General features: G+C 41.6%; 1 protein-coding gene and 1 pseudogene across 1 annotated transcript; both read right to left on the bottom strand.

The window, feature by feature from the left end:
* Positions 1–29,647: 29,647 nt before the first annotated feature.
* LOC136944793 (myosin heavy chain, fast skeletal muscle-like) lies at positions 29,648–42,818 on the bottom strand. Its single transcript, XM_067238694.1, has 39 exons — positions 42,600–42,818; positions 42,308–42,451; positions 42,032–42,188; positions 41,895–41,922; positions 41,620–41,734; positions 40,733–40,825; positions 40,574–40,637; positions 40,360–40,458; positions 40,130–40,233; positions 39,916–40,054; positions 39,694–39,812; positions 39,365–39,514; positions 38,988–39,158; positions 38,559–38,862; positions 38,349–38,413; positions 38,130–38,217; positions 37,868–37,985; positions 37,331–37,454; positions 36,867–37,003; positions 36,347–36,602; positions 36,022–36,264; positions 35,757–35,933; positions 35,422–35,567; positions 34,943–35,033; positions 34,360–34,749; positions 34,033–34,159; positions 33,788–33,906; positions 33,482–33,678; positions 33,153–33,336; positions 32,898–33,063; positions 32,376–32,500; positions 31,968–32,276; positions 31,461–31,664; positions 31,241–31,366; positions 30,657–30,827; positions 30,408–30,512; positions 30,208–30,303; positions 29,907–30,038; positions 29,648–29,776 (listed from the first exon to the last, which is right to left on the bottom strand). Exons 1-39 carry the CDS (start codon positions 42,804–42,806, stop codon positions 29,759–29,761), a joined length of 5,808 nt encoding a protein of 1,935 aa, XP_067094795.1. The 5' UTR covers positions 42,807–42,818; the 3' UTR covers positions 29,648–29,758.
* Positions 42,819–50,846: 8,028 nt separating this feature from the next.
* Positions 50,847–60,062, bottom strand: LOC136944788 (uncharacterized; annotated as a pseudogene).
* Positions 60,063–72,089: the final 12,027 nt, after the last annotated feature.

The following is a 72,089-nucleotide window of genomic DNA, read 5'->3' as shown; positions in this document are numbered from 1 at the left end:
ATACTAGTAACTATTGGATTAGTTACTAGTAACTAAATAATAGTTACTAGTATCTAATGAAAGTTACTAGTAAAATGGGAATAGATACTAGTAACTATTGGATTAGTTACTAGTAACTAAAGAATAGTTACTAGTATCTAATGAATAGTTACTAGTAAAACTGGAATAGATACTAGTAACTATTTGAATAGATACTAGTTGGACACAAATAGTAGATATCTGTAAAGCAGAGCCCCATAGGATACCATTGTAAAATTGTCCAATTTGTTACTAGTAAAACGGGAATAGATACTAGTAACTATTGGATTAGTTACTAGTAACTAAAGAATAGGTACTAGTATCTAATGAAAACTTACTAGTAAAACGGGAATAGATACTAGTAACTATTGGATTAGTTACTAGTAACTAAAGAATAGTTACTAGTATCTAATGAAAGTTACTAGTAAAACGGGAATAGATACTAGTAACTATTGGATTAGTTACTGGTAACTAAAGAATAAGTACTAGTAACTTTAAAATAGTGACTAGTACGTTTATAGAAATAAATGTTAAAACGGCCTGCCATACCAATCACCTGTGTGAGAGACTGAGTGGTGCGTGTCTGTCGTTTCCACAGTGATGGTGCAGCTATGATTGCTAATGCGCTGAGGGCAGAGAATAACAGAAATGTATCTAGAATCCACACCTCAAACAAGTTAACCTAGACGCAAAACTGTACGTCCAATACAAAAAATAATGATATTTTCCGTGACCCAAGACTCTGCCGAAACCAGAGATATCCTTTATATGTCTGTGCGGTCAGAAATACAACTCTTGGCAGTTTCGAAAACGTGTACCCAATTCTGCTTTCATGGTGCGTGTCTGTTTGGTTGCCACGGTGATGGCGCAGCTGTGATGGCTAACGAGCTAGGCAGAGAGAAAAACGAACATTTACCTAGCATCCACACCTCAAACAAGTTGACCTAGACGCAAAACTACTCGTCCAATCAATAAAATGAGGATATTTTCCGAGACCCAAGACTCTGCCAAAACTAGAGATGTCCTTTATTTGTCTGTGCGGTCAGAACTATGTCTCTACCGGCAGTTTCGAAATCGTCTTCCTTCTTGCTTTCTCTGACGAATTTTACCCACCTCTCCATTGAAGTTAGTGAGAGAATTTGAAAGGCTGCTCTCGCTCCAAGGCTCATAGCTGAAAATCTGTAAATGTGAGCTCTTTAGTAGTTACATTGGCTGAAAGAGGACAATTGTTCCTACATTTTAAGGTATAACTTGTTTCTGTAAGTTAAACTATATGAACGTTAGAGGAATTTGTTTGACAATTTAGTTGAATATCAGAAAAAGAGCAGCCAGCAGTGTGCCACTCTGCTGGCTGCTCATTCATAAAAAATCAAGAAGGAGCAAACATTTTAATGTATTTCAAACTGTCATAATTCAAAATTGGCTGAATATTTGAAAAAGCTGAATCATTTGGGTATAGCTGAATGTCTTGTGAACATTTTAAAGGTTGAATGGTGTCTCTAGCTGAAAGTATGCTGAAGTAGTTACGTTTGAAAGAGGAGGAAGCTTTTTAATGATTTGAAAGGATTTACCATTACTTTTAATGGGAGAATAATTTGCACAAAAACCTTAATGTCTTAAAAAGTATAAAAGTGAGAAATACCAAAAGTCATAGCCAACATCTCCTGAAGGAGCTGAACGTTTTGATACAAAAATTGTAGGAATCGGTCGAAGTATGCAGAACTAGTTAAAGGCCAAAAAACGGCGGAAGAACTAAGAAGTTGATATAATAATAACTAGAAAAGGCTGTTCCTGCGAAACAGCAGTGAGAATGCTGAAAACCTGAATGGGGATAGCTGACCATGCTAAAAAAGCTGAAAAGTGAAAATTTAGTAGAAAGTTATAAGCTGAAGCTTCAAAGCAACCGAAAGGTATTTTTGAAAGGGGCTGGAGCAGCATTCCAACAATGATTTGAAAGGATTTACCATTACTTTTAAAGGGAGAATAATTTGCACAAAAACCTTAATATTTTAAAAAGTATAAAAGTGAGAAATGAGAAAATACCCGCAAGCTGAAATGAATTTCAAAAATGTGTGAGTCACACAAAAGAGGCAGTGTGGAAGCTGAACTGCATCATCTTAACAAAGCTAAGAGCTTAAATAGCCTATAATGCGGGAGAAGCTGAAAGCTGAACTGTTAAACAGAAGAAGTAGGCTAGGTAGTCGTAACAAGAATATTATCGTTTTAACAGCTGAAATTATAGTTGGGATAGTAATAGCAGTAGCAGATGTAGCCTACCATTGAGTGTGTTTACTCGGCTTTCTTAGTAGGATTCAATGTGTTGATGGAATGAAACATACAGCAGTAGAGCCGATACAGGAAGACACGGCGACACTTTGTTGCAGAAGGATGATGGTGCAAGTTTTGGCCGTGGAGCATACAACGATTAATAAAAAAGAATCATGTAGACGCGTTTATTGAGTAATCGCATAACTAATTACACATGTGAACGGAGTAATCGTATTATTGGTATAAACCGACAATTGCTAGTAATCGGGTTTCTCATGGTCAAGTAAACGTCCCAATCACCTGTGTGAGAGACAGTGGTGCGTGTCTGTCGTTACGGTGATGGTGCAGCTATGATTGCTAACGCGCTGAGGGCAGAGAATAAGAGAAATGTAGCTAGAATCCACACCTCAAACAAGATAACCTAGACGCAAAACTGTACGTCCAATCCAAAATATAAGGATATTTTCCGAGACCCAAGACTCTGCCGAAACCAGAGATATTCTTTATATGTCTGTGCAGTCAGAAATACGACTCTACCTGCAGTTTCAAAAACATGTTCCTTTTGCTTTCCTGGTGCGTGTTTGTTTGGTTGCCACGGCGATGGAGCAGCTGTGATCGCTAACGAGCTAGGCAGAGAGAAAAACAAACATTTACCTAGCATCCACACCTCAAACAAGTTGACCTAGACGCAAAACTACACGTCCAATCAATAAAATTATGATATTTTCCGAGACCCAAGACTCTGCCGAAACTAGAAATATCCTTTATATGTATGTGCGGTCAGAAATATGTCTCTACCGGCAGTTTCGAAATCGTCTTCCTTCCTGCTTTCTCTGACGGATTTTACCCACCTCTCCATTGAAGTTAGTGAGAGAATTTGAAAGGCTGCTCTCGCTTCAAGGCCCATAGCTGAAAATCTGTAAATACCTGAATCATTTGGGAATAGCTGAATGTCTTGTGAACATTTTAAAGGTTGAATGGTGTCTCTAGCTGAAAGTATGCTGAAGTAGTTACGTTTGAAAGAGGAGGAAGCTTTTTAATGATTTGAAAGGATTTACCATTACTTTTAATGGGAGAATAATTTGCACAAAAACCTTAATGTCTTAAAAAGTATAAAAGTGAGAAATACCAAAAGTCATAGCCAACATCTCCTGAAGGAGCTGAACGTTTTGATACAAAAATTGTAGGAATCGGTGAAAGTATGCATAACTAGTTATGGCCAAAAAACGGCGGAAGAACTAAGAAGTTGATATAATAATAATAATAATAAAGAGAAAAAGGAAAACAATAGTGAGAATGCTTAACAGCATTCTCACAATAATAATATATACTGTATGTGAGAGAACAATGGTTGTGCTCGCCGAAGGCGTGAGCACACCCAATTAAGGTTATTTGACTCTATGGGTTAAATCAGAGCAAGAATGGTCAAAGTACGGTTAAATGAAATACACATTTAATAACATTGCAAATGAATGAAATCAATTACAAGGCAAACATGTTACAAAATGAAGGCATTAAATCTTACCTACTCTTCCATGATCATTGTAAATCAGAAAGAAAGCAAGAGTAGGACAGTAGGCAGGGCCACGTTTGTGCAATGGGCAGGAGGGGCTGCTGCCCCAGGCCCCGGCCACTAGGGGGCCCCGGCACGGGAGATAAAAATAAAATAATAATACATATTTTTGATGCATTTACCCACCCGTAGTGAAGTCCACGTTCTCTAAGCGTCACGTGTTGTTGCCGGTATCAAAGCATGCAAGACAACAATGGCTTCGCATGAAGGTGATGTCAAACGAGTTTGACCTGCTTCGCCAAATTGACTTCAACGATTTGATTTGTGACTTTTCCTTCAAAAAAGTAGACGAGTGGACTTAAACTAGTCCCACACTGATTATCTAGCCTATGTTCTTTTTAGTAGGCGGCCACAGCCTGATAATTAAATTGTTCAATCGAGTTGTTTGTATATGTGTTCGCTGGGCTGTGTGTGTGCACGCTAGACTGCATGTTCCAATTTATTTGACATTGTGGCTGACTAGGGGTGCGTGTTTACAATGTATTACAATCAGTGGCGATTTCTGCTGCAAGGGAAGCTCAGCGTCCACTAAAATTTCAAAAAATTAATGGTCAAATATTTATTATTGTGTTGACATTTTAAATGCGTTATAACACGTTCCTATCGAAGACGAGTTCTTTCAGAATCAGCTACATATATTACATTTACATGTATTCATTTAGCAGACACTTTTATCCAAAGCGACTTCCAAGAGAGCGCTTTACAAAGTGCATAGGTCACTGATCATAACAACGAGATAGCCACAAAACATTGCGAGTAGCCAAAACATGAAGCACACATTGTGAACAACCAAAGTAAGTGCCAAAGGGAAGAACCATAAGAGCATGTAGTTAAACAAGTTACAATTAAACAACATGAACTGCTATAAGTGCAAGTGTACCTGTGGGAAAAAAAAGACAAGCAATAATAATAAAAAACAATATATCACAGCGAGTACAAACAATTTTAAATCAGTTACCACTAACCACAAGAGCAACAAGTCTCTGAGCAAGAGTCATTGTGATCCTTGAGGGAACTAACATCGGGTCAAGCAAACCATTCCTAAGTACCGTTGTACTCCCGGAAAAAGTGCGTCTTGAGCCTTTTCTTGAAGGTGGAGAGACAGTCAGTGTCTCTGATGGAGGTGGGGAGTTGATTCCACCACTGGGGGGCCAGACAGGAGAAGAGCTTGTGTTGGGACCGGGCGGTCTTGAGCGGTGGGACCACCAGGCGGTTGTCTGAAGAAGACCGTAGGTGACGGGTGGGGGTGTAAAGCTGCAGGAGAGACTTGATGTAGACGGGTGCAGTCCCGTTCACTGCTCGGAAGGTCAATACCAGGGTCTTGAATCTGATACGGGCCATGATAGGTAGCCAGTGGAGAGAGATGAGGAGCGGGGTAATTAGCAGGTCGACTGACTGATTTCCGTCTCATACATTTCCGTAGCGTCACAGTGCATTTCCCTGTTGAAGCTCAGCTTCCATGGACTTCAATGGGGCTGCTTTCAACAGTTTTTTTCAGTGCTTGGAAACTATACGGTCATTTGATGAATGCTGAGATTTGGTCCCGCCTCTGACGCTCAGCGTCTCTTGGGGTGAATGGAGGAGTGGGCTGGCCTGGACGCTGGGCTTCTGCGTGATGATTGGAGGGTCTGTCGAAAGACTGCATCTCCTTTTGATTGACAGTAATTTTGTACTACAAGAAGTCACAGAAGCTATTCAAGCTCAGTCCCATCGCGGATTTTGCAACTGTAGTTGAAAGACAAACTGCAGCAACCTATTTCTTGGTATTTGCTTGGTGAAATTGCTAACCAATTTTCATCATACATTTCATACAATTATACACCACGTTCCTTGTTTCAGTTTAACCAAATTACCACATTTCCTCCTTGATTAATATTGTTTTGTTCGTTCATTCATTCAGTAGGCTAGTCTAGTGTCGTAGGGGTGAACTAGCCAGTGAACTAGCCAAATAAATAAAACATTTTTAGGATGTAGGCCGAAAATGAGCTTCCCCTCTTTGAAAGACCAGCAGCCGCCACTGATTACAATGTATCACATACTGATATTTTTGTCTGTCATAATTTAATTACCAATCCCTCTCTCTAATATATATTGATACAAATCATAGTAATAATAATATATATACACTACCGTTCAAAAGTTTGGGGTCACCCAGACAATTTTGTGTTTTCCATGAAAACTCACACTTTTATTTATCAAATAACTTTCAAAATGAATAGAAAATATAGTCAAGACATTTACAAGGTTAATTATTATTATTAGAAATAATAATTTGTATTTGAAATATAAATTTTGTTCTTCAAACTTTGCTTTCGTCAAATAATGCTCCATTTGCAGCAATTACAACATTGCACACCTTTGGCATTATAATTCTAATCCTTCTAATCATCCATTAGTCTTCTAAGGCAATTAGCAAACACAATGTACCATTCGAACACATACAGTAATAGTTGCTGGAAATGGGCCTCTATACACCTATGTAGAAATTTCATTAAAAACCAGACGTTTCCACGTAGAATAGTCATTTACCACATTAACAATGTATAGTGTATTTCTGATTAATTTAACGTTATCTTCATTGAAAAAAACAGTGCTTTTCTTTGAAAAATAAGGACATTTTTAAGTGACCCCAAACTTTTGAACGGTAGTGTATATTTAACCCTTGTGTTATCTTCGGGTCGTTCTGACCCATCAGTCATTGTGACCCACCGTCGTATTGCGACAAATTTACCTCATACAAAAACAAAGTGAAGCATTTTCTTTTAACTGTCGGGCTGTCTCAGACCCCCCACATTGGAATGGTTAAAAGAAAATTATTTTTATTTGTTTTTGTATTGGGTAAAATTGGGTAAACACAACGATGGTTCGTTATGAACCTTTCGGTCATGTGACCCGAAGGCAGCACGAGGGTTAAAAATATTTTGCGTGGGGGGGCGGGGGGGCCTCGGGGAGGCTTCTGCCCCGGGCCCCAGATGACCTTAACCTGGCCCTGACAGTAGGGCAAGGGAGAACTGAGGAGAAGGTCTCAGGAGATGAAGAATCCACAGAACAATGCATTACAATTCCCTTTATACACAAGGACAACAAATCAGACCAAATCTTGAATGGGGTATGAGACTCATCAAGTTGAGACCGTCCAGAAACTCCAGACTTTATCATATGAGAGGTGGGGGCAGGTTTGACACCCAGCCTTACAAAATTAATAGACACAGCTAGATTTTTCCAAGATGGCGTCCCCATTCATTTCTATGAAAAGTGCTCAGTGGCGCAGTGAGGCAAGCGAGAGCGCGAAACCGGACCGCGCCATCATTCCAGACCGACTCGTCCGGTCTTGCGCAGAAGCTTGTTCCTAGCTCCGAAACTCGTGCATGCTTGCAACTAGCTGTAGACGTCATACTTTGCGACAACCAGTCACAAGCTTGTGAGCTGGAGCTAAGGCATTGCAGAAAACTGGCAGAATGTGGTAGGCCTGCAAGTCCGATCAAGAAGCAGATACATGTGAACTTTACGAAAATCAATACTATTAGTACTGTAGTATTATACGTGCAGGGCCTGTATGTTGTTATTTTTGCTTCGTGTTTTTAGTTTGACTGCTCAAGTGTTGGATTAAAGAAACTGTAAACTTGAATATCAGCTCCGTCGTTGTTCTAGCTCGGCAAAGCAAGCTAAATTAAGCCTATAGGCCTACCTATGTTACTATTATAATGATGATGAGTGTTGCTTACTATGACTAGCTTATTGTTAATGCCATCGTTGTGATGTTAACTGACATAAAGTTCTAAGAATATAACGACCATAACAATATTGTGGTTATCAGACATGATTTATTAATCTTCGTCTTTGCTCCAGATAACATGTCAACAATCTATAATGAGGCCGTAACATGCCACGATATTATAACTAATTATTTTAGTGTAACCCACTTCAAGGTATGTACACGTCTGGACCTTTAGGTTCGTAGGAGCTGAGATTATAGCAATAACCAGATGACACAGAAAATTGTAATTGAATGTACACTTTAGTTTGAGCAATATTACAAGAGTGCACAATACAACCTATGGGCCCAAATAAGTAATAAAATAAACTGCCCTTTTAGAAAATGTTTTTTCCGGAAAGTGTTGCTTTGCAACGTCGATCGATGTTCAAGTCAGTAAGTCAGGGAAAATAGTCAAAAGTCAGGAATTGTATCCAAAGTAGGCTCTTGTTGGTGTCGGTCAGTGGGACTGACACAATCCTACCACAGGATCCGTTGAATGGGTGGTAGAGGCTCAGAATTCGACTGGGAGGCTCGCCATCAAACATGACCGAGCACTGGATCATAGTTTTTCCACGTTCTCAAAAAAAAGACCTGACCTGTATTTGCAAAACAGGTGTTATAGTCCAGATTCTTATATGCAATTGCAATTAGGCTCACTAGAATCATTGAAGATTCATATAAAGGTGTTTTTAAAACATAAATGTATCTTCTCAAATTGAAATTTTATTAGACAATCGATGTATGTTTGTGCACCAGTGATTTAATTTAAATGACCTGACTTATCTCTCGAGACAAATTGTAACGACCCTATGATGTAGTTATTGTTTTCATGCATTCAGAGTTCAGGGGAGACAGTAAGGTTGGGGGGGATGTTGGGTAATCTCGCGGGGTTGAGAAGTTATAAATCAGAGCGACTGATACCTCTCTCTTGTGTTTTGGCTTGAAGAGTGATAAGACGTGTTTGACTGTTCGTTGCTAGCGTGCTGGTTAAGCAGCGTGGGCTGTGGGCAGAACAACAGCCCAGTTGTGCAAATAAAGAAAGATAACAGTGGACATCCAAGTCGTCTTGACTCGTTCATACGACCATAGTCGTGGTCGTTACATTGGTGTCAGAAGTCAAAGTCGAACTACAAGACGGATCAACTCGGCGCGCGCGTTAGCGGAGTTCAGTATAGGCCGGTGGCTAGCTTTCGTGTGCACCTTGTCTGAGGTCATGATGTCGGGGGCGAGGCGGAAGATTAAAGAAGAGCCAGGCGATGTGCCTGGGATGCATAAGTGGGAAGCTCAGACGGCAGCTAAGGTGGAGGAGCTGAAGGGCCAGTTGGCGAAGGTAAAATTATCGGTCAGCAAGATGGCAGAACTGGCGGGGTTCCCTTCGCGCCACACGTCCAGGCCGGATGTCAAGCTGACGGAGGCGTTGACGTCAGCGGGGCGGTCCCGGCCGGGCCTAGCCATGTAAACAAAGATGGAAGCGCCCTAGTCCTGTTAGCCACGGTAGCGGTTAAGCCTCCGAAGTTTAATGGACAAGGCAAATGGGAGGTTTTTCTCACTCAATTTGAGCTGTTGGCTAGAGCTGGAAGGTGGTCGGATGAGACTAAGGCACTACAGCTTGCTCTAAGCCTGACAGAGTGCCTGCTGACACTAGCCCCTAGCGAGAGGAGTGACTTCGGGGCGCTTGTGGAGGCGTTGGAGAGACGTTTTGGTGACGACGCGCGAGCTAACATGTTGCGGATTGAACTGAGCAACAAAAACAGATTCCCGGGGGAATCGGTGAAGGCGTTGGCGAGCTGTATTCTGAGCCTGACCCGGCGGGCGTATGCAACTATGCCGTGTGGGGTGCAGGATGAGCTAACACGGGACAGTTTTGTCAGGGCGCTCTCCCCCACCGAACTGTGCAAGCACATTCAGATGGCGGAACCACAGACTCTGCGGGCTGCAGTGGAGATAGCCAGGAAGATGGAGCTGATCTGGCGTGAGGGAGAGAAAGAGGGCGTGGCTGGACAACCAGAGGTGAATGCAGCAGCAGTCTGGGCACCCGGGATGGCCAAGTGGATGGATGAGTTGGGCAGTTTGGTTAAGGCTGCTTCACTCGTCATTGAGCAGGGCCCCAGGCAACAACAAAATGTCAGCTCAACTCCCTTTGTCTGCTGGGGTTGGAGTGGCAGAGGGAGTGCTCCAGAGGGGGTGGAAAAAACAACTTCGGGGCAAACCACATGGCAGGTAGTGGTACCTAAACAACTGCAGGAGAAAGTGTTGCAGCAGCTACATGGGGGAGTAGGCACGGGACATTTTGGGGTTTCCAAGACGTCGAAATGCGTGCGTCAGGGCTTCTACTGGGCCAGAAACAGGAGGGACGTGGAGGACTTTTGCAGGCAGTGCGATCAGTGTGCAGCTAAGAAAGGACCGCCGGGCCAGTCTCACGCTCTCCTACAACAGTTTCCAGTAGGGGAGCCCATGGAGAAACTGGGGGTAGACATAGTGGGGCCGTTTCCAATCACAGACAGTGGTAACAGGTGGATTCTAACTGCTATGGACTACTTCACCAAATGGCCGGAGGCTTATGCCCTTCCTGATCAGGAGGCAGAGACAGTAGCGGATGCATTGGTGGGGGGAATAATCAGTCGTTTTGGGGTGCCACAGTCTATTCACAGCGTCCAGGGTAGGAACTTCGAGTCCCGGACGTTCGCGGAGCTGTGTAAACGACTAAGGGTAGAAAAAACGCGCACTACCCCGCTGCGGCCTCAAAGCGACGGCTTGGTTGAGAGGTTTAACAAGACATTAGGGCAGCAGCTGGCTATTATGACCTCAGAACACCAGAGACACTGGGACACTCACTTGACGTTCATTCTCATGGCGCAGGGCTCTACAGTGCGAGTATTTCACTCGCATTTGCGCCTAAAAATAGGTATGTGCGAACTTGAAAAATAATTTATGAGCACAGTGCGCGAGTGAACAACAGCGCGATGAAGTGAAGCATACCATTGATTTCATATGGAAAGCAAGTGACGGAGTCGCGACTGCACAATGTGAACATAGCATGATGATGCGCGAGCAACGAGTCGCAACCAATGGGCCAGAGCCATATAAAAAGAGAATTACGACACATTTTGATTTCGCCGACACGTGATCACTTGGTTCAAGTAGCTCGCAAATTTGCACCCTACGTCACACGACTGTCAAGCATGCTCAACTGCGCATATCGGCTGCAAAAGCCGAACTTCTCCCAGGTATAATACACTTGGAGTGTCGATCAGGTCACCATATATCTCTGGCCACTGGATTTCAGAGCTTGACATTAACTTTTTGAGGCACTTGTCCTTTGGACAACTACATTTACGTTTCATTTGTCCATGCACAAAAGTCACTTGACCCCCGATACCTTTAAATAGCCTGACCAAGTGATAGGGCAAAACTAGCCTGGCTAACAGAGGTCACTTTCTCAGGCAAATGACGAATGAAACAGGCTCGGTTTAAGAAATCCGAGATGCTGGCTATTTTCAGCAGGCTCGTATCTACAACAGGCAGTCCTCCCTGACGTTTTTACTGTAGAATGGAGTGAACGGGCAAAACTAGGCTGGCTCGGGCAAAACTAGTCTGGCTAACGAAGGTCGCTTTCTCAGGCAAATGATGAATGAAACAGCCTTGGTTAAAGAAATCCGAGATGCTGGCTATCTTCAGGAGGCTTGTATCTACTAATGGCAGTCCTCCCTGACGTTTATAGTGTAGAATGGAGTGAAATACAACATTGTGCACACTGCCAGTGCGACCCGAGTCTGACTGAGTCTAACGTCAAAACAGTGTAACGGGGATGCAGTCTCACTCAGATTGCCAGTTTAAACAAATCACAACAATAATCGGACCAGCTGGCTAAAAGCAGAATTCCCATACCTCTTGAAAGCTGCCCTGCTCGACCTTTTAGATGTAGAATTGACTGTAAAACTGTAAAATTATTAACTTTGTGACATGACGTGAAGACATGGCTGCCGCTCGACTATGCGGTCTGTACCAGGCGACATTCTCACTCAAATTTCAAGACTTTCGTGACCCAAATCAAAATTCTGATGGGACAGATCAATGGGGAATCGCTTTCTCTCTTAAAGGCTGTCCTCCTCGACTATTTTGGTCTTTTTAAATCTAACTATTTGTATGATCCGTGTGGTCCTTTTGCCTTTGGTCCTTCATTTCCAAAGAAGAAGAACCGTTCGTTAAATTTGGGCCGCTTATTAGACTCCACCACAAAAATGGAGTTCACATTAATCCCACATACGACAATGATGTAAGATGTGCGGAGATGATCTGTCAAATTGCTGACATAATGAGAGAGAGCCTAATCGACGGAGACACTGATATATCCAACACTGAATGCGAGATTGTTTATGTGCGCTTGTTGGAGAATGGGAAGCCAGTCAATCTTCTGGTCGGACAACAGACCCTTGAGCACTCCCATGCCATAGGTAAGTTGTTTCTCTTTATAATATATTATATTTATAATAATATAATATATTTCTAATATATTATATTCTCTTTATACATAATTTAGTTTGTCAGAAATACTTTTGTATAACGCAATTGTTTTTTGTGTTGTAATTCAAGGTGTTTTGGATGCCACCAAGGCCGCATTTTGTGCTGTTTGCCCAGAGGAGGATGCAGGGTCATGGATGAAGAAGTGCATCTCCTTTGGGGCAGATGGCGCCTCAGTGAACATGGGCCACCGTGGGGGAGTGATTGCCCACCTGCAGAGAGAGGCAGGGAGGCATATAATACCAATGCACTGTATGCCACATAGGTTTGTAAATTATGATAATTATCTATGATTTATTTGTATTTTCTCATAGAGAATGTTAAACAATGCTTCTACTGTATTATAAGCTCCATTTATACTGGGGCTTTAATTCATTATAAGCATGATTTTCTTAGAAAGTGTTACGGAAAATACCACAAAATTATTGTTTTCTGTTGGCACAAGAGAAAGACAGTGAATTGTTTGAATGATTATGTTCTTACTTTCACAGGGTAGAGCTGGCAATACTGACCGTTCAAAAGAAAGAGCCAAAGGTGTCTGTTGTATACAATCTTCTACATCTAATATGGAAGACTTATCACTTCAGCGGCAAATCCAAACGAGAGCTCTATGTTCTCGGACAAGAGCTTGGTGTGGATATTTGTACACCAGCTAGCGTCAAGGGAACTCGCTGAATCCCCCATGTCCACAGAGCCCTCAAAAGCCCTGTTCTTGCGGCATGGACAAGAGGACCTTGCCACTGACCAAGGCCAGTACTCAGTTGTTCTGCAGCACATGGAGCACCTGGCCGTAGCATCAACAACAGCGGAAGTTCAAGGGCGGGCTAAAAAGGTCAGTTTTACTCAGTAAATTTAATACCATTAATTTACAAAAAAGGGTTCAAAACTCAAATGAACTTTTAGAATCAAGTCATTGACAGAATGTCTAAAGATAATTTTTTTAAACTTAAATTAACTAACAAGTTTCCTTTTTACTTGTTTGCGCACTACTTAACAGATAAAGCGGGAAATGGAGAATGCACTCTTGTGTATTCTGCCATTTTCTCTCTGACATGTTTGAGGAGCTATCCTCACTTAGCCTCACCTTGCAATGGAATGACCTGATCCTCCCCCAAGCTACATCGGAGTTGAGGAAGACAGTGACCAGACTGGAAGCACTAAAGTTTAGGGCAAAGGCAGGAGGCATGCTGGAGAAGATCCACACCATGCTTGCTCAGCAGCAGGGTGATGAGAGGAGATTCCAGGGGCCTCATGTATAAAGGATTGCACAGCTTTCATACCAGAAGATGGCGTACGGCCAAAACTCGAAAAGTACCTACGCACAGAAATATTCACATGTATTAAACCGGTCGTACGCCAGGTCCTGCGCACCTTTCCTTTATCAATCACAATCAACGTGATATTGACCGCACCTGAACGAGCCACTGACCCCGCCTTGCCTCCTCCCATAAATGAATATGCAGATGGACTATGAATGTGCTCCTGAGGTCATGTCTTTGTCTGAATTACCGTACTTCTTCGAATAAACGCCGCCCTCGAATAAACGCTGCACCAAAAATGAACGTTAAACGCCGCAGCGTTTATTCGAAGAAATACGGTGACTTTGAGATCGAGGTTCTGACAACAGAGGTGGAGGCGAGAAAATGTGTCCTGTTTGGTGGCCTGTCATCAGGTATTAGCGACAAAAGAAAGTCGGCGGAGTGGAAAACTGTCACTATTTAATCCCTTTCTTGTTTTTAACCTGTAGCACTTTGAGATTTAGCTAAATGTAAAGTGCATTACAAATACAATTATTATTATTATAGGTCCATAAATGCTGTGGGTTCAGAGAACCGGACCATGGCAGAAATTAGGAAGAAATGGTCCGATGTAAAACTTTAAATGAAGAAACGAGTGGTGGCGCATCGTAACAGCATGGCAGCTATAGGGTTAGCGTGACATGCATTTCCTGAGTGATTTTGTCGTTTGTTTGACACCCTCAAGTTTAACAGAAGTTATTAAGTGGTGGCGGATTAAACAGAAGGCTATAGCATTTCCCGTTTTGGGTTTTGGCATTTTGATGTGATCATCCACATTAATGATCAAACTTTTATTTTTATGTTTTTTGAATAGTCAACGTCATAAACGTAGTAGTGGAAACTTTATTTTGTAATGTTTGGTGAGTTTCTGAACTTTTCAGTTAGAATTCGCCATGTTACAGAGCCAGAAAAGACTTTGCGGACGGTCCGCACATTCTCACGTCTGATACATCACAAAGTGTGCGTGAAAACCAGCGTACGCAAGCTTTTTGTGCGTACGCAACGTTTATACATGAGACCCCAGGTGTGTAAGGATGAGAGTTTGTTAGGATGTAAGAGAAATCGATGATTAAGACAGATTCTCGGTGTGAGAATCATGGTTTTTGTTGCACAATACAATTGTGCCTAATGCTCTCAGTCTCCTGAGAAAACCTCCTGAAAGCTGCTTTTAATGCTGGCATACTAAACATTTGGTGTTACTTTGTAAATATTACAATACATTTGGCAATGATAGCAATGCTGTTGGACTTTAAAAGCAGTGTATATGGTTTGGCAGGGGCATATTTTGAGTTCTGATATCGGGCTGGTTTTTGGGCTGGTTTTATTGGCCATTGGGCTGGTTTTGGGCTAGTTTTGATTGGCCATTGGGCTGGTTTTGTCACACAGACCTGGCAACCCTGGTTACAACTCTCCCCGTGTTACAACCATACCGAGTGTCCCCCTACACTCCAATGGCCCGTTTCTGCTCGTTTAGGGACTGCACCATGTAGAATGTGCTATTCCAACGAGTCTATACGTCTTCTTGGAGTCTTTTAATGGGCTGACCGAGCTGTATCTGGATTCAGTTTTCAGTTTAACTGAAAACACAAACCGATGCATGTTAGCGCGCTCTTCTGAGCTTGCCAAATAGCCACTGCAGCACGCACACAGAAGTCAAGGAGTCGGACTCGGCACACAAGTCAGAATTGAGGTAGGCTAAGAAAACATTACAAAACTAAAAAAAAGTTTGTAAATGATAGGCCTACCGATCATCTTATTTTTACTAAAACATAAAAACAATATTATATGAAGCAACAAAAAAAAAATTGCGCTTGCATTAACTATAGATGTCCCTGCCAAAGCTGATATCAAACTTGCATCCCTGAACTGTTGTAGGTTAAGCAAGGGGAGTTTTTATAGCCTAGTAGTGCATTGTGCAACAGCTTTGAAGGAAAAAAAGAGATATGAATAGGGGCCTGTGCCCCAGTAGAGTTTTATGTCTAACAAAGCCCCTGGTATTGCCCAAGTCGCAAGCATTTCATCAAATATGCTCGCTATCGCTTGACCCGTGTGCGAGCCCCGAAATTGCTTTGCATGGAGCATGATTGGTCGTAGATTGAAATCACAATCTATCCATTGTGCCATTAAGCTGATGAGAGACAATGGATTTACACTACAAGATGTCAGTGGTAAAGCTTATCGCTTTTATGTCATGCAACAAGCTTCTGATGTGCTTTTTCACGGCATTGTTTATCTGTGGTAACAGGACCTCTGTGACATGGCGACGACTGGGAATCTCGTACTTTGGCTCCAAGACATTAAAGGCCATATGGCAGGTTGAACACTACTGTTGATTAATGGTTACATGAAGCACTCAAGATATGTATATAATTCTCCAAATGGTGTCTCCAAATGGTTTTTGTCATTTTTGGTGTTATCATTAGCATATTAGCGCAAATCGGCGATGACGTCACTTTGGGGAGTTGTGGAGGAGAGAAGCCTCAGCCTAGTACTAGAACTATGGCGACTGACTGGGATGAAGAAGAAGTGTCAAAAACCACTAATGTAATGATGGCCCGCAGCCGTATAGTTTCGAACCAAGTAGACATGAGAGGGCAAATGAGGAATTGCCAAGACCTGATGGCCGTCAAAGCCAATTAAATGGATGGTCCGAGGAGAATGAGTGGAGAGTTGGTGAAGTGTCCTGGTGAGTTGCTATCATTTAGCAACGCAACAACGATCTCTGGAGCTAGTCTACGAACAGCAGTGCACATATACAAAAAAAGAAATTCTGTCAGTGAATAACACCGAGTGAAAGTCAAAGTTTTCTTTATATCTAGTGACAGTGATCATTCAGGGCCTGACATATTTTATTTTATTTTAAGGTAAATTCGGTTCTGCAATCAATGACCCCTTTAACTACATACTCTTATGGTTCTTGCCTTTGGCACTTTTTTGGTCTTTCACAATGTATGCTTCATGTTTTGGCTACCTGCAATGTTTGGGGCTCGTTGTTATGATCAGTGACCAATGCACTTTTGTAAAGCTCTCTCTTGGAAGTCGCTTTGGATAAAAGCGTCTGCTAAATGAGTAAATGTAAATAATGTATTAATTTAACCTTTTTTAAGTTTAGATTTTGTGTCGTCAGGTCACAAAAAGGCCTCTCTGAATTGCAAGATTTTTCAAACAAAAATAAACTCCTGGGTTCAGGATATGATTCCAAATACGTATTTTACTATTTCAATGGTAATATATTATGTGACTTGAGGACCAAGCTATGTGTCTCTCACGGCAAGCAAGAACCTATTATGCACCAGTTTAACTTTTTCACCAAGGGTCATCAAAGTAAATAAATGTGTTACCTCTGACTATTTTGAAGATCCCTACATGTTGTCTAAAATAATGGACAGCAATCAGGAAAACCATTCAGATTATTTTACATGCAAGCATGTCACAGAGGCCTTCACATACGCCCATAAAACTGCCCCTCAACCAACCTAAACCCTCAAGGAAGACAAGGAAAAACTCCCAGAAAAACTCACTAGTGGAGAAAAAATTGAAGAAACATTGAGAGGAGCAATTCAATGAGAGATCCCCTCCTCCAGAGACAGTTGGTGAAAGAGAGGGGCAGAACACACGCCTAAAATAGTCATACAGCAGGGAAGTGTCAATGGGTGTTGAAACACCAAAATCCGTTGTTCAACTTGGGTCAGTTGGTAAATGTCAGTATAAGCAGAGGTAGTTACAGGGCTGGGGACTGATATAAATAAAAGCAAACAGTTCACGGCTGTCATTAGTTTACCTGTTAAACTATGTTGTTAACTTGTTTATTTTACAGACGTTTACATTCTCACTTTGGAGGAAATCATTGAAGCAGGGAATAATTTTATCCAAATGGCAATGCTTGGGATATTTAGGATGATAATGCTGTCACAAACAGTTTTAAATCTAATGAGAGCCTAGTATATCTAGACTTAACACATCAGCATGTTTTTGGTAACTTGATTTGAATCATAAAAAATGTCCCCTGAGATAATGTCTAATTTGGGATTGTGAAATGTCACATGTAAGGTTAGGGGTCCACTAAGTTCACTAAGCAGAGACTGGCAGTCCATGGTTTGTATTCCAGTCCAAACATTTCAGTGGTAAATCTATTACAGCACCAATGTCAGAAATGTTAGGGGGAAAACGTGGGGTGTTGACTTTCTTGGCTGAATCATTGTGCTTGCCCACTGCACTGCAATGCAGTCTGATGGACAATAAAGGATTTACAATACTGTGCTGAGTTTCAAGGTAGGTACTCTCTTGGAAGGTACTATCTGAAGTATGATGTAAACTTCAACAACAGAGTTACACCATTCAAAACAACAATTTAAAGAAGTATTCAGGGATTGATTTACAAGCAAGCTTAATATGGTCACAGAAGTAAGCATAAGATAGCTGTTGTAGGTCTTACTTTATGATCCATCATCATCATAAATGAGCCAAGCTGCTATTTGAGCAGTGTCAATGTCAGTCATAAAAAAATTGATTTTAGTTGTTTTTTAGTTTGGATTGTGGGGTAGAAGTTTTGTGGGGTAACGTTTAAGGTATTTTGGGAGGTATTTGTGTATTGTACTGTGCACTGTAGGCTTCATCCTTCAAGGATGTAATATGCAAGACAAAGAAGACAGAATGGTTGTTTTTACTGTGCCTTCACTTATTCACCACTATTTAGTCAATGACAAGTAATACCAAAATGCTCCAGGGCACACACACACACTCATACTGTTCACAAATGCTGTGTCATAAATACAGCTCTCGTAGAGGCTCGTCAACAGCTACTTCAGGCTACACTCCACGCTTCTCCAATTCCCCATCCCAGATCTACTCCCTGCACATCATGACTGACATCATAGCACCGTTGATATCATAGCACCATGTATCAGTTTGAATATTAGTAATTGGGCCTTGATTCCTATACAGATCCAGAATGCGCAAGGCTGGGAAGCGAGGGAGAACTCTGTGGGCCCATGAGCCAGTCACCTCAAATTAATAAAATGCACCTGTATTTTTATGATTATTGGATATTTTAACCCTTGTGTTATTTTCAGGTCATTCTGACCCATCAGTCATTGTGACCCACCGTCGTATTGCGACAACTTTACCGCATACAAAAACAAAGTGAAGCATTTTCTTTTAACCGTTGGGCTGTCTCAGACCCACCACATTGCGAAGGATAAAATAAAATAATTTTTATTTGTTTTTGTAGTGGGTAAAATTCGGTAAACACAACAATGGTTCGTTATGAACCTTTGGGTCATGTGACCCGAAGGCATTACAAGGGTTAAGGATTATTTTAGGATTATATTTTAGTATTATTTTGTCAGTTGTTCAAGCACATCACCCAAGCACATATAGGTCAGAAATTAATGCAAGGAATTAGCACTGAATAGCACTTTGTTGGGTTCCAGGTCACCTGACATCACTACCTCTTTTTTGTCACCTGCATAATAGTCATTCTACTCAGAAACTATACTGTAGATCTTTTAGATGACACAAGTGTATGTGGTCAAATTAGTAGTGACTGAAATATTCTTAGTTAGTTGTTTAGTATGATTTTCTGATACTCTAAGTTAGTTAGTTCTGTTTATAAATAGCCTACCCTGATCCTGACCATTAATAGATAGGAAGAAATAGAGAGAGGCAGAGAGACAGAGAGAGATTCTTTTCTTTAGTGCCATCACATGGTAACTCACATGTACTGTAACAAGCATGCTTCCTACTGATTCAATGAACAAACTCAAAAGTAAAAAATACACTGACTGCTAGACATTAAAGTTATTCAAGTGATTCCATTGAATTATTCAATATTTAAATTATGAAAAATGAATGTGCATGCTTTTATACAAAACGTGAGTATACAAAACTCAATCTTTGTAAAATGTCACATACTTTGAGTGAAAAAAATTGCAAGTCTGAATAAAAATACGCTCTGTACATATTAAAACAATCCCCCAGTAATACATTACCTTTAGTTCTGACATGTGAGCCTGACTTTGGGGCCAATGGACTACAGTTGTTTGAGATTACATTGCCAAAGTATAATCAGAATCAGAGAATTTACTTTAGTGGGCTGGTGCAGATATTTACTACAAAGTACGAACAAAAACTGTAAAGTAGTGCAGTAGGCTGTGTGTCAGAGGACTCCTCTGACACACAGCCTACTGCACTCTCATTACTTTTTATTTAAATTGTATTGCTTACTTTACAGTTTTACATTAACACTCCTCTCCTACAGTTTTACATTAACACTCGAGTGTTAATGTAACACTCAGTGTGTATGTGTGAGTTAGTGTCAGTTGAGGGTCCTGGGCCTTGTAATGCATTGTTCTGTGGATTCTTCATCTCCAGAGACCTTCTACCTCAGTTCTCCCTTGTCCTACTCCTTGCTCACCTCTTGCTTTCTCTGATTTACAATGATCACGGTAGAGTAGGTAAGATTTAAAGCTTTCATTTTGTAACATGTTTGCCTTGTAATTGTTTTCATTCATTTGCAATGTTATTAAATGCGTATTTCATTTAACCATACTTTGACCATTCTTGCTCTGATTTAACCCATAGAGTCAAATAAGCTTAATTATATTTGTATTGCCATTATTTGGTTCATGCTAATACACTATTCAGTCTCCCATCTTCCTTTAAACCATAGGGGAATTCGTTTTGGTTGTTTGGCCAATATTTAACCCCCTACAGCCTTGTTGATGAACCCAGCTGCAGACGGAAAGAAACTGTTCCGGTGAGGTTTTGCGCAGCCTCCTGCCGGAGGGGAGTAGCTGGAACAGTGTGTGTCCAGTGTGGGAGGAGTTGGCAACAATCTTCCTTGCTTGCCGCAAGGAGGCATGCAGGTCCTCGAGGGATGGCAGATTGCAGCCGATTACCTTCTCGGCAGCTTGGATGATACGCTGTAGTCTGCTCTTGTCCTTGGCAGTGGCAGCAGCGTACCCGATGGTGATGGAGGAGGTGAGGATGGACAAAATGACGGCTGTGTAGAAGTGCACCATCATTGTCTTTGGCAGGTTGAACTTCTTCAGCTGCCGCAGGAAGTACCTTCTCTGTTGTGTTTTGTTGGTGAGAAAGCTGCTATTCAGTTCCCTCTTGAGGTCCTGTGAGAGGATAGTGCCCAGGAAGCGGAAGGACTCCACAGTGTTGACTGGAGAGTCGCACAGGGTGATGGGGTTTAGTGGGGCTGGGTTTTTCCTGAAGTCCACAACCAGCTCCACTGTCTTGAGAGCATTTTGCTCTAGGTTGTTCTGGCTGCACCAGGTCACCAGGTTGTCAGCTTCCCACTTGAAGTCAGACTCATCCCTGCCAGAGATGAGCCCAATGAGAATGGTGTCATCCGCAAACTTTGCAAACTGATGACTGGAGCTGCAGCTGTTGGTGTACAGTGAGGAGAGCAAAGGGGAAAGGACACAGCCTTGAAGGTACCCAGTGCCAGATGGACCAAGAGTCAGAGATATGTTTCCCCAGCTTCACGCACTGCTTCCTGTCGGACAGGAAGTCTGTGATCCACCTGCAGGTGGAGTTGGGCAGGTTCAGCTGGGAGAGCTTTCCCTGTAGCAGAGCCAGAATGATGATGTTGAAGGTAGAGCTGAAGTCCACAAACAGGATCCTGGCGTAGGATCCCGGAGAGTCCAGGTGCTTGAGGGTGAAGTGGAGGGCCATGTTAACTGCGTCATCTAGAGACTTGTTGGATCTGTAGGCAAACTGCATGGGGTCCAAAAGAGGGTCTGTGATGGATTTGAGGTGTGCCAGCACCAGACGCTCAAAAGACCTCATTAGCACAGAGGTCAGGGCAACGGGTCTGTTGTCGATTAGTCCAGTTGGCCTTGTCTTTTTGGGCACAGGGATGATTTTGGAGGATTTGAAAACAGCTGGCACATGGTATGTCTCCAGGGAGGTGTTAAAGATGCGGGTGAACACCGGACACAGCTGGTCAGCACAGTGCTTCAGGGGGGCTGGAGAAACAGAGTCCAGCCCAGCTGCTTTGCGGGGGTTCTGCTTCTTGAACAGTTTGTTAACTTCTCCTTCCTGAATGGAGAGAGTCGTCTTAGTGGAGGTGGGGGAGGGGGCCTCTGGGGTGGGTAGGTGTGGGTCAGGACAGTCCAATTGTCTTTGGCCAGACGAGAGTTGTTGATGGAGTGATGGACTCCGGGCTTGTAGTTGGTGATCTGCCTGAGCCCTCTCCAGACAGAACCAGAGTAGCGGGGTTTGCTCGTTTAAGATTAGCAATACTTAATTGGGTGTGCTTTGCCTTCGGCAAGGGCACAACCTTTGTTCTCTCACATATATATTATTATTTTTATTATTTTTATTATTCTTTTTGCCCCCCTAAAACTCAGTCAATATTTGGCCTACATAGACAACGTAGGTGTCAAAAGTTTCGTCTTGGTAGCGATTGAGTTGCTTCTATTGGAATTTACGTTCCGTTGCATGGTTTAGGCTTAAGTTAAGTTTTTGTGGCGAAAAGTGAAGCTAACGGTGGCTAATTTGCTAGCCACAGTCACTGACGTTACTAACGTCACTGCGTCACTAACGTCACGAAAACACGCGTGACTACCTTTGGCAGAACATTCGTTTCGCATCTGTTAACTTGGGGGATAGCTAGGCTAACTATAGCTTTACTGCAAGGCAGCTGCAGAAACGCCACAAGAAAAGAGGCCAGGGTGATAACTATTTACTCATTTTACTTTGTGATATGACACACAATTGTGATGTGTAATGTACAATATAAGCTGATATTATTAAGGAAGTACATCTACTTTCGGAAACAGTAGTCTACTATTTCACTGAAGTATTAGCATCATGACATTAGCCTGTGTTGCCCGGGCAACACATACTACAGTGGTCTATGATGTATCTGTTTTCAATCGTTAAAATAAACATTCCTCACATATACATTTTCGTTGTATGATTTATTCTGACATTAGTAAACGATTTGTTGGTGAAATTACCATTACCTGTGGTTTCAAACCAGTGTAGCTCAATGCAACGCTGTAGCCTACCCGAGACACTAGTGTGAGTAGCTAACAAAAACCCCTCAGCTGTTCAAGTCAAACGGCGACAGAACATGTTCGGCACTCCCCTTACTCAAAAGTCTTTCAATAGTTGAAACAATCTGACTACTAACCTGAACTTCATTGCCACAGCCTAAACTTTGTCAATCTGTTCATGAAAATAATTAATTTCAGCCTAAACCGTACAACGGAACGTTAAATCGAATTCAACCAACGCAATCGCTACCAAGACGAACACAGCAGTAGTCTAGTACTGTACTGTAGTAGTAGAATTTACCGGGGCAGCTTCTCCACACAGGGCTATATCGCATTTTGCGTTGTTACTGACAATGATCGCTACCAGTGAGCTTTTTATGAATGAGCGATTTTCCACTAAATAAATGTCAAGCTTATTTACGTTTTTGGGGGCATATTTTCAGTTAGCAGATGGTACTGTTTGAATCACGATTCAATCTTCTGCCGGTAAAGTCGTAGAATAATCTTCAAAGGGGGTTCTTTATTAATGAATGAATGCAATATGAGTAGGCTAAATGCCTGAAAATATCACGAGAAGGGACAACTTAAAAGGACATTTAAATCATAGAGATTAGGTCCATTTTTACACCGGTCTGCCAAATGTATTCGTTTTGATTCAGCCTGTCAGCTGCCTCTTGCAGGGGAAATGAGAAGACATCATATTTCATTCTACACTTCACTCGTATTTTGAGTTGTAAATGAGCAGCAAAAAAAAGATGCTTTCAAATCTATGTAATCTTTATAAATAATAAGTAGGCCCGATGCATTTTTATATAAAATATACAGACCCCTGTGCAACCGACGCAAGCAAGCACACCCTACAATTTCCCCAGAAATTGTATCCTCTCTAGTTTATAATAAAGTAGTTCTTGGGGGCACCACCTCTTATTTGTTAAAGGGACAGAGGAAACCTTATTGAATAATAGCCTTCGTAATAATCAGTCTAATCTTAAGTAGTGGACTCTATGAAAGTAGGGAAGATCAGATAACGTGAGAGATACGCTAATATTATACACAATGATTTATTTAGGAAAATGTAATTATAATGAACTAGAGTAGTACAGTGGCTAGATTCTAAATGAGAGCGAGCAACACAATGGCTGTGTAGAGCGCATGTGAAGGGGGAGGGAGAGAGAGAGTGGGAGAGAGGTAGAGAGAGAAAGGTAGGCCTTTCTAGTGACAATGGACGATCAAGGGCAACTGGCCTAACAATGGTTAGGTTAAATCATTTGTAAAATACAATCAAACATCAACAATTTAATCACAACATGCCAATATGTCACAAGTAAGAAATATGGCAAATCGCAGTTACTTTTGTCGGTTTGAAGAAAGGAGTCAATGGTTCGTTTTGTCCAACGAATAGAAAGCGGAATCTCTCGTCAAAGTCCCGGGCGCTCAGTGAATTTGCAGGTTGAGAGGAATAGGTTAGAGAGTGACGCGTTCACCTCAGTTTAATCCTACGAACAAGCGGGCGTGATTGTACGTTTGGGGGTTTTATACTCCAAAGAACAGGGGGGGTCCCCGTGAAGGTGACCTCTTTCATTGGTCAGTTACTCCCCACCTGGGCATCGTCCTGAGATCTGCCCAGGTGTGAAGTGGCTTTTAGCTTTGAGTTCCGTTATTTCACCTGTCCATGGAATGCTTAAACTTCAGAATATAACAATACAACATTCATAAATGGTTTGGTTAGTATGGTACAATCATTTTGATATCAAGATTGGCTGACTTAACTATACCTGAAGGGAAGTTATAATTAAACCTCAATTAAACAACGTTCTAAGTAAATGAGAAAAGCACACATTATAATACATCAACTACTGTAATTGAAATAGTGTCCATGAGCCATGTAGTCCTTAGGGGAGAATTGGGATTTGGCCTTAGTCTCTCTGAGTACAGTCGTTTAGCCTCTCTCACCTCCACCTCTAAACCTGTTATTCGACTCCTTGAATCTGTCTCTATCCCCACTCCTAAACGCTTCCTCATTGTCCAACTTTTGCTGTGAACCAGGGTTTGTTATTGTTGTAACTCACCCTGGTGCGTGTTGGTACACAGCTGTCCTCCCAGAAGCTGATGTACGATGTCACAGCTTCTGTGAGCTATTGGTAGCAGTCATGAACATATCCCAGTCAGTACAGTCCAGGCACGCCCGCAGATCCTCCATAGCCTCCCTGGTCCACTGTTTTGCTGTCCTCACAGCAGGTTTACAGAGCTTTAGATGCCTTTATGCAGGAATCAGGTGGACCATGTCATGTTCAGAGTGTCCCAGAGCTGCTCGGGGGACTGTGTGGCAGGCTCTACTGACTGTGGTGTATCAGTGATCCAAAGTGTTCCCTTCTCTGGTTGGGCATTTGATGAATTGTCTGTATTTGGGGAGTTTGTGGCTGAGATTTCCTTTGTTAAAGTCGCCGAGTACAACATCCATGGAATCCGGATTTGCTCGCTCTACACTCAGAATCAATTGCAAATAAGCAAGCATAGAGAACTTGGCACACATTTGGGGCACTGGGGGAGGTGTTTGTGCACAGCCATGGGGTTTCCTGGCACTGTGGGCGTCAGTGCATAGTAGTACAACCCAGAATCTTTCACTTTTGCAGAGGAGTTCTCCAGGTCTACACATCTTGATTCTGGATCCCGTTTGATTTTAAGTCGAGGATCTAGTCCTTTGGCAGATGAGTAATTGCATGACAGGGTAATATTATCACCCTCTTGACTATTTACCACTTCTCTGGTTGGTGAAATTATCTTTCCTTTACTCCCACCTGCAAATAAAATATAATGATTGCAATTGTGTGTTGGAGCCTTGGTGAAATTATACTGTGACTGATGGTCCCAGTTCACCTTGGAGGGACACGATGTGACCAGCAGGTGGAAGCAAAGCCCAGACCTACTGAGCTCCAGTCTTCCAACAGAACAGTATACATTTACACTTTACATTTACATTTAGTCATTTAGCAGACGCTCTTATCCAGAGCCCTGCTCTGAATGTCCCTGTACAGTAAGTACAGGGACATTCTCCCCGAGGCAAGCAGGGGTGAAGTGCCTTTCCCAAGGACACAACGTCATTTGGCACGGGCGGGGAATCGAACTGGCAACCTTCAGATTACTAGCCCGCTTCCCTAACCGCTCAGCCACCTGACTCCCCCGTGGAGTCAGGTGGCTGAGCATATGGATAGGACAAATTATAAACACCTGAATCAAGTTTTGTAATTAGCTGAGACCCATATAATGGCAGAGGATTCTGGTTGGGGGAGAGAGAGATGACTGAAAGAGGTGTGATAGCGACTGGTAAAAGTAAGATCTGTAATTTATGCTTATGTCCAGAGTATTCGTTAATTAAAGGTATATTAGTAGTGGAGGAAGTTGTGGACTATTTTCTTTTTGGTCCATCCACCCCAATTTTGGTTCCCATACGAGGAGGTTTCTTTTTTATGAACTGTAATTTTTGTTCTCTTTTGCCACGTCCTGGGAAAAGGACTTTTCTGTCGCACTTTGGAAAATAAACATAACTCAACTGTGAGATTCTGCCTGGACAGTAGATTTGTTCCCAACCAACCGATAACACAAACCCTGAATCTCCGTGATCTGGTACAATACATTAATGATGTTACGGATGAATGGAAAAGATGCAAAAACAAATTAAATCACGGTTCTGTACTGAAGATGACTTGCATACAAGTGCTAAAATCAAAAACACTGTTTGAATTAGCATGGTGGCAAACTTCTCTGATAAGTATGCTAAACTTTTTAAGTACTACAACACTTCTTTTGTCTTGTATTTGACATGTTGCAAGACCCACCCCTAAAAACATACATGACAAATGGAATAGATGTGGTCAGAGCATGTAACCACCACCGTTCCTTTTAGATTATTTTCTGAGCATCCACTCTATTAAGTAATTCTCTAAATTCTTACAAATCAGATATACTTGTATACAGTTGTGAAAGGTGAACAGAGAAGTCCAAAAATGTTTTCTTGTGGCCCGAATTTCACCACATTTATACGCCATTGTTTTTGTTGCCATCTACTGAATGAAGGCTGTTTATTAAGGTGCAACTCCTTGTCATCAACCACATAGCAAGCATTCTTAGAATCAAATGGCTTGCTCTGGTCTTCAGCCTCTCCTTTTCTGGTTTACGTAGGTAAATTGAAGCCTTCCCATACTGAGCCAACTCCGCATCCATACTCATGGCTGCGGTTCACTGGTAGAAAAAAAAACACATGAAAAGAAATGTGTCCACTCTTTATTTCATTGTCCATCTCTGTGGCCAACACATTTCAAATGCAATTACTATATATTTGTGATTGTTTGTATTGTCACTCCTCTTTTGGCCTTTACAAAGGCTTTTCCCCACCAATTACAATTCTGTTCTATTATGGGCCCTTTGATTGGCCCTTTTTTTTAAACTAATGGGCCCCGAACCAATCGCAGGGCCCTTAACACATTTTTTGTTTGTTTATTGGGTCTGTGTATACCATTGCTGTCTTGTGAAGCAGACATGGAACATGTAATTGAGCTGCCTTCAGAGATGACTTTGTGCAGAACTTTATAATTGACAAATCACAAATGATTAAACTGCTGTGTGAACTGACACAAAAAGACTAAATGCAACCCGGCATGCAGATCTATGACAAATTGGATGTTTTGGTGAGGAAAACGGTACAATAAATATATGTTCAACAGTTTGTCTTTTAAGACTCTCCACTATTTACATAATGTCCAAACTCTTTAGACACCATTGATTTTGTCAAATACTTTCAAAGACTTGGTACAAAAAGGCTAAAAATTAGAACAGGTTCAAATTCAAATTGAAAGAGTATTGAGAACAAAATGAATATATAATTTGTACCAGATTTGAAAATGTTTTTACAAAACTATTTTTTGTTGATTTGCCTTTCAATATACTAGGTTTCAAATATGGATAATGTTCCAGATTCTCATGTCAACTTCCAAACTGTCCTGTCTAGAAAGATTTGGATTATTTATCCTCATTCATTTTTCTATTTGTTTGAAATACAAGAAGACATTTTAGGTGACACAAAGTACTGCTAGAATAAGCCCTTAAAGTCTATAAAGCTATAAAGTTGGCCATTACTTAGGAACACCATTTTCAAGATACCATGATTACATGGTTCACATTTCCACTGGCTGCCACCTGACAGGGTTTCAGCAGTGTACATGTTGTGGTTTTCTCGTCATGCTACTAAATATTAAGGATGACCTTTTAAAATACTACCCATCCAACAATCGCTACAGCACAACTAACTATAATAGGTAAAAACAGTATATAATATGGAATTCTTGTAATAACTGTTGACCTACTTAAACTATTATCTTTGACCAAATTGATTTGATAAAAATGTCTTAAGGCCATAATTCAGCAAATAAAATGGATGGTAAAGAGAAAGACAAAGATACATTTCACACCAACATTTAAAAACAAACTTTACGATTAGATGTCATTGAATTGTTGTTAAATTCTTCAGAATTTACTGTTGTAACGTGAGTGTATAAGAAACATCAAGCCTGAGTTATAGTCTAATGTGGGATGTTTCACATGCAATGGCAGAACTCCAGTGAAGCACAGCCACCTTGGCTTCACTTTGAAAGTTCTTCATGAGCGGGTATTGGCTCATCTCAGGCCAGATATTTACATTTAGCCATTTAGCAGACGCTCTTATCCAGAGCGACTTACAGTAAGTACAGGGACATTCCCCCAAGGCAAGTAGGGTGAAGTGCCTTGCCGAAGGCCACAACGTCAATAGCACGTCTTGGAATCAAACCGGCAACCTTCTAATTCATAGCCTGATTACCTAACCGCTCAGCCATCTGACACCGTTATTCCAGGCTAAATGGTTCACTGGTAATTAACCGTAAAGGCAATCTCTGTGTCTGTTTGTGTGTCTTTCTGTGGCATGATTATCTTGAGAACCGGGCATTGTATGATGTTGAAATATGCTATGTGTATTTCTCAGGAGTCATAGACATGCAGTGATGTCTGTGCCTGTGAAGTTATTCAAATGTTCTGTTTGCAACAAATAAATATAAATGTGTTAGCCATTTACAGGCATTAGAGTGTACCGCATAACGTTCGACCAAAGGGCACTGAACTTGCGCTTGTCGGCAATACTGCATTTTGGGTTGCAGTTACAGAGCAACAAGACTCATAGAAAGTAGCTTCTGCATACATAACAAATTTTACCAGAAACAAATTGGGCATCAGGCTCCACTTTCTCAATTGACATCACTTTGTTAAAAAAGGGTAACAAGGATGTGTTATGGATGTGTATATTGTCGCACATAGCGGCCCGCAGCAGTCCGCCTGGTCTTCAACCTACCCAGACGCTCCCATGTTACCCCGCTCCTCATCTCCCTTCACTGGCTACCCATCATGGCCCATATCAGATTCAAGACCCTGGTACTGTCCTTCTGAGCGGTGAACGGGACTGCACCCGACTACATCAAGGTTCTCCTCCAGCCTTACACCCCCACCCACCACATTAGCTATCTAGATACCCACATGGTGGCTTACTGACAAGGTTACATTTCGACTCATTGTTATTTCATTAGAAACAAGGAAATGTGTAAGAGAATTTACATTCTGTCTGCTTAACTCAGAGTAGGCCCAAGGCATAAGCGAACTAAGCGGCTGCTTAGGGCCCCCGTGGCCACCAGAGGGCCACCAAGAGCACATGAAATTACACTTTATTTTAAATATTTTTTTTATTTTTATGGTAACTACACAAATGCGGAGGGGCCCCCAAATCAATTCTGCTTAAGGCCCATTAAAGGGCCGGCCCTGGTATAACTAGAACCAGCAATGAGTCACAGTCTTAATACATACCACAGACACTGTACTAGTAAGGTAAAATGGCCTGGATTATTCTTCATCGAAATGATTAAAATTAGATTAGAATTCTTTTATCAGTATATTTTGCATCCTTTGCAGTCGCTAAAGGACCCACTTTTTCAAATATATTTTACTGAAACAACATGGAAGAATTTATTTCAAAGGCTACACAGGCCATGTGTTTTCAAACTTAATTTGGATGCAGATATTTTTTATGTGCTTTATTGACCTGTGTAAACTAATTTCCATGTACAAAGTGGTGCAACATTAGACAACATTTCTACCTCCTACAACAAATCCATAAGCCATGACGTTTTAAAGATTGTTTATTTTTATTTTTTTTAAACCTCAAAATATCACTATGCAAACCATATTTTATGAAACATAGCAATGTTTAGGCATAGGGTCTTCAGGTTAGTGTCTATTCCGCTTCTTTTGCCTGATTGTAAGAAATTAAAAAACAGGGAATTATTGTATTGAATTTTTATACTTGACAAATGGTCTGACAAAACATTGTAATGCATTTGTTTCTTGTCTAAACCCTTGGTGTGGCATCAGGAGATCTTTACCTTTCCAGAGTCACGACTCTTAGTTCTGAGCTTGTTGACCTGAGACTCAGCAATGTCAGCACGCTCCTCAGCCTCCTCCAGCTCATGCTGAACCTTCCTGAACTTGGACATGTGGGAGTTGGACTGCTCCTCCTGGGATAAATTCATTTTGAAAAGATTTCTTAAAAACTTTGGAAATGTGCTTACTGCAGCGATCATTTAGACAAGAAAAATACCATTGGTAAAGCCATAGAAATATACACCGAAAGCTAGGAAAGCTTTATTTTGCATAATCAAGGCTCAAATAAGTTATTAGACTTACCGCTTCCTCAGCCTGTCTCTTGTAAGCCTTCACTTTAAGCTGCAGCTTATCCACCAGGTCCTGAAGTCTGGTTACATTCTTCTTATCCTCCTCAGTCTGACGCAGAGAGGAAATCTTAATTATTTCTAATTACACACACTGATGATTTTTTAAATATGCAGATTTTATAAATATGCTCTGTGAATGTGTTGTTATATTACCTGGTATGTCAGCTCCTTGACTCTGCGCTCATACTTGCGGACTCCCTTGACTGCATCTACACCTCTCCTCTGTTCAGCCTCAACCTCTGTCTCCAGCTCACGCACCTGGGTGGAGAACAGGAGCGCATGGTGAATCCATCACTCCCATGCTAAAAGGTCCTTATTAACAGCATTATACCGGGAAAACATGGCTTAGAATATTTGACCTTTCTCAAGGCAACAGGGATAATTTTACGTTTGCAAACTTACTCTGGACTCCAGTTTCTGGAGCTGCTTCTTGCCACCCTTCATGGCTAGGTTCTCTGCTTCATCCAGACGGTGCTGAAGGTCCTTGACTGTCACTTCAAGATTCTTCTTCATCCTCTCAAGGTGAGAGCTGGTGTCCTGCTCCTTCTTCAGCTCTTCTGCCATCATGGCCGCCTGCAACAACAGAATACAGCTTGGTTGAACTGAGGAACTATACATACACATAGTATATTGTACCGGGTTACATGAACAAAAATGATTTTACAGTACAGAATTATATTATCTAGACCATATACTGGTGGAATGACCCAACAAACAAAGCCCTGTGAGAACTGAACTGCGTAAGAATCAGCACCATCTAACACGTTTCTGCATTCTACTTAGATGGATCAGTGGGGGTCGACACTAGAATTATGAACACAATCACTAGAACATGGCCACAAGGTGGAAAGTATGCTACCATAGGGGTAGGCTACTGTATGATTATATGGTGGTTCCATATTGCTTTGATATGGCCTTAATGATGGTGTACGTAAAGTAGTGTCTTAATAGTGACTGTACTGTGATACTTAGTTAGCCAGACACACATCAGTGATGGCCTTCTTGGCCTTCTCCTCAGCATTTCTGGCCTCCTGGACAATGTCGTCCACCTCTCCCTGCACCTGAACCAGGTCAGTCTCAAGCTTCTTCTTGGTGTTCAACAGGCTGGTGTTCTGGAAGAAATACACGTGGATATTAGCAAAGCAAAACCTTTGCTGTGAATGTTATGTAACAATGTGTTAATGTGTTTGTGTGTGCTGTCCACACCTGGGAATGCAGAAGTCCCACTCTCTCGCTGGCGTCCACCAGCTCCTGCTCGGCCACTTTGCGGCCTCTCTCTGTCTGCTCCAGACCCACTCTCAGCTCTTCAATCTCAGCCACCATCAGACCATTTCTACGTTCCACCATGGCAGCCTGTTCCTTCATGTCGTCTGCGGCCCGGACGGCATCATCCAGGTGCAACTGGGCATCCTAGAAACACCACAGAGTGTCGAGAGTAATGAGAAGATGCTGCTGTGCACAGTATTTCTTAAACCGTCCTCTACTGCTTCAGCAGTACTGTTTGTACTGGAAGGTGCACTCTTCTTTGTAAGGATTACATTATGAATTTCCCTTATATATACATGCACCCATGTTTTCCAAAACAAAACAAATATGATCTGAGATGGATATTTGAGCCCCCATTTTGAGTCTAGATCTGTGGTAATGGTCTGAAGTAAGTAATAATGTAGTTCACGGCAGTCTACTCATCACTATGGTCAACATTCACAGTACCTTGAGCTGCCCCTGAACATTCCTCAGCTGCTTCTGGGACTCCGCAGCCTGGCGGTTAGCATGGCTCAGCTGGATCTCCATCTCATTCAGGTCTCCCTCCATCTTCTTCTTGATTCTCAGAGCATCATTCCTGCTGCGGACCTCAGAGTCCAGGGTGCTCTGCATGGAGTCCAGCACTCTCTGGCTGTTCCTCTTGATCTGCTCCATCTCCTCATCCTTCTCTGCCAGCTTTCTGTCCACCTCACCCTTGATCTGGTTCAGCTCCAGCTGCACACGCAGAATCTTGGACTCTTCATGCTCCAGTGTTCCCTAAATAAAGGAATGTTTTAGCAAATATAATTCTTAATTGTGGTAATCCTTAGAATGTATATAATTTCCACTTCATTACGGATATTGTGGAGTTTGTACCTCAGCCTCCTCCAGAGCTGTCTGGATCTCAGACTTCTCTGTCTCCACTGTCTTCCTGGCCTTCTCCAGCTCATGGATGCTTTTGCCAGTCTCACCGATCTGCTCGGTCAGGTCAGAGATCTCCTCTGTGGTTTGAAACAGAAGCTTGTTAAATTAGCAAGCTTAGTCAACTGGATCCAACACGAGTTCAACAGGAAACTGTTTTCCCCCAGTTGATGGTTCTGTAAATCAACTAACCCTGGTATAATGAGATCTACATTACATTTACATTTCTTCATTTAGCAGACGCTTTTATCCAAAGCGACTTCCAAGAGAGAGCTTTACAAAAGTGCATAGGTCACCGATCATAACAACGAGATAGCCCCAACATTGCGGGTAAGCAAAACATGAAGCATACATTGTGAAAATCCAAATAAATGCCAAAGGCCAGAACCATAAGAGCATGTAGTTAAGAGATGGTGAAATAGGAAATAATTCTCTCTTTTCAATTATACAAAACACCCCACACTACATTTATCTCACGTTGCAAGTTCTTGTTTTCTCTCTTCAGAGTCTCAAGTTGGTCAAGAGCCTCCTCATAGGAGTTCTTCATCTTAAAGAGCTCTGTGCTGAGAGAACGAGCCTCCTTCTGAGCTCCCTCCAGCTCAGCCTGGCCCTCCTCATACTTCTGCTTCCACTCTGCAAGAACCTAGGAGGAAGCACACACAAAAGTAGCCTTTAACAATGTTCCACACTTACAATTACATCCACACCTAGACCTGGGACAATATTTTTCACCTTGTCAAAGTTCCTCTGCTTCTTATCCAGGTTTGCAGCCAGGCCATTGGCTCTCTCAACATCAATCATGAGGTCCTCCACCTCTCCCTGCAGCCTCTGCTTGGTCTTCTCCAGAGAGGCACACTTGGAGTTGGTGGCCTCGATGGTCTCCTCAGCTTCCTGGAGACGCTGAGCCAGCTTCTTTCTGTTGACACAAGTATCACAATGGTGTTCTGTCCTGAGTTCAAACTTGGAGTGGTTGACAGTAACTTTATATTGGGGTACTATGAATTACTATCAACTTTCTGTATTGCGAGCTTAGGGAATACTATTAAATGTTTTTAACTTACTTGGCCTCTTCCAGCTCCTCTGTCCTCTGGATGGCATCAGTTTCATACTTGGTTCTCCACTGAGCCACCTCAGAGTTAGCCTTGGACATGCCACGTTGTAGCTCTGCCTTGGCCTCCTGTTCCTCCTCAAACTGCTCTCTCAGCAGGTCACAGTCGTGGCGGGCAGATTGGACACCATGGGCCAGTGCGTTCTTAGCCTGAGAGGAAAATAATTGAAGATGTGGGTGAAGTAGTAAGGGACCAAAAAAGAGTATTTGCAAACCACTGTACTGTAAAACTGTCATAGGGTTTATTTAGTTGTTTTACCTTGACCTCCTCCTCAACATGCCTCTTGAGCTCCTCAATCTGCTGGGTGTAGGCCTGCTTGCCTCTGGTCAGCTGGGACACCAGGGCTTCCTTCTCCTCCAACTGGCGACCAAACTCACCTGTGGGGAATTAAGGAAGCTCTTTCTTAAGTCTGATTCTCTATTATACTTGTTTTGATTGTTTTCAATATACACCTTGTGGAACATATTTCTGCATGTAGGCCTTTGAACAAATATGTCCCGTACCGTTCTCAGTGAGGAGTCGGGCTCTCTGTCCACTGATGTCATTGACCTGGCGAACATTCTCATCGTTCTTGGTCTTGATCTCACTGAGCTGGTCCTCAAGGGTACGGCACATCTTCTCAAGATTGCCCTGTGGAACAAACATCATGTTTCAATCCCATAGATTTAGAATTACAAAACGTGCCTTTAAGAGGGAATTTAGAATCAGTAAAAGGTGAACATAAAAAGGCTTTCCACAAACCTTGGTAACCCACTCTAAAACCTTTTGCTTACTTGGTTACAGTTTTACATATATTCTATCTTCTGTTTAGGTCTATTTGTATCACTGACCTTAGCCTTAGAAACTGCCTCCATGTTAGAAGAAAGGTCATCAATCTCCATCTTGTATTCACTCTTCTCTTTCTCCAGCTTCTGTTTGACGCGCTGCAGGTTGTCGATCTGCTCTCCAAGCTCTGCCACACTGTCAGCCTGCTTCTTCCTCAGGGCTGAGGCTGTGGACTCATGCTGCAGGGTGGACTCCTCCAGGTCACGTCTCAGCTTCTGGAACTCAGCCTCTCGCTTCTTGTTCATCTCAATCTGAGCAGATGTGGCGCCTCCAGCCTCCTCCAGCCTCTCACTGATCTCCTCAAGTTCTCTGGACAGATCGGCCCTCTGCTTCTCCACCTTGGCCCTGGCAGCACGCTCAGCCTCAATCTCCTCTTCCAGCTCTTCAATACGAGCCTACAGTAGAAAAAAACATTTAGCATCAAAGTCTCAAAATTCTGGCCCACATTTTTAGTCATTTTAGCAGACGCTCTTATCCACATACGAGAGGAAAAGGACTAAATAGACAAGGTGGATTTTAAACACAAGCAAGTCCAATATCATCAAGGCAAAAACAGGAAATGTTACTTGTTTAGCAACTACAGCGCACCTGGAGCTCCTTGATCTTCTTCTGCAGCTGGGCACCCAGAGACTGCTCATCCTCAACCTTGCTGAGGAGCTGGCTGGTCTCAAAGTCCTTCCTTTAGTGCACACATTAATCCATGTCAGTTTTTGGTTTTGTGTCATTGAGTGAAAATTTAAATTGTAAAGCACATCCATCATTTTTCTGTCAAGTATGTCAAAACAAAAGCCTTGTTATCCCTAATGATAAAGATATTCAATTAAGTAATATATAAGTTATCTGATTAGTATAATTAGAAACAAATCTCAGTTTCATAGGTCTTTATTATTGCATTACTTCAAGGTGAATAATATGAATAATAAATGTGAAATGCATGACCTGTAGATGGGGTTGAACATTGGAGGTCGAAATTATTATGTTGAAGTGTAAATTCAATGTAAGAATTGCTGGAGTAAATGAAATCAATATGATGTCAAGAATGTCTCTAATGGTTATACAATACTTACTTCTTGATCTTTTCATCGGACTGCTGCTTGTCGTTCTCCAGGTCCATTATGGACTCCTGGGCCAGTTTCAGGTCTCCCTCCAGCTTTCTCTTGCCTCTCTCCAGGTCCATACGGAGCTTCTTCTCTTGCTCCAGAGAACCTTCAAGCTAGAGGACAAAACACATTTCCCATAATTAAGTTTGATGTTAACAGCTATTTATTCCTAACACGTTATATTAGTCAGTTGTCCTACTGAATCCCTAAAACTAATTTATTATATGAGATTAAATTCAATACCAATAGAGGCAAAGTTGGATAAAACCCCAAATTGTGCACAAAAAGTTAACTTTACTCACATCATCAACTTGCTGTTCCAGCTTGGTCTTGGCCTTGGTCAGAGTGTTGACTTTGTCCTCCTCAGCCTGCAGGTCATCCAGTGTCTGCTGGTGGGCCTCTTGCAGGGCTTTCTTCTCCTTGGTCAGCTTGGCAACACTCTCATCTTGAGATGCCATCTCCTCAGTCAGGTTTTTAACCTGCACAAGACAAAGTTAGTTCAAGTGAAAACTATTGTTTGGTGCTTTTGAACATAATACTGCTTGGATATTGGTGAGATGTTGATACCTTGTTCTCTGTGGCATGTTTCTCCTTCTCCACTTTGGCCAGGGTAAGCTCCAGATCATCAATGTCTTTCTTCAGCTCAGAGCACTCATCCTCCAGCTTCCTCTTCTTGGCGGTCAGCTCAGCATTGATCTCCTCTTCATCCTCCAGTCTTTCTGTTGTCTCTTTGAGTTTAGCCTCCAGCTGGATCTTGCTCTTGATCAGACCCTCACATCTCTCCTCAGCATCATTCAGACCTTCTGATTCCTGAGAAAATAACAGAGGTTAATTAGACTTGAATGTGGTGTGTGTGTGTGTGTGTGTGTGTGTGTGTGTGTGGCTCACTCACAGATGCAACTTGGAGAGCCAAGTCATTCTTCTCCTGCATGAGGGACACCATTTTCTCCTCCAGCTCCTTCTTGCGAGCCTCAGCCTTGGTAAGATTAACTTTACATTTCTCATAGTCCTCTTTCATGTTGGCCAGCTCCTTCTCTGTCTCAGCACTTTGCAGGAGAGGCTTGATCTTGTAGTAAACCTTCATCCATGGCCAGTGTTTCACATTCATGAATGAGCGGACATTGTACTGGATGGTGTAGATAGACTCTCTGATAATGAGAGATAGACACAGTAATTGTTTAGCGCAATACAAATTATGCAATGTAATTGCATAATTTTACCCTAACCCTAACCCATTCCTACATGTAAAGTCTATCATTCCATCAAGCCCATGATAGCCATCATTCCAAGATTACAAGTTTACATCATTATTCTAACAATAGCTTCATAGTAAAAAGAAATGTATCACTCCCTAAAAACAAGATTTGAATGCACTTGAATCCATATTTTTCATGTTATCATCTCCATCTCACCTCCTCTCCATCATCTTGGTAAACTCCTTCCTCATCACGTATCCACGGGCAAGAGCCTGTGTCATGGTTACCAGAGTAGCAAGCTTCTCATCTCTCATCTCCTCAAGGACACCAAGCAGACCAGCTTTGAAGAACACCTGAGACACAGGTATAAAACAAAACTTAAATAAACAACATAAACACTTCCAGTGTTAAAATATTGCTATCTAAGTAGAAAGCAAAGTGTTATATGATGTTAGGATCAAATAAATGCCAATGAAATTACTTGCTGAGGATTTATAATACAATACCTTTCTCATATGTAGTCATATTTTAGTCTCATATTATTAAGATTGTTGGATTGTTCTTGAAAACTTTCAACTGCATTTTGAATGTTTACCAGGTAAATTAGATATTTAATAGCCTCTGTAGGTCACAAACATGAGTTGCCAGTATCCCATCATCAATAGTGTATGGTATGTTACCTTGGTGTGTCCAAACTTGTACTCCTCATGGTTCACATCAATTGACCCAAGCAGCTTCTCAGAAGCCTTCTTGTTATCCATGAACTGGCCTTCGGGGATTACACCGGCATTCAATACTTTGTATCTGAACAGGGAGAAATGTGTTTTATTAATTGATATGTTGTTATCTATCTCCCATATCTTTGTTGCATTAGTGTGTAACATTACTGTTACGTCTGGACCAGCGACTCCACGTCGACGCTCGGATTCACCAGAGTACTAGTGGCAGCGCTGTCCAGTGCCGATTACGCGCCATTGCGCACACCTATGTTTCTATTCTTCACCTGTTTCTGATTATCGTTAGTAAAGCATATAACCTGGGTTTTACTTTTCCTTGGTTGTCGGTTATTATGCGTTACACTTACACGTATCTAGTGTCAGATGATTTTGGTTATTCTGAGTTTTGTGCCTCCGTTGTTGTAATTCCCTGGAGGGTTATTAAAAGAACCATCGAATCTGCATTTGCCTCGTCATTCCTGCAAATACCGTAACAATTACCTCTGCTTGAAGTCAGCATAGAGGATTCTGCTGGGGAAGCCCTTTGTGCAAATCCTAATACCCTCCAGCACACCATTACACCTCAGTTGGTGGATAACCAGGAAGTTCTCCATGAGACCTGGATGAAACATTTAGGGTCAGCTTTTTACTTTGTGGAACTTAATCGTAGAAATAATCGTAGAAATAATAATAAAATGAATGTATTCTATGTTTAAAGTAGTAATGACTTAAGATAAATAATACGTAAAACAATATGTTTTACCTGGAGTCTTTGACTCATTGGGGATCAGACAACGCACAAAATGAGGGTGGGTGCTCCTCAAGTTGGTCATCAGCTTGCCCAAGTTCTCCTGTAAGGTTGTTATAAAGCATTGTTACTCTCAGATAATATTAATAATAAAGCTAAAATGCTTACTAATATTAAAGTACAATCACAACATGAAACTCTCGCAAATGATATATTTTTAAAAACCTCACTCACTCTGAACTGAGAGGACACAGTCTGCATGGAACCTCCCTTCTTCTTGCCTCCTTTCTTTGTGGTATCTGTTATAGGAGTGTCAGGAGTTAGACAGCATAATAAATGAAATTGTCTTGTTGCTTGAAAGATACTGTTAATTTATTAACAAATCATGTTAATATGTTCAATGTATAAACCTGTGTGTTTGTAATCTAATTCAACCATACTAACCCTCAGGTGGAGCAGCAAGATAGAGCGCGGCCAACAGTTTGGTTGAGGACTTTCCATACAGCTGAAGCACAGAGTCGTTCAGGGGGTCCTTGTTCTTGTCCAGCCAGCCAGTGATATTGTAGTCCACTGTACCAGCATAGTGGACCAGGGAGAAGTGGGCCTCGGCCTTGCCCTTTGCTGGTTTAGGCTTCTCAAATGCCTTAGTCTTTCCAAGATGTTGGTCATACAGTTTGTTCTTGAAGGAAGTGTCTGAAGCCTTGGGGAACATGCACTCCTCTTCAAGGATGGAGAAAATGCCCATTGGCTGTGTAGAAATATAAAGTGATCAGTCAAATATACTGTGTATAAGAAGAATGAGCCGAAACATGTGTGAACAACCTTGTATCCTTGGCAGGTATGAAACATCTACAGTTTTTACAGACACCTCACCTTCTCAATAAGCTCAATGCAGGCAGCCAAGTCCATGCCAAAGTCAATGAAAGCCCAGACAATGCCCTCCTTCTTGTACTCCTCTTGCTCCAGGACGAACATGGTGTGGTTGAAGAACTGTTGCAGTTTCTCATTGGTGAAGTTGATGCACAGCTGCTCCATGCTGTTGTACTGTAGATTTGCAAAGTTTGGCAGAACTTTATTGAGCGATCCCACCATACTGTATGTATTTCTTACTTTATCTGAACCTCTAAATCAAATCATTAAAATAGAGTAGATACTATCTGTATAGTTTAATGACACACAAAAGAAACCAATTTTGAAATTATTTCTAATAATCTTTCAAATATTGCCATAATGACCAATTTCAAACTCACGTCAAAGATCTCAAAACCAGCAATGTCAAGCACACCGATATAGTAGTTCCTTGGCTGCTTGGTGTCCAACATCTGGTTGATGCGGACGACCATCCACAAGAACATCCTCTCATAGATGGACTTGGCCAGAGCACTCACTGAATTGTTCACCTGTGTAACATTACATAATACAAAATGTTGGTTCCACTTAAACATTGATTTCATTTTATGAATTGTTTTTTACACGTAATAATTGAAAACACTAGGCTAAAATGAATATTACAATCAAACTTTATTTCTTAACAGCATGTCATTTACAAAAATAGCTCTGATGCTTTTTAAAGCCTTACCTGAGGCACTGTCTGACCCTTGGTCACATACTCATTGCCGACCTTCACTCTGGGGTAGCACAGGGCTTTCAGCATTTCAGCTGAGTTCAGACCCAGAAGGTAGCCGATTTTATCAGCCACTGGGGAGAAAAAGGAGCAATGTGCATCAGAGTGCAATGTTTATCACAGGAATATAATTAAATGAATGTTATTTAGAACATCGATACAAACAATTTGGCTTACCCTCTGTGCCATCTGGCTCAGCCTGCTCCTCACGCTGCTTCTGCTTGAAGTGCATGTTTCCATGGTGCATGACAGCACCGGTAAACTTGTAGATGCTCATCTTCTCTTCACCGGTGAAGCCCAAGATGTCAATAGCATCCTGGAGGGGCAAAAAAGTTTACATTAAACCACCAATACATTATGATTTTCAAGTTCAACCCTTTTAGTGACTTACATCTGTGGCATCAAGCTCGACTGTGTCATCAATACTGGCCACTGTGATCTGACCCTGGCTGATCATGGGGTAGTCATAGGGGTTGGTGGTGATAAGCGACATTTCTGTGGAGACCAAACTACAATTATTATCACCCAAGGCATGTGTACATTTTATGTAAAAGGATGAACCCTCAATGAGTGGACAAAGGAGTAAATGCCATTCAGAACATAATCTCTGCAATGCCTCACCAACAAGCTCAGGTTTGTGGTTGGTCATCATCTGGTAGAAGATGTGATAGCCTCTCTCATCAGGCAGCTGGAAACTTACTCTGGACTTCTCCAGCAGGTCTGTGAGAGACATGGTTGAAAGGATAAAGAAAGATTTGAACAATTTAAATGTCAAGTAAATGGCCACCAACATTTATTTAAAGGATCAACTGGGAAATAATCCAAACCTACTTACAGGTCTCAATGTCAGCACTTGCCAGTTTTCCATTCATGTGGAAGTGAATCCTAATGAATTTACCCTGAAAGAGTGCATAGAGAGGGCTTTTTCAATGTATCTTATTGATTTCTAAGTTAATGTAAAATGTGAAAATAAATATTTTCCCTCCAAACTTACAAAGCGGGATGAGTTGTCATTCCTCACTGTCTTGGCATTACCGTAGGACTCCAGTAGAGGGTTAGCTGCAATGATCTGATCCTCAAGGGAACCCTGAAGGGAGACAAACCAGTTGGTCATTTAGACTTATCACCAATATTCCAAAATATTTCTCTCGTCACTTCGTCTTTAATCATTCACTCCTGGAACGCTTCCCCTAGACTAGGTCTAACCCTGTTTCTATATTATCTTTGAACACCTTTAGTTTAATATGTTTGGTCAGAGTTAACACAGTAACCCCCACTTAAAGTGCAAATGTCATAAATCCTTAACCTCTTAAGTTGCTATATAAGTAACATACTAACAGTCTTATTAATGGGAGTCAGGTGGCTGAGCGGTGAGGGAATCGGGCTAGTAATCCGAAGGTTGCCAGTTCGATTCCCGGTCATGCCAACTGATGTTGTGTCCTTGAGCAAGGCACTTCACCCTGCATGCCTCGGGGGAATGTCTCTGTATTCACTGTAAGTCGCTCTGGATAAGAGCGTCTGCTAAATGACTAAATGTAAATGTAAATGTAAATTAATGATATGCTGTATGTAAAACTACGACAGGACTGCTGTCAAGAATGACAACATATTTTGAATATATAAACTATATTTTAACTACCGTATACGAAGGACGTATGTTTGTTTCAAATGTGGGGGGACAGATTTTTTTTATAACTGATGATGCAGCCAGTGACTATAATTTTCTTAATAAAAAATGGGAGGATATATTTACAGTTTTCATGTCAAATGAAACATACGCCCTTGAACTGTACCATGGAAATACTTTTTTTGGGGGGCTGAAAACAATGATGGGTCAACAATTGATGGCATGCACTTTATATGGTGTATATAAGGTCATACCTGCATTTTGCCGGGTACTGGTTCCTTCTTCTTCTCACCCCCAGAAACAGCAATTGTGGCAAAGTACTGGATGACACGTTTGGTGTTTACAGTCTTTCCAGCACCGGATTCTCCACTAGTTTATTAGATGATCAAAATAAAAATTAGTGTGCATGAACTACAATAAGTATTGTCAAGCTTCTTAAGTCATTAATCACAACCATTTTCATATATACATATAAGTATATATATAGTATATACATAAAATATACACTCAGTTAAAGTCTTAAGCTTACGTGATTAGGACTGACTGGTTCTCCTTATCTGAAAGTAAATTGACAAATAAATGAGTCAGAAGTGATAGGAGAAGCAACTAAGACTACATTCGTCCATCAATTTATGAATTCAGCCATCCATCAGTGAGCGTCCATACCAGTCAACATGAACTGATAGGCATTGTCAGAGACGGAGAAGATGTGGGGTGGAGCCTCCATACGCTTCTTCCCTCTGTAGGCGTTGACCACATCCATGTCATATACAGGGAGCCACTTGTAGGGGTTCACCGTGGCACAGAATAGCCCAGAGTAGGTCTGCATATGAGCAGAGAGTAAAGGGAAATATTGCTATTAGAGTTCAAGTCTACATTTTCTGAGGGTGTCATTTGCTTCCTTAAGGTGGCTCACGCTATACGTCTGTGTAGTTTTCTTACGTAAATCATCCATGCGGCATAACGCTCTTTGAGGTTATACAGGACAGTAGCTTCACTGAGGTATGTCATCATGGCCATGTCCTCAATCTTATCATATTTAGGAGGGTTCATCTGCAAGATTTCCTCTTCTTTGAAACTTTTAACCTGAAAGATGATATCAATTACATGCATGAAGCCTACACTAATTGAATAATGTATACATTTTTCAAGTTAATTAAAATCATATTTCATATTTTTTTAAACAGCTTAAATGTGTCAGTTCCATTTCTTTCCATGCTAAGTATCCTCTTACCTCCTCAGTGATAAGGACTTTCACATCACACTTCCCGCCATCTCTCTTAACAACCAGACCCTTGAGGTACAACTCCTTGACATCAGGCACATAGCAGGCATTCTTAGAATCAAATGGTGCAGCCTGGGCCTCAAGCCTCTCCCTCTCAGATTTACGAAGGTAAATGGCGGCCTTGCCATATTGGGCCATCTCCGCGTCCGTACTCATGGTGCCGACTCACTGGGGAAAAAAGATATCACTGTTTGAAGATCTATTCCTTCTTTTGATTTAAATTATGTTCCCTTTCTAATTAATTGAGAATTATCCTGTGGGCCTGCAAGTTGAAATGATGAGTGCATTTACTGTATATTACTGTAAAGTAAGTAGGCCTCAGAAGCCTACAAAAGGTGTAGATTAAATCTTTAAAAAATCATTTTATACAATTACAATAGTAGATATACTGATGGTGCTTTAGCTTTGAGCTGTATACACTCACATGAAGCATCAAACTATGTCTCACCTGTTTTTCCCCTCCCAGATGAAATTGACTCTTAGTTGGTGCTGTAAAATATGTTTGTTTTGAGTTTTTTTAGTAATTTATCCAGAAATAAAACAACCAGAACAACATATACAATACATGTCATTGCTATACCTCCCATCATAGTAAGGATATACATGATGTCATCATATAAATGATTGGCCAACACTGTAAGCCGATATTCAGATAACAAAATTGACCGATGCCGATATTTTGACTTTACATTTCTACAAAGTCAGAACATTTTATAAACATTGTCCTTCTGATGAGGCCTAAAATGTATACCCCATTCAGACATAGGACAAATGACCACAAATTTGATATGGTATACACATTTGATGGACACTGACACGTGAATGAAAAAAAAAAACATAGCCTATTGTAGAAATATGATGGTGCCTTTTCAAACATCACAATTGGTCGCAAGTAATCGGCCATTTTAAAGTAGTCAGCAGATATAAACATTATTTTTTGTGTGGCCAATACCCATTAATGGAAAATGAATCAGTGCATTGGGGAGTCAGGTGGCTGAGCGGTTAGGGAAGCGGGCTAGTAATCAGAAGGTTGCCAGTTCGATTCCCGGCCATGCAAAAATGACGCTGTGTCCTTGGGCAAGGCACTTCACCCTACTTGCCTCGGGGGGTATGTCCCTGTACTTACTGTAAGTCGCTCTGGATAAGAGCGTCTGCTAAATGACTAAAAATGTAAATGTAAAATGTAAAATCCCTGCTACACAACAAACATGATTCACTGTAAATGTTAAATGTTGTTCAAGAACAAAAACATAGTTTTCAACATCCAATATCTTATAGTAAACAAACGTTTGTCATCCCAAAATAGTATTTCAGTTATGAGACAAAAACGTATTGTATCACATTGTCTGTCTTTACATTCAAAACTCAATCTTACATGTTTGTCCACAATAGTTGACTCATTTTTCTTGGATATGGGCAAGGCCAACCTATATCACGTAACATGCGTTATGAGTTTTATCTATGTGCCTGATCTCAATAAAAAGGATGTGAAAATAACAAGTATCTTACCCCACAGGTGGAAGTTGTCTGTCCGTGGATGCTGCTCTGTGGGACTCCTTATATCTAGTGGAGAGTGATTAGCAAGCAGAAGCTAATTGTGGACTACTCTCCTAAAGGAAATGGATTAGAGACAAGAGTCTACAGTTTGACTCTTACCCCGTCCCTTGCTTTCCCTCCTTCACTCTGTCTCTATTGCATAATATAGGACATTTCTGAATATATTACGCATTATGTTCAGTTTTCTTGGAGTTGAATTTGTTTTTGTTATGGGTTTACTCATATACGTTATACAATATTGTATACAAACGCCTTAGCTGGATTTCTCTTAAGGACAGTAAACATTAAAGGTTGTAATGAGTACAGTACTAGATCCAGCTGGATCATTGGCGATCCATATTTATAATTTAATTTTTTTGTTTTACAGCATGCAGTTTGCACACCTTTTGACCAATTTGCTTAATTTGTGTCCTGTTTCATTCTATATCATAGAAATACTTTTTATAGGTTCTCCAGAAAAGGAAAAAACGTGTTTTTATTTGACAGGGAACAATGGGTGTATTATTTCAAATCCAGCGTGAAGAGTATAGAGATAACATTTCTGGTTCCCCACATACATGAGTGAACTGTATGGATTTTATAATAATGACTTTGAAATGTGTCCAGTCTGGTTAACTTTCATTAATCTTCTCCAGTCTATTGAAATCTAACACCTATTTCTTTTGGATAATAAATGATCAAATGACATGATCTACTGATTTAGCAAGCCATAGACATTTACAGTAGGCTTACTATAAATCCAGTTATAAGGAGACAACATGTAAAGATGTCATGCCTGTATTCCAGGTTTCTCTGGTTGGAAATGAATGAACTTCCTCCCAAAGCTTTGATGACATTAACTGAGGCTGAGACCAACCATCTGTGCTGCATGTCTGGCTTGATTACAACTAGCACATATTTGACATGGAAAGGTTGTAAAAATGGTCAAACGATTACAACCACTTAACAAAAAGTGATTCAAGTAAGGGCTAACCAACTCAAAATGTATTATTGCAGTGGGGTGATTAATTGAGCAGTTTTGCATGATTCTTGCATGACCATGCAACATTGTCCAATGGTATGTGAAAGATCTTATTTTAAACCCCAGTAAACGTAAAACGACACATAAGCAATTACTTTGGACACTGAGGTGTCAAATGCAATGTCAGGCCAATAAATGGCTTTGATATGCCTCCTATGGAAGGCCAGAGAAGGTTTTGGCTTGGCAGACGTTCAGGGCTATTTATCTGACTGGCCACTTGCCAGCATGGTATCAATGTCCCATGTTTGGGATATGTTGTGGTGGAAAGGACATACATGGTCACATTGCTTTATTGCCCACCACCTTGACATCACCATGTTGGAAAACAGCTTGACAGGACAACAAGAAATATACTCATTCAGCAGTGCCACATGAGACGTATCATGTCAGAGATGCCTTATATGATTTTCAAAGTCAATAATAACCTTGACTTCTGAAGAGAGATGTTTTTAGTTGATGGTAAGAATAATAGGAATAAGAGAAACATTAATATGTTCATATATACATATATGATACATGTAAATACATTTAATAGGTCTTTGGGACTACCACTAACTGAAGCAACACTTGTGGAAAAGTTGTGTTGCATTCATCTTCATAGACCCGCTATCCTTCAAATTCTATAACTACAGTGCACATACACACACACACACAAACAGACATAGACACAATCCCACACGTCCACAAACACACACACGATGAGCCATAAATAATTTGTCAGGGGAATCCCTATCAGCAAACTGACTCCCAGACAGTTTAGGTTAAGAGGTTATTCAACAGTTTGTTCATGCCGGCTGGATTCCAAGCTCCTCGAATACAGTTTTGTGTTCCACGCGCCTCTACAGTATGTCAGTTATTACAGTTAAATAAAACTACATAATACTGTAGTAACTATAATACTATAATAACATGTACAGTGAGCTGCAGATGTAGATGAGAATTAGTATGAGATAATCACATGGTCATGGTAAAGAATATATTGTGCTTATTAAAGTTATGTCTTATGAAACTTAGAAGTGTGCTCAGGTTTAAACATGGTCTCTCACACAGGGTGTGGGAAGCAGGCTGTTCTTTGTGTCTCTATCTCTTCATTTTCAGAAACAACCTTGAAACCGGGTGGAGATGGCACCCGAGCAGGTGGGACGCGTAGGCAAGAACAACTCCCTGATGCACGAGAGAACAAGCTCAACCCTCTTTTCATCTTTCTGTTTTAATTGCACTGTATAAATATATGCTGGGGAGGGACAGATAGCCAGTTGGACTTCGTGAACCAGCCCAAACTCTGTTGCGGGTAGGGAAACTTAGACAACCCCAGAGCTCTGTACTTGTTGATTTCCAACTGCTGCATTAAAGCTGATATTATCGGACCTCTGCGACTCCAGACCACTCTTTCTAGAACACAGATTTGTGTCATTGAATACCATCATTACATATTGGAATAGACACAAAATAATTAAATCCTTCAAATGGTGACCCCGACGCTGAAAAAAGGGAGTCCAGAGGGTTCCGGCACGACCAACAGATCGGGAGAGAGCCCCATACACCAGTACGAGGAGGCAGACGTAATCGTCAGAGGCGCCTCAACATAAAAAAAGGTAAGCAGACACCTGTTAATTCAAAGTACTGCTATTCGGAACTGAGAACCAAATATAGACGATTACTATGTTTCATCGTACCTAATCAAACCAACAGTGGTGGGAAATCAACCGTTTTTGTGTTTTGTCTTTGTCAAGGGGAGGTTAGAGTCCTCTCCAAAAGGGTGGAAGTCCCTACACGTTTGTCTTTGTCAAGGGGAGGTTAGAGTCCTCTTCAAAAGGGTGAGAGTCCCTACACGTTTGTCTTTGTCAAGGGGAGGTTAGAGTCCTCTCCAAAAGGGTGGAAGTCCCTACACGTTTGTCTTTGTCAAGGGGAGGTTAGAGTCCTCTTCAAATGGGTGAGAGTCCCTACACGTGTTTTGTCTTTGTCAAGGAGAGGTTAGAGTCCTCTTCAAATAGGTGAGAGTCCCTATACGTGTTTTGTCTTTGTCAAGGAGAGGTTAGAGTCCTCTTCAAAAGGGTGAGAGTCCTAACACGTGGCTTGTCTTTGTCAAGGAGAGGTTAGAGTCCTCTTCAAACGGGTGAGAGTCCCTACACGTTTGTCTTTGTCAAGGAGAGGTTAGAGTCCTCTTCAAATGGGTGAGAGTCCCTATACGTGTTTTGTCTTTGTCATGGAGAGGTTAGAGTCCTCTTCAAAAAGGGTGAGAGTCCCTGTAGGCCTATGTGTTTTGTGTTTATAAAAAAGGAGAGGGTAAAATCCACTCCAAGGGTTAGAGTCCCTGAACTTGTTTTGTGTAAAGGGTTAGAGTCCCTGAGGTTAAGTGTCCTCTAAAGTCCTAAAAAGGGTTAGAGTCCCTGAGGTTAAGTGTCCTCTAATGTCCTAAAAGGGTTAGAGTCCCTGAACTGTGTGTGGTGTGTTTTTTTTCTTTGACCAAGAAGTTACAGAAATCCCGAGGAGAGACAGAGAAAGGTGGGGGCTAAAAGAGTCCCGTTACTTGAGATCTTACAAAGGTGATCCCAGAGGTATTAGATGTAATTTGGTTAAAAATGAGCAAGAGAAAAAACTAAATGTATTTTTAATTGGAGTTTAATTGGGTGTGCTTTGCCTTCGGCAAGGGCACAACCTTTGTTCTCTCACATATATATTATTGGGTGTGCTTTGCCTTCGGCAAGGGCACAACCTTTGTTCTCTCACATATATATTTATTTATTTTTATTATTATTTATTTTCGCCCCCCTAAGGATCAGTCAATATTTGGACTACATACACAACGGCGGTGTCAAAAGGTTCGTCTTGTTAGCGATTGCATTGGTTGTATTTTTATATACGTTCCGTTGCATGGTTTAAGTAGAAATTGCGTTTTAGTGGTGAAAAGTGAAGCTAACGGTGGCTAATTTGCTAGCCACAGTCACTTACGTTACTAACGTCACTACGTCACTAACGTCACGAAAACACGCGTGACTACCTGTAGCAGAACATTCGTTTTGCATCTGTTAACTTGGGGGATAGCTAGGCTAACTATAGCTTTACTGCAAGGCAGCTGCAGAAACGCCACAAGCAAAGAGGCCAGGGTGATAACTATTTACTCATTTTACTTTGTGATGTGAAACACAATTATGAAATGTAATGTACAATATTAGCTGATATTATTAAGGAAGTAGGCCCACATCTACTTTCGGAAACGGTAGTCTACTATTTCACTGAAGCATTAGCATGACATTAGCCTCTGTTGCCCGGGCAACACATACCACAGTGGTCTATGATGCATCTGTTTTCAATCGTTAAAATAAACATTCCTCACAAATACATTTGTCTTCTTTGTAGGATTTACTATGACATTACATTACAAGTAAACGATGTGTTGGTGAAATTATCATTACCTGTGGTTTCAAACCAGTGTTGCTCACTGCAACGCTGTAGTCTGTAGCCTACGTGAGACACACTACAAAAACATCTACACAGCTGTTTAGGAAGTCAAACGGCGACAGAACATGTTCGGCACTCCCCTTACTTAAATCAAAAGTCTTTCAATAGGTGAAACTATCTGACTACTAACCTGAACTTCATTGCCACAGCCTAAACTTTGTCAATCTGTTCATGAAAATAATTAATTTCAGCCTAAACCGTACAACGGAACGTTAAATCGAATTCAACCAACGCAATCGCTACCAAGACCAACACAGCAGTAGTCTAGTACTGTACTGTAGTAGAATTTACCGGGGCAGCTTCTACACACAGGGCTATATCGCATTTTGCGTTGTTACTGACAATGATCGCTACCAGTGAGCTTTTTATGAATGAGCGATTTTCCACTAAATAAATGTCAAGCTTATTTACGTTTTTGGGGGCATTTTTCAGTTAGCAGATGGTAATGTTTGAATCGCGATTCCATCTTCTACTGCCGGTAACGTCGTAGAATAATCTTCAAAGGGGGTTCTTTATTAATGAATGAATGCAATATGAGTAGGCTAAATGCCTGAAAATATCACGAGAAGGGAAAACTTAAAAGGACGTTTAAGTCATAGAGATTAGGTCAATTTTTACACCGGTCTGCCAAATGTATTCGTTTTGATTCAACGATGAGGCTGCCTCTTGCAGGTGAAATGAGAAGACATCTATTTAATTCTACACTTCACTCGTATTTTCAGTTGTAAATGAGCAGCAAAAAAAAATGCTTTTAAATCTATGTAATCTTTATAAATAATAAGTATGCATTTTTATATAAAATATACAGAAATATCAGTTTTAAAAATGTCATTCAAAAACGGACCCCTGTGCAACCGACGCAAGCAAGCACACCCTACAATTTCCCCAGAAATTGTACCCTCTCTAGTTGTAATTTGGTTTTAAGTTTTATTTGAGAGTTTTATCAGAGCCTGGCATACTGTTTGGGATAAACAGTTAGGCTGTGCTAATGTTGTATTAATAAATGGTATTAGTGCATGAAGAGTGTTATTATAACATTCAGTTCTGAAAATAATTTGGGAAGACTCATCAAGTCTGATAATGGTTTTGTTGCTGTATCCCGTGTATCAGGTCCCTGTGCAACTGGATCATTGTCTCGGCTGTGGAGAACCCAAAGACGGGGTTCCAAATGCCGTTGCTGGGGCTGGCTGACCAGGATGAGGAGGCGGTGGTAGGTCCGGGCTATGTTGATTGATCTCTGGTGTTTTCAGAGATCAAAAGAGGGATTAAAGAATATATTGTGCCTATTAAAGTTATGTCTTGTGAAACTTAGAAGTGTGCTCAGGCTTAAACATGGTGTTTCACACAGGGTGTGGTAAGCAGGCTGTTCTTTGTGTCTCTATCTCTTCATTTTCAGAAACAACCTTGAAACCGGGTGGAGATGGCACCCGAGCAGGTGGGACGCGTTTGCAAGAACAACTCCCTGATGCACGAGAGAACAAGCTCAACCCTCTTTTCATCTTTCTGTTTTAATTGCACTGTATAAATATATGCTGGGGAGGGACAGATAGCCAGTTGGACTTCGTGAACCAGCCCAAACTCTGTTGCGGGTAGGGAAACTTAGACAACCCCAGAGCTCTGTACTTGTTGATTTCCAACTGCTGCATTAAAGCTGATATTATCGGACCTCTGCGACTCAAGACCACCCTTTCTAGAACACAGATGTGTGTCATTGAATACCATCATTACATATTGGAATAGACACAATATAATTCAATCCTTCAAAGGTCGTCCCCTTTAAACAATATAATTTGATGCATGTGTCTCTTTTGTGCAAGACTGGTGTAGCAGTGTAACATGGTGTTACCTCAGGGTTGGACCCTTATTGTGCTGAGTCACTCTTAATATCATGTGGTGTGGGTGAGCGGTGATGTTCTTAATATGGAAGGTGTGTATTACCTGTCCGATAATCCCGCTTGTCATTGCAGAAATGACAGTGGATAAGAAAGGGGGGGAGGTGGTATGTCTTACTCCATTCGTTGTGATGTGCCTTGTCTCGCTGAGGGTGTATCTAATATTATTCTACATACAAAGATGTTTTGTGTAACCTCAGTCTGTGTACAATATTGAGGTTTCTTCCTCCCACAACAAATCCACAAAGCCAATATTGTGTTGTCAACGTGATTTATTTTCAAACAATGTCAGAAACATAGCACTGTCTTGGGACCGGTTGTTGTCATGTCTATTCAGCTTCTTTAACCCAGCTGGAAAAAATATATAATTGGAAGTTTGCAATAGAACATACTGTACATTTGGTGTGTCCATTTTTGTAACTTTTAATTACACACTTTCAACTGTGTTGTGCTATGTAGTGATGTAATGTGTGCTGTGAAACAATGTTTACAAGACTACCGTAGGCCATAGATCAGGAGTAACATTTGTACTAAAGGTTTGTACAAACTGCGTCACTTTGGATAAAAGCATGTTCAAATGAATACAATGTCAAATTGTATTCTTCTTAAAATTGCTTTCAGCAGGTCTTTACCTTTCCAGAGTCAGGACTCTTGGATCTGAGCTTGTTAACCTGAGACTCAGCAATGTCGGCACGCTCCTCAGCCTCCTCCAGCTCATGCTAACCTTCCTGAACTTGGACATGAGGGAGTTGGACTGATCCTCCTGGGTGACATTGAGAGCAGGTTTGAAGATTAGCAAAATGGTCATGAAATTTTTAAAAGGCTGTTTTGGTAAATTACTATTTTTCTTTGTAATCAAGTCTAATTCTGTAATATTACATTCATATTAATTAATGTATGACTCACCGCCTCCTCAGCCTGTCTCTTGTAAGCCTTCACTTTAAGCTGCACCTTATCCACCAGGTCCTGATGTCTGGTTACATTTTGTTTCACATTCATGAATGAGAGGACTTTGTACTGGATGGTGTAGATAGACACTCTGATAAAGAGAGATCGATACAGAAACTTGTTTCGCTCAATACAAAATGATGCAATGTAAATAAATCATTACCCTAACCCTAACCCATTCCTACATGTAAAATCTATCATCATTCCATCGAGTCCAATATATCAATTATTCCAAAGTTACAAGTTCACATCATTATTCTAACAATTGCTTCATAGTTAAACAGGATTGAATCACTCCCTAAAAACATGGTTTGAATGCAAAAACCTGAATCCATATTTTTCCTTGTATCTTCTCAGTCTCACCTTCTCTCCATCATCTTGGTAAACTCCCTTCTCATCAGGTATCCACGGGCAAGAGCCTGCATCATGGTTACCAGATTAGCAAGCTTCTCATCTCTCATCTCCTCAAGGACACCAAGCAGACCAGCTTTGAAGAACACTTGAGGCATAGGGAGAATACAAAACTGAATATAAAAAGATGACTAAAACAGATTCACATTTTGCTCTCAAAGAGACTGTTCATCTAATCAAATCAAGGCCATAGCCATGGATTAAACATTGGGGGGGACACTTTTTTCTTTTAATGATAATTTAGGACAGCGCGCGTGGTTGCCTGTCGTAGCATAGCACATTTATATTTTTATATCAAAATATTGGGGAGGACATTTTGAATATATTGGGGGGGATGTCCCCCCCCCCCCCAATATATTATGATTACGGCCTTGAATCAAATAAATGCCAATGCACTGTTTGCAGAGGATTTACCATAAAATAGCTTTTATCACATCATCAAGAGTGTATCTAGTATGTTACCTTGGTGTGTCCAAACTTGTACTCCTCATGGTTTACATCAATTAACCCAAGCAGCTTCTCAGAAGCCTTCTTGTTGTCAATGAACTGGCCTTCGGGGATTACACCGGCATTCAATACTTTGTATCTGAATCAAGAGAAATCTTGATTTCTTACTGTAGATTTTTCTGTCTACCTGTAGTACCATAATTATGCATGTGTCAGTATGTCTGCTTAAAATCAGCATAGAGGATTCTGCTGGGGAAACCTTTCCTGCAGATCATAATACCCTTCAACACACCATTACGCCTCAGCTTGTGGATAACCAGGAAGTTCTCCATCAGATCTGGTTTCAAAAGTTAGAGTTACAATTGGCAAATGTATTTTTTTCACTTCAGAGTAAAAGTATCTGTTATGTTATACCTGGAGTCTTAGGCCCAATTTATACTTAGGTCGCAGACACTTTTGAAAAGGTCGCCGACAGAAATGACGTCTCGGTCGACACTTTTAACCGTCGCTTAGAAGTGTCGCCTACCAGGAGAAATTTCTACTGGCGCTGATGTCGTCACATAGTGAAAAATTAAAATTGTCAGTTTCTCCGATTGATCAACATTGGCTACAAAGCGTTAACAATGTAACCATAGCAATGAATGTAACGGTAAAATTATTCTGTTTACGTCACGCGAACCTTGAGCACAGGCGACTGTTTGCCGAAGTATAAATGCAGCAGCCTGAGCGACTTTTTTTTTTTCGTCGGCGACCATTTCAAAAGTGTCCGCGACCTAAGTATAAATTAAGCTTTAGACTCATTGGGGATCAGGCAACGCACAAAATTAGGGTGGGTGCTTCTCAAGTTGGTCATCAGCTTGCCCGAAATTCTCCTGTAAGGTTTTTGCAAATTATTTCTTGAAAACAATAATTTCATGAAGTTATTTAGTTGTTTTAAAACGTTATAAAAAAGCTTACTCACTCTGAACTGAGAAGACACAGTCTGCTTGGAACCTCCCTTCTTCTTGCCTCCCTTCTTTTATGTGTCTGTTGAACAAATACACCAGAGAAATTGTTTAAAAAAAAATGGTGTGAGTAATGCCTGGTAATGCATGGTGGGGGAGCAACATAAATGGTGGCCAGCAGTTTGGCTGAGGACTTTCCATACAGCTGAATCACATGTTCAGGGGATCCTTGTTCTTGTCCAGCCAGCCAGTGACATTGAGGTCCACTGTACCAGCATAGTGGATCAGGGAGAAGTGGGCTTCTGCTTTGCCCTTTTAGGCTTCTCAAACGCCTTAGTATTTCCAAGATGTTGGTCATACAGCGGGAGTCAGGTGGCTGAGCAGTTAGGGAATCGGGCTAGTGATCTGAAGGTTGCCAGTTCGATTCCGGGCCGTGTCAAATGACGTTGTGTTCTTGGGCAAGGCACGTTACCCTACTTGCCTCGAGGGAATGTCCCTATACTGTAAGTTGCTCTGGATAAGAGTGTCTGCTAAATGTAAACCCTGCAACTCAATTGTTGTCCACCGTCAACATCCAGCTGAGGAGGCTGTCACTAATTGGTAAAAACATTAAGCTACATCAACCTATGGCTAATACCAGGAAATGCATCGGTTGCAGATGGGTGATATTATCACCCATCTGCAACCGATGCAAGCAAGCACACCTTTCCCCAGAAATTATACCCTCTCTAGTTGGGTGTGCTTTGCCTTCGGCAAGGGCACAACCTTTGTTGTCTCACATATATCTTATTATTATTATTATTATTATTTTCCCACCCCTAAGGATCAGTCAATATTTGGACTACATCGACAACGTCGGTGTCAAAATGTTCGTCTTGGTCACGATTGTGTTGCTTCTATTGGGATTTACGTTCCGTTGCACAATTTAGGCTGAACTTAAGTTTTTGTGTCAAAAAGTGTGTCAACAAAGGGTATCAGCGCTAGCCTACGTTACAACGTCAGCACACGTTAGCAACGACGCATGGATACAACGTGCATAGATGTGCTGTTGCACAGCGAGTATCGTGCCGTGGTGTACAAGCAGCATCATACATGTACATTTAAGCAAATCAAGACTTGCATGTACAGTAAGTAATGTAACATTAAATAATGTATTTAAACTCAAGCTTGTGTGGTGCGTCACTGGCTTCAGTGGCACAGCCTAAACTTTATGTCAAAAGAAACGTTCTCATTTCCGGCGCTTTCAAACAATCCCTCACTCAGTGAAGTTTGGCTAGCCACCGCAACTAGCTTGCTCGTAGCAAACCTCTTTTGAATTATCCAATTCTCCTTAAATAGATGTCAAGCTTATTTATGTTTTTGGAGGCATATTTTGAGTTAGCAGATGGTACTGTTTGAATCGCGATTCCATCTGAAATACTGCCGGTGACAACGTTGTTACAGTAGTTTGTTTCAAAGGGGGTTCTTAATGAATTACGCAATATGAGTAGGCTAAATGCTTGAAAAATGTCACTAGAAGAGAAAAACTTAAGGGGACGGACCCACCTGCAACCGATGCAAGCAAGCACACCCTACAATTTCCCCAGAAATAGTACCCTCTCTAGTTATTCTTGTAATTCATCTCATGAACTCATGGGTAAAAAGTTTTGAAATTTGGCAAATTGATACAACATGCCAATCTGCCACAACTAACGCCCACACCAAGAATGGCCCACATACCACAGGCCACGCCCAAATGTCCACTTTTCAAAGTGATGGCTTTGCAACCCCATTGCTCCAATTCTTCTGAAACTTGGTGTGCATGCCTCATTTGCGGAACAAAGAAGTCTCAAGGACCCATAATGTCCGCCATGATGGATTTTCCTGTACAGAGATTATTTGGGAAAACCTTCAAAATTCCCTTTTCTCTTGAACCAAAGATCCAATTGACATGAAATTTTGTACAGATATGTAGAACTGATGTATTTCAAAACTTTACTTGAGAAAATGTTCTCAAATACAACATGGCTGAAAGGGGTGTATTTATTTATGTAACTGTCCACATTGCCTCAATATGTTTGTGTCATTAAATCAAGTATAATTTTGAAAGATGGTTTTTCAAACCTAATAGGCGTTAAGGTGACACCCCTCTGAAGTACCATGCAGAGTTTCACCTTGATAAGTGAAAACATGACTGAATTACAGCTATTGAGCTTGGACCAAATCTGACAATGCTTGCCATTGGAGAAACTTATTATTTTATCAGAATCAGAATCAGAATGGGATTTATTCGCCATGAAAGTTTGCACAGACAAGGAATTTGCTTTGGCAGGAAGGTGCATACAATAAACATATACCTAAAATTTAAATATGTGGACTATCTATACTAAGGGTACATAAACTAGCAGTACTAAGTGGGATTAGAATAGAATTAAATATACAATAAAATAAAATATAAGTTGCCGTAAATTATAATATAAAAATACAAATATTACAAAAAATACAAATGTACAAGATACCATTTTGTAATGCAGTGCAAAAAGCAGTGTGTTTTAAGCAAGAAGTCATTAGAGTCAGTGTGGTCCCTTGGCCTTGTTGAAGAGGCCAACAGCGGAAGGGAAGAAACTGTTTTTGTGGCGTGAGGTATTGGTCCTGATGGACCGCAGCCTTCTGCCGGAGGGGAGTGACTGAAACAGGGAGTGTCCAGGGTGGGAGGAGTCGGCCACAATCTTCCTCGCTCGCCTCAGGGTCCTCAAGGTGTGCAGGTCCTCGAGGGTAGGCAGATTGCAGCCAATCACCGCAGCAGTGCGGATGATACGCTGCAGTCTGCTCTTGTCCTTGGCAGTGGCAGCAGCGTACCAGACGGTGATGGAGGAGGTGAGGATGGACTCAATGATGGCTGAGTAGAAGTGCACCATCATTGTCTTTGGCAGGTTGAACTTCTTCAGCTGCCGAAGGAAGTACATCCTCTGTTGTGCTTAGCACAATAACCAAGGAATCCGGATTTTCATGCTCCACACTCAGTATCTGGCTGGCGAGCACACGTTGAGCCTTGTTGACGCTAGCCTGCGGAGACATGTAGACGCCAACCAGAATGAATGATGCAAACTCTCGTGGCGAGTAAAAAGATCTACAGTTAATAAAAAATGATTCCAGATCAGGAGAACAGTGCTGCAGAATCACTGTCACATCTTCACACCAGCCACTGTTAATGTAAAAACAAATACCACCGCCTTTCGTTTTGCCAGAGAGCACAGGGTCACGATCCGCTCTCAGCAGTTTGAAACCTGCTAGTCTGGGATCAGTTCACTCAGCCATGTCTTCGTAAAGCACAAAACGGAAGATGAATGAAAGTCTCTGTTTTTCCTCACCAGTAGCTGAAGTTCATACAATTTGTTGCTCAGTGAACGCACGTTGGAGAGAAATATCCCCGGTAACGCTGTGCGTGCCCCACGCCGACGGAGTCGCACCAGAGCACCGGCTCGTTTGCCTCTCCTACGGCGCTTCGCTGCTAGGACAAAGCCGAGGGCGGCTTTGACTATAATTCCCACTAATTCTGCCGCTGGAAGCAGAAAAGTGGGAAATAAATCCACAGGAGTTGTAGTCCTGATGTTTAGAAGTACTTCTCTAGTTAGAGAACCCCGGAAATCTTGGCAGAACACTGAATTAACAGACAAAACAAGACAAAAAAGAGCGCACCTAACAACCGAGGCAGCCATCATCGGCGCCATCTTACATACCGGAGTTTAAATACATTATTTATGCAGTTACTGAACATAACAAATTCCAGGTGTTGCAATAGCTCAGTTGGATGAGATGGTAAGTGAATGGTCGTAGGTTCAGATCCAGTCAGAGGCATTTTTTTTTAAATTATGACAGAATGGTTTCTAGTCTTCTAGTCTATCCTCCGGTTGTAAAACATAGCAATGAATGTTTATTTGAGGAGGACTCCGCTATTGCTGCTTGCAACTATATTTACTTTAAGATCTGTAGTGGCTCACCAATAGGTTTGTGGTTTGTCATCATCTGGTAGAATATGTGGTAGCCTCTCTCATCAGGCAGCTGGAAGCTCACTCTGGACTTCTCCAGCAGGTCTGAGAGGGTTAAATAAAATAAATAGATAGAAAGAGAGAGAGAGAAAGAGAGAGAGAGAAAGAGAGGGAGAATCTATTTTATATTGACACCAACAGCTGATCAATACAGCAATTAATCCAAGTCAATTTCCAGGTCTTCTGATGAAATTCTGATGAATTTACCCTAATAGGGTATGATTGTGAGGAAAGCATTAATCTCTCATCAGGCATTATTATGCTTGTTTGATCAATGTTACAAATGCATAATTGTATGTATTATGTTTGTCATATAATATAATGATACACTAGTAATTAAAGATGCTGTAAAGCGGAATTGAAAATGAGTTTTAAATTCATCACACCACAGAAGAATGTGTTGGTTAACTACCCATCCAAATTCAAATGAAAAAAAAACACAGACAAGTATGTTAAATTAGGGTTTGAAATTGTCAGCAGTCTTCTCTGCTTGAGACTGGGGGGGCGTGTCGCCTGAAGGAGTTGAATCTCCGCCCCCTCGAATTTATTGAATTTAGCAACAACAGCAACACTAGCTAAATCAATTGCAGATATCAGAACAGACCTACTTGCAGTCTCTGAGTGTTTTATGTGTTAATTACTTTGTCTTTGCTGAGTAACAGAAAACAACCGTCTGTGATCTGACGTAGATAGGTCGCTGTGACGTAGATAGGTTGGGTTTTTGCCCCGCCTATACAAAACCTGAGCTGAAAACGGGACAAACTGTTCAACGGTCTAACTCCACATTTCAGTGCGACAATGTTTTCGCGCTTTGCACATGCTTTCAGGAACTCATTTCACACGTATATAATGTACTGAGAAGCAAATCATGGAATTTGCTTTTCAGCATATTTAACTGAGTGACGCAAGAACGCAGGTAGAGACATGGGTATCCATTTTAACTCTGCTTTTACTAGCCAGTAGAACAAAAGTAACAATACCATGAACCGGTGCAGTAGAGCAATGCATTGGAATCACAAGGCATCCAATTGACACTATCAATTGCATACATAACAGTATGCATTCAGATTCACAATGTGAACATACTTGATATGCATTTGTCTATACTTCCTTTAGGCTGTATTTAAGGTCATACCTGCATTTTGCCGGGTACTGCTTCCTTTTTCTTCTCACCTCCAGAAATAGCAATGGTGGCAAAGGACTGGATGACACGTTTGGTGTTGACACTCTTTCCAGCACCAGATTATCCACTAGTTTACAAAAGGGTAAAAGGGATTATTTTATTTTCCATAAGGTACTGTCAAGCATTTGGACAATGCTTGGCAATGCAATTACGCCACAGTTACACATCCTATATGTCCTACTGTATATTTACCTAATTGACAGCAAAATGTCAAATTTACGTGATCAAGACCGACTGGTTCTCCCAATCTGACAATTCAGAAATGTATGATTAAGTGCCATAAGAAGTACTTAAAATATGTACACAATGTATTTTGACTTTTTCCCTTCTGATACATTTGTTAATTCCTCATCCATTTTTCTATCCAATAATTAATTAACCTTAATATCAATCAATCACTTCAAATTATTACTAAATCACATTATCCATCTCTTCACTACTGTACATCCTTCCATGTATGTATTTAACCAGCCATCAATGAACATCTATACCAGTCAACATGAACTGATAGGCGTTGTCAGAGACAGAGAAGATGTGGGGTGGAGCCTCCATATGCTTCTTCCCTCTCCCATGTCATATACAGGGAGCCACTTGTAGGGGTTCACCGTGGCACAGAAGAGCCCAGAGTAGGTCTGTGTGTGATCAGAGGGTAAAGAAAAATTTAGCTGTTAAAGTGACAGTACTTTCTATAATGGTATTTTTTCTGGTCTGGGTGGCTTCCTTAAGATGGCTCATGTGTACATATGTCCTTTTCTTACGTAGATCATCCATGCCGCTCTTTGAGGTTATACAGGACAGAAGGTTAATTGAGGAAGGTCATCGTGGACATGTCATCAATCTTGTCATACTTAGGAGGGTTCATGCTCATGACTTACTTTTCTTTGAAAGTTTTAACCTAATGTCAAAAACATGTACAAATATTAATTATCTGAAAAATGAGGAAACATGAGTAAAGACTGAATTCATTTTAATTCGCCATGACTAAATGCCATAGGAAGTGAGTTTCATTAAAGCTAACTGAAATCAGTTGACAGGCCGACAGGCTTTTGCATACAGTCAAACGTGTTGTTACTGTACATAAGTTTTGCTATACATACTCACTTGGTTATGCCAACAAACATTTATAGTCTTACCTCCTCAGGGAAAAGGATTTTCACATCACACTTCCCGCCATCTCTCTTATCAACTAGACCCTTGAGGTACAACTCCTTGACATCGGGTATATAGCAGGCATTCTTAGCATCAAATGGTAAAGTCTGGGCCTCAAGCCTCTCCCTCTCAGGCTTGCGAAGGTAAATTGCAGCTTTCCCATACTGGGCCATCTCTGCGTCCATACTCATGGTGGCGGGGAACCGGAATGAATGGATATTTACATAACAAAACGAAAACAACCAAGGGGTCTGTTTAAATTGACAACTATGTCAATATATTGTGAAGCTTTGTGGGATGTCCATCCATCGAATACTTTGTAGAAAACATATTTTCTCAGGTTTTTTAGGACTTGCTGTCGTAACCTCCTTTGCATCTACAAGAAGTCTGTGTAAGACCTCAGCATTTTGCTTTGGTAACCTGATTTGAGTTATAAAAAAGGGGCTCTTGAATCAAAGTCTAATTCGGGATGTGTCACATTTAATGGCAGGCAACAAAATAAGTCCTTGATCTCAGTTTGAAAGACCGGGTCATTTATTTTCCAGGCCAAATATCTCAGTTGGAAATGTATGACAGTATGTTTAATATGTGAGAGGCTATATGTGGTGGTGGGTGTGATACATAAGGTCACATTACGTGCTTTCCACACTCTGTGGCCGAGTTGTAAAATAGAAAATTTCAACCACTCAGCAGTGCCATTGAATCTAATGTCGGTGATAAAACCTTGTAGACGCTTGATTTGCATGGTGTTGTCGGATGTTAAAGCCCTGCTGCAGAAACACAGCAATGAATAAAGCTTTTGGGAACCCAATTAATTCTGTATCTAAACAATGAAAACGTTCTTAATAGATTTTTTTTTGTTGAAATACCACCAGGTTTTGAGTTTTTCACCCACAATATAGGCAGTAAGGGCAGTAATAATCTTGATGGATTAGTAGCAGCTGTTGCCTGTTGATGGCAAGACTGTCAAGAAGGAACAAAATGGAGGTCTTTGCTATTTAGTCTTGAACAATTTGTATTAATCCACTGCAAATCTGTAAGAAGGAAATAAATGGTTGCACACCATGTGAAAGGTATTGTTTAACTACATGCTCCTATGGTTCTTCCCTTTGGCACTTATTTGTATTTAAGATCTGTTGTTCAGTTTGAGATGCAGTGGCTGCCAACAACTCCTGCTCAAGGGCACCAAGACAGGATGTCATTCTAATGAGTTCCAGTGCTGGTAGTAAACATATTTAGTCCACAGCTGGTTGTCAGACTGGGTTTTGAAACTCTTATTACATGCTTTGTCAAAGCATCACCAGATGGGATCAAGAGTACTTTCACCAGGCCATGAACTACAAAAAAAAACAGAAAGCATGTCATAAGCAGAAAAGGAAATCATATTATGATTTGTTCTTTATGGAGGGCAAAAATACTAGTACCTTTCTCAGGAAGGCACAAAAGGCATTTTGCATAACTTAAAGTTTTTACTCATTTAAAATAATTAATGTCCAGGCCTGTTGCTGTCATGTTCCATTTCTGTAGTGCCTGCTGTAGTTTTAGACCATTAAAAAAAAAAAAAATATTTGACAACTTACCAACAAATATGACAACAAACCCATGTAAAGGAGACATGGTGTACTGTATGATGTCTCACAAGCCTTTTCACTTCCTGAAGCTACTGTTCACTTTAGGTTTGTGATTAAACTACTAAACTCCTCCCCCTTGATGATAAAATATGTATATAAAATACCAAATTGATTAAGGGTATGTTAAATGTGCTGAAAAAAAACATCAAATTACTTATTACTATGTTTAAAAGTTATTCTGAGTTTTGTTAGGTGACTCTGTCGCATTTTCATGCTTTTTAATCTAATCAAGAGCAGCTGTCACCTGCAAGAGCTTAGAGTGGTAAAAATAGAACAGTAAAGTAGATAGAACAAGTAAAGTGAAAGAAGTAAGTTAAGGAAAGTAATTGTGGAGCACATAAAACACCAGGTTAACCTGTAACTGCTTTGAAAATTCCTTTTTTTTACTGTGACTGTTTTAGACATTTAAGACATTCATAAGGTCCTCCACCTCTCCCTGCAGCCCCTGCTTTGTCTTCTCCAGAGAGACACACTTGGAGTTGGTGGCCTCACTGGTCTCTTCAGCTTCCTGGAGAGACTGAGCCAGCTTCTTCTTGTTGGGGACCAAATACACATAAAGTACTCCATAAGTAATTTGACATTGGACAACTTGGTCAACTTTCTCCACACAATAAATTACAAAAATAGGGAAAAACTTCCTATTGAATGGTGTTATTTGACTTCCTTCAGTATCCCTCTCCTTTGGATGGCATTAGTCTCATACTTGGTTTGACTTTATATTGGTTATACTGGTTGTTCAAAATATGTGACAAAAGAGAAAGTGTGACAAACTAACAGTAAAAGAAAATGTCCCCTTGGGGAAAAATAAAATGTCAGTCTGTCTGTCTATCTCATTGGGTAATTAATAGGATATTACTATTTTAATTGAGTTTACATTGACCTCCTCCTCAACATGCCTCTTGAGATGTTTAGTTGTCACAGTTTGTTAAGTAGCATCTATACATGTGACTACACTGGGATAGTAAAGTTTTACTCTGGTACAGTTCTTCGGCTGATGGGAGCATCAAACCTTGTCTCTGGGAGGTCTTCCCCTCCCAGATGAAGTCGACTTTTGGTTGAAACTGGAATATACAGTACGTGAGTACAGAGAACATAATATATGCTCCCCATTAGGGAGAGCACATATTTAATTATAGCTACATGCAGATAAATGTTTCTGCTTTGACGCTTTTCTGTTATGATTGACCAACTGGCTACTAGCTGGTGGACCCAAATGCACGACTCCACACAAGGCACAGTTGACAGGTTTATTGACAAAAAGAAGGACAAGGGGAATGAAAGAGATCCAGGGGGGGGGGGGAAGTGAGGCAGGTGTTGGCAGGCAGACGAACAGGAAAAGAAGGATGTGGCATGGTCTGTAACAGGCAGAGACAAAAGCAGAATTACTTAGCATACTGAGATAACTTAACTTAAGTCAGGAGCCAACACTAACACGTCTAGCAGAAGCGTTGAACTGGTGATAAGTGACTGGAGGTGAAATACTGTGGTGCTGGTGAGGGGATAAGTTGCAGGTGTGTCAACTTCACAGGAAGGTTGGCATATGTGGCAGGACATCCGGAGCCAGGAGACAACACCTGTGAAAACAAAAACAAAACAGAACAAACAGAAAACCTGGCCCGGATCAGGTAATGGTCAAAAATCTTCATTTTTACCATCAGTACTCTGTATCAGGGGTGTGCAATTCCGGTCCTCTGGGGCCACTGTCCTGCATCTTTTAGATGTTTCCCTGCTCCAACACACCTGATTCAAATGAATGGTCAGCGTCCACAGAGCTTGATAACAACCCATTCATTTGAAGCAGGTGTGCTTGAGCAGGGAAACATCTAAAACATGCAGGACAGTGGCCCCTGAGGACCAGGATTGCCCACTGCGTCTGTATCCTCTCCCTACAGTATGTTCAGAAGAGGGATATAAAATAAAAAGCCTTTAATTTACTTTTCTATCCAGTTACAATATGTATTTATTTTAAAACCTTGCAGATTTATCTTATGCTTTCCATCACAGTCAACAACACATGATTATGTATTAATCTAACCTTTTTTAAGTTTAGATTTTGTGGCGTCAGGTCACAAAAAGGCCTCTCTTTGCAAGATTTTTCAAAGTCAATAAACTCCTGGGTACAGGATATGATTCCAAATATGTATTTTACTATTTCAACTGTAAAATATTATGTGACAAGATTTTTGTGACTTACGGACCAAGCTATGTGTCTCTCATGGCAAGCAAGAACTTTTCATGTACCAGTTGAACTTTTTCATCAAGGGTCATCAAAGTAAATAAATGTGTTACCTTTGACTATTTTGTGAAGATCCCTACATGTTGTCTAAAATAATGGACAGCAATCATGAAAAAAATTCATATTATTCTCCCCTGAGATATTTATTTTTCTTATTATTTAAAATAAATAAAAGCAAACAGTTTACAGCTGTCATTAGTTTACCTGTTAAACTATTTTGTTAACTTGTTTATTTTTCACACGTTTACATTCTCACTTTGGAGGAAATCATCAAAGCAGTGAATAATTTTATCCAAATAGCAATGCTTGGGATATTTAGGATGATAATGCTGTCACAAACAGTTTTAAATCTAACAAGAGCCTAGTATATCTTGACCTAACACATCAGCATGTTTTTGGTAACTTGATTTGAGCCATAAAAAATGTCCCCTGAGATAATGTCTAATTTGGGATGTGAAATGTGACATGGAAGGGTAGGGGTCCACTAAGTTCACTTAGCAGAGACTGGTTGTCCATGGTTTGTATTCCAGTCCAAACATGTCAGTGGTAAATATATTACAGCACCAATGTCAGAAATGTTAGGATGGAAGGGGGAAAACATGGGGTGTTGACTTTCTTGGCTGAATCATTGTGCTTGCTCACCACTGGGTGCCTCTGCACTGCAATGCAGTCTGATGGACAATAAACGATTTAAAATACTGTGCTGAGTTCCATGGTAGGTACTCTCTTGGAAAGTATTATCTGAAGTATGCTGTAAACTTCAACAACAGAGTAACACCATTCAAAACAAGAATTTCAAGAAGTATTCAGTGATTGATTCACAAGCAAGCTCACCTCTTTTTAATATGGTCACAGAAGTAAGCATAAGATAGCTGCCAAAAATAGACATAGCCATTTATGTTGTAGGTCTTACTTTAGGATCCATCATCATCATAAATGAGCCAAGCTGCTATTTGAGCAGTCTCAATGTCAGTCATGAAGAAATGGATTTTAGTTTTTTTTATTCGTTTGTATTGTGGGGTAGAAGTTTTGTGTGGTAAAGTTTAAGATATTTTGGGCGCAGTGGCGATTTCTTTAAGACTGCAAGGGAAGCTCAGCTTCCCATAAAATGTCAAAAGATTAATGGTCCAATATTTATTATTGTGTTAAAGGGGTGATTGACTGGGTTTTTGGGGTATTTCACACTGTTCCTTAAGGTCTCCGAATAGGGTATGTAACATTGGTTGGGCTGAAAATGGCCCGGGCGCTGTTCAATGCCCCCTTATACATCCAGTGAAAAAAATGCTAGTTTTCTCCTTTTATGGTATGCTCATGAATATATAGATGAGCTGCGCACTGATTGGTTGGTCTACAACGAGTGAAGCTGCGGAGCAAAGACGCAACACGGCCAACACTCACTGACACATGAAGGTGGAAACTTGAAATAAAAACGTACAAATAAATCTATTTTGTCTACACAACACTGTTTTCAACAGATTGACTATATATAATTTGAAATGATTACGTTAGTTGTTTTCACTTCTGTTGTCGAAGCAAACAGGATCGACTTAAGTGGGTAACGTTAGCACTACAGCTTAGCAAACAAACTATCGTGATTCAACTCAGCTTCAGTTAGCTCTAGCTATCTTGCTGAAAAATAGATCTGGACAAACAGTGTCTTGTTCTTTGGGAAGATGGTGAAAAGTGTCAGGATTCCCGGTACAGCCTGGAACACTGCATTTACGGCGCTCCATTTTCAATATCTTGAAAACATTCACTTTCTTATTTGTAATTCCTGTGGAAGTACAGAGCAGCGCGCAGCTAGCTAAAAAAGTGTCGGAGATCTACGCGACCTCCGTTTATGTTCCTGGACCAGAAAACCAGAGTGCGGGTAAATGTAAATTTTGGGGCGTGACAAAGTTGATGCTGCAACTTGTGACGTCACAAGTTGCACTGTTTCAAAAGCTAGCGTTTGAAAGTTGCAGTTTCAAAATAGTAGTGAGAAGTGAAATTTTGATAGGAAAGAGGTTTCAATGGACTTTGAGGTTCACTGAGAGCTTCATTGAGGTTCGTTGAGAATCAGCTGGGAAAATGTTTCCAAACTTTTGACTGGTATTGTATATTAGCAGGTCGACTGACTGATTTCCTTCTCATACATTCCCGTAGCGTCACAGTGCATATCCCTGTTGAAGCCCAGCTTCCATGGACTTCAATGGGGCTGCTTTGAATAGTTTTTTTCAGTGCTTCGAAACTGTACGGTCATTGGATAAATGCTGCGATTTTGTCCCGCCCACGGACGATCAGCTTCTCTGGAGGAGTGGGCTGGCCTGGACGCTGGGCTTCTGCGTGATGATTGGAGAGTCTGTCGAAAGACTGCGTCTACTTTTGATTGACAGCCATTTTGTACTATAAAAAGTCGCCAAAGCTATTCGAGCTCAGTCCCATTGCGGATTTTGCAAGTGTAGTCGAAAGAAAAATTGCTGCAACCTATTTCTTGGTATTTGCTTGCCAAAATTGCTAACCAATTTTCATCATACATTTCATACAATTATACACCACATTCCTTGTTTCAGTTTAACCTAATTCCCAAATTTCCTCTTTTGAGATTAATATTGTTGTTAGATCGTTCGTTAATTCATTCATACAGTAGGCTAAGCTAGTGTCGTAGGGGTGAACTAGCCAGGGGTGCGTTTCCCGAAAGCCTCGTAAGACTAAAGGCCGAATTATACTTCTCCGACTCCGTTACGGACAGACGGACGGACGGAGTCGGACGGATTGGTTGAATTTATAGTACTCCGAAGGCTGTGGGTGCTGAAAACAATTCACCGCCAGAAGAGTAGGTGGCGCTGCACTGCGATGCTAGCTAGGTTATCAAAAAGTCGGAGCAAATTTACAAATCAGCCGTTTCATCAATAAAATAAGCACATTTTCAGAAACTACACTGCCCATTTCTCGTCACATTTTAATTCAGATGCTGATTTACATGTACTGTTTAGCTGAAATATGAATTGTAAAAACTTACAACAATGGTGGACAAAGGATTCTGTTTGTCTTGTTGGTCACAGCAACCCCGCCCCTGACGCAAGCGGTTCTTAATACGGACCAATCACAGCCAAGGGGTATCCGTAAAATGACGGACGGACGGATAGTCAGGAAAATCATGAGGTGCACGTAGAGCTCTCCGAGGGGCTCGGAGAGGGCGTTCCACGTCGGAGAGGGCGTTCCCTGTGTCTGTGAAAACGGAGTAGTATAAATCGGTCTTAAAGGACGACTGGCATTCGGCTGCCCGTGCAAATTCGACTGCCTCTTCGAAGCACTCTGCTGGATCCTCATTAACGAGTCCAAGGTTCCCTTCCTAGTCCATCTCCTGGATGACTTCCTCACCATCGGCCCCCCTTCATCCCCAATGGCACAAGGCCTCCACGCACTCACCACGGTGTTCGCACAACTGGGTGTCCCCCTCTCCCAGGAAAAGACCGAAGGGCCGGCTACAGCACTGGAGTTCCTCGGTATCACTCTGGACTTGTGTATTTCCAAGCTTCACTCCCCGCCGACAAACTGGACCACATCACACTCCTCCTTTCCCTCCTCGGCCACCTGTACTATGCCCTCCGCATCATCCCCCAAGGCCGCTCCATCTCCCACCTCCTCCTCCTGCATCAGCAGCATCAACTTCTTTGCAAGTTGCTCTCCGGTTCCCCCTGCACAGCCCTCTCCAGCAGCCAGACCTCCCTCCTTATGAAGGGCCTCAAGCGCCTGGATCCCCGCTCTCCCTCCGCACGTCTCCCCCTCACTGCCGACTTGTTAGCCGCCTGCATTAGCACACTGCGCACCGGCTACTCCTCCCTTTCCACCGATTCCACCCTAGAGGCCATGTTCCTCCTGGCCTTTTTTGGCTTCCTGAGGTGCTTTAACAGAGTTTACATTCACCTCTCCACCTTTGACCCCTCTGCTCACCCATGCGTCTCGGACATCACGCTACATTCCCCAGACACAATCATTTTCACGCTGAAACGCAGCAAAATGAATCAGAGCAGGCCAGCCGTTCCCATTTTTCTCTTCCGCCTCAACTCTCCCCTCAGCCCCTTTGAGTCCCTGCAAAAACGGATTATTTCCAAATCAGGAAGCCATGTCCTCCCCTCCAGCCCACTATTCACCATGGACTCAGGACACGTCGCCTCCCGCTTCTGGTTCCACCATCATCTCCGCCTCATCCTCACCAAATCAGGTATTGACCCTTCACTCTATTCAGTACATTCTTTCAGGATCGGCGCAGCCTCCTCGGCTTCAAGCCAGGGTCGTTGCCAACCACACTATCCAGCTCCTGGGTCGCTGGTCCTCCCATGCATACCGCTTGTACGTTAGGACCAACCTCCCTGACCTCCACCACACTCAGGCTCGCTGCAGCCCGCTAGGTGAGTTCTCTCCTTTTGGGGATCTGCTGAGCTGCTGCTCGGCTGTGATCCTTAAGACTCTCCGCCACAACCTGAGTCCATGCCTGGTAACTATACATGCACCTCTCATACCACCTCCATCCCCATTCTGCGCCTCCCTTAATCACGCTCTCATCCTCCCAGGACACCAGACCAGGCTCTGCTACCGGCCTCGTCCATCAGCAACAGGCTCGGCTCTGCTACCAGCCTCCACAACACTGCAGTATGCTTGGCTCTGCTACCAGCCTCTGGCTTGGCTCTGCTACCAGCCTCTACCGGACTGCATTAGGATTGGCTCTGATACCATGCCTCTACCACACTGCAGTAGGCTTAGCTCTGCTACCAGCCTGAGGCTTGGCTCTGCTACCAGTCTGTAACACACTACACAGGCTCGGCTCTGCTACCAGCCTCTACCACACTACACAGGCTCGGCTCTGCTACCAGCCTCTACCACACTGCATCAGGCTCGGCTCTGCTACCAGTCTCCTCAACCATCGGGCTTGGCTCTGCTACCAGCCCTGCTTCAATAAATATCTATTCAATCGATGGTGTGATTACTGAACTCGTGAAAAAGTTTGTGAAGCCGTCTCTGACGGAGCTGGATACCAGTTTCTGTTCAGCGGTTAATGTTAGCCCTTTTAACACGCCATCTGCCTCATCCCCCATGCAATATATTAGCGTGTTCACCTGATTAGCATCTGATGACTTATCCAGGTTGCTAGCCATTCTGAAGCGCTCGAACCGTCTTATCCACTTTTCCCAGTCTTGTGGCTTCGAAAAGTTGAAGGATTCCGGCGGGTTTATTGAGAACGTTGCAGATATTTTGGCAGGAGGCTGTGGAGGGTCGTTCTGGTCTGGCCCACGTTGCCCGGCAGTTTCCTGTCCTCGTTGCAACATGCTTGCTAAATTTGCTGGGCTTGAGCTTCTCCACAGTTATTTTTCTCTTCCCTCTTCTCATATAATGTCTGCTATCCTTTCACTCACTGTAGCACCACTTCTGACACCATGTCGTGTTGGGTTCTCAGACATCCAAACCTTCAGAGACTAATTTCCGGGAGGTGGTTCCCCCCCCCACCCCCCACCCCCACAATCCGGACGCATGATGTACCCCCTCAACCTGCACCTAACCACCCCCCCCCCCCACGCAATCAGGACGCGCTATATGCACCTATCTCTACCAGAAATTACTATTGGACAGTCTCTCGCTCGCTCGAAATACTAAATCCCCGATTGTAGAGCATTTGCGGGCGTCAGGGAGCCGCTATTGTAATACGGGACACTCCCGGACCTTCCGGGAGACTTGGGATGTCTGGGTTCTTAAGATAGAGAATAAAATTGGGAGAAGGGAGTCAGGTGGCTGAGCGGTGAGGGAAGCGGGCTAGTAATCAGAAGGTTGCCAGTTCGATTCCTGGCCGTGTCAATTGACGTTGTGTCCTTGGGCAAGGCACTTCACCCTACTTGCCTTGGGGGAATGTCCCTGTACTTACTGTAAGTCGCTCTGGATAAGAGCGTCTGCTAAATGACAAAATGTAAATGTAAAAATGCAGCAGGGTAGATTAACATGGCTTAACTTTATTCACTACCGGAACTCTTCCCGCTACTGCCCCCTGGTGCCCAGACAGTGTCACACTATTATAGATCACACCACATGAGGGTGTTTGCGTTGTGTGTGTGTGGTTTTCATGTCAGGAACGCACACTAAAGGCATTACAGCTTGCTCATGTTCTGTTAACCTAATGCAAGCAGAACAAAAACCCAACTTCACTTCCACTATTACTACTAAGTGACGCAGTGTCCTTTGCGGACATCGGTGGGTGAGGATGGTGTCTGTAGCGAGTGTCCTATTGGCTGATGCCACCAGCCTTTCTTACACTTACCAATCCTGTTTTGTGTCTGCTCCAAGGTGTCCAGCCAAAACAGTCCCTGGGGGTATGAACACCTAAATCAACATTCTGGGAGGGATGAAGTGGGAGGATAGGAGTGGGGTGGTAATTGAGTGTATACATATATTTATTGTATATTTTATGTGTTTCTTTGGACAGGGGCTAAACAGCAGCGGATACATAGTTTGGAATAGTAGGTGGGAATGATATTCAATTGTTGGTGTATGGTAATTTAGCCAGATGGTGGTATTGTGAACACCTTAGTTAGTGGGATCATCCATTGGTGTCTACCAGTTGAAATGGTGTACATTTACAGTCTCAATTTCTCCAGGGCTGGTCAGGTCTCACTCCCTACCTGTGTTGCTGCCATGCTTAACTGCTGTTAGTTACTTTATTCGGAATATACATCACCTGTGTTGGTACTCTTTACCATTACCTTGGTCTCTTTGATCACTGCATCATCCAGCTGCTAAATTGTAATTTTTACATATTATAAGGTAAGTATAGGATGGACTTATTGGTGTAAACATTTGGACTTCAAACAGATGCTCACTCACCGTCACAAAACTGTATTTCTTCACTGCAACCTGTGATACACAGGTGGACGGTCTGGCTCAAGAGGAAATATGTGGGTTTGGAGTGCCTGGTGGCGCCCTCAGTACAGCACGTACAGCTGAAGCCCTAACGCGGCGGACATACATTTCCCATACATTTCCTCTAACTACCTGTCTGGCCGTTGTACAGTACACTTCAGACTCGAGTTTAAAGTCTATCATTTTAGATAACCACTAGATGTCTCTGTGAGCTCCACTTTCAACATGCTTGAACTTTTCCAGGCACAATCCGAAAGAAAGACAATATCATATCCTGGGTTTCCAAATCTGTGTACAATTTTTGCAGGATTATATTATAACTACTTCCGGATTGGCGCTGTCTAGGGTGGCTGCCTGTTGCACCAGCTCCTGCTGAAGCTTGCAGGTCCATTCTGAACATGTTCTACCAGTCAGTTGTGGCAGGTGTTATCTTCTATGGTGCTGCTACCCCAGCAGACAACCGCAGAGTGGCAGATTGCAACGGACTGAACAACTTTAAATGGAGGGAAGGCTCTGTTTAAGGGGCCAGCCCTGACTGTGGCAGATAGGATAATGGTGGCCAAACAATTGACAGTTATGGACAACACCTCACACCCACTACATAACATTCTCGCGTAGGCTACAGCGTTGCAGTGAGCAACACTGGTTTGAAACCACAGGTAATGATAATTTCACCCACAAATCGTTTACTTGTAATGTAATGTCATAATAAATCCTACAACGAAAATGTATTTGTGAGGAATGTTTTTTTAACGATTGAAAACAGATGCATCATAGACCACTGTAGTATGTGTTGCCCGGGCAACAGAGGCTAATGTCATGATGCTAATACTTCAGTGACATAGTAGACTACTGTTTCCGAAAGTAGATGTACTCATAGACATATGGATGGATGTACTTCCTTAATAAAATCAGCTTATATTGTACATTACACGTCACAATTGTGTGTCATATCACAAAGTAAAATTAGTAAATAGTTATCACCCTGGCCTCTTTGCTTGTGGCGTTTCTGAAGCTGCCTTGCAGTAAAGCAGTTAGCTTAGCTATCTCCCAGAAGTTAACGAGCTGCTAAACAAGTTAGCCACCATTAGCTTCACCTTTCACCACAAAAACGTAATTTCCACTTAAACCATGCAACGGAACGTAAATCCCAATAGAAGCAACTCAATCGCTACCAAGACGAAACTTTTGACACCTAGGTTGTCTATGTATGCCAAATATTGACTTTTAGTTTTAGGGGGGAAAGCTTCGGACGTCACACGAGCAGCTGAGACAAACTGCGTTTTATTCAAACGCTTAAAAAGACATCAAAAATCACTAATATTAGTAGGTTATAGAGAGGAGACATTGGCCTATTTACGGACGCTATAGAATACATTCATTGACAGAGCCAGAGATACAGATAGATTGCCAGAGCTAGATAGACAGAGATAGATAGATGTGAGATGTGAGAGAGTAGGTGTACACAAGCACATACATCTTTCTCTAGTTCTACCTTCAAATGTGTGATTGGCATCTGCTACTGCTATTACTATCCCAACTATAATTTCAGCTGTTAAAACGATAATATTCTTGTTACGACTAGCTAGCCTACTTCTTCTGTTTAACAGTTCAGCTTTCAGCTTCTCCCGCATTGTAGGCT

The sequence above is a fragment of the Osmerus mordax genome, chromosome 6 (genome assembly GCF_038355195.1).
Source record: "Osmerus mordax isolate fOsmMor3 chromosome 6, fOsmMor3.pri, whole genome shotgun sequence".
In the NCBI taxonomy this organism is placed as follows: Eukaryota; Metazoa; Chordata; class Actinopteri; order Osmeriformes; family Osmeridae; genus Osmerus; species Osmerus mordax.
The sequence above is the reverse complement of the archived record's forward strand: the minus strand, read 5'-3'. Positions and strand labels throughout refer to the sequence as shown.

Coding starts and splice junctions, on each gene's coding strand:
- LOC136944793 (XM_067238694.1), bottom strand. CDS start 42,806: ATGAGTACGGACGCGGAGATGGCCCAATATGGCAAGGCCGCCATTTAC. Junction 40,234..40,359: donor CCACAAACCTGAGCTTGTTG/GTGAGGCATTGC, acceptor TGGTCTCCACAG/AAATGTCGCTTATCACCACC. Junction 30,304..30,407: donor TCAAGGAGCTGACATACCAG/GTAATATAACAA, acceptor TCTCTGCGTCAG/ACTGAGGAGGATAAGAAGAA.